Here is a 68278-nt window from a genome sequence, read left to right on the forward strand (position 1 = left end):
CCATTCCCTCCCAACCCATTCTTCTGAGTAATGTTATCCTAATTGTCTTTTGACTTTTAGCATAACTTTGCCCCATTCCCCACTATCAGCTGCCCTGTACAGTTCCCATCATCACTGAGCCGTGCCTCCCCTGCCAGACAGCAGTCTTCCAGGACCAGACCGGTGTCACTGTAACAGGCACAAAGCCCAGAACTGGCTTCTGGACAAGGGAAGGAAAGGAAGTTCTTCTAGATTAGTTCAAGGGTTCTGCGGCAGGGCTCCTGGCTCTTTCCGCCAAGGGACCCCTCTCCCTGGATGGACACTTCTCCTCAGCTTGTGAGGCTAGGTGGGGGCTACACATCCTGAGACTGGCAGGGCCAGGCTCAGGCTGCACCGGGCCTGACAGGACAGGGGGGCCGTGTGGATTGGTGAGGAAGCTGATGACCTCAGGCACTGGGCCAGATGGTCTAGACTTCATGCCCCTCTGTCTGCTCCCAGACCTAGGAGCAGTCACACAGTCACAGCTGCCATCAGATGTATATTCAGAAATGCACGTACGCATAGACTCAAATGCTGAGTTGCTCACATGTTCACTACACATACCGATGCACTACGAACACACACACACACACACACACACACACACACACACACACATTGAAATTCTGGTTCCTCCACTTCATCGTTGGATATCCTCAAGCAAGTTAATCTCTTTGTGTCTTCATGTCTTTATTTGTAAAGATTAGGATGACAATAGCATTTTCTTTGCTGAGTTGTTGTGATGACGAAATGAGATAAAAATGGTAAAGAGCTCTGTAGTGAGCCACGTTTTGCGCAGACTTCCTAAGCCTCCCTCCCCCTATAGGTCTACTGTGGTAGGCCTGGCGAAAGCACAATGTTGGGCCTTGGTTTCTCATTTGTAAAATGGGAATAATATTATCCGTCTGATAGGCTGTTGTGAGGATCCAAAAAGGCCCACCATGGAAAGACCCTGGCCCACGGAACCTGCTACACTGGGGCTATTCCTCTCTATAATTGATGAAGAACAGGTCCCAGAACAGGTACAGGGGGGATGGGTCAAGGCAGCGTCAGGCCCCCATTTCTTCCCAGCCTGGACGGGTCTCCTGAGGACACAGCCCAAGGCCCCGGGGGTAGGAGCTGCTCCTGCTGTCGCAGCAGCCTGGGCTGGCCAGAGCCTGGTGTGTGGCTGGGGGCAGGGTTGGCCAGGGGGCCGTGGGTGGAAGGAAAAGAGGGAAACCAGCTCAGTGGAAATTACCCTGTGGTTGGCTCGGGCGCCCACAACGCTGTATTTATAGAGCAGCTCCTAATGCCTCGCAGTCGGGTTAACCCTTTCTGGGCCGCGGTACCAGCCTGGTGCCTAGTGGACAACAGGCCTGGAGTCGGACAGAGGGATCTGAGCTCCTACTCTACCACCAGCAGCTGGTGAGGGAGGGATGGGAGATGGGGGTCAGGGACTGGTCACCTCTCCCCCTCGCAGAAAACGGACTTTGGATCCTGGGAGTGTGGCAGCGGTCAGCCCCACGCCCCCTGCTCGTGGCGTCAGGTCTCCCCGCGCCGGGTGGACAGGGCTCAGGGCGGGTCCAGGCTCCGTGGCTGCCCCGCAGGCAGGCTCAGGCCTTGGTCCCAAACCGCCGCCAAAGGGCCAATCCGGGCTCAAGGCGCATCGCCGCCTTTCCGGGCCCGGGCTTCCTCCAGCCGCCCCGCCCTCCGAGGCTCAGGCCGCCCCGACCCTCCTTTGGGTCTGGCCTCGCGGCGGCGGTCACTGCGCAGTTCTGTCGAGCCCCGGATCCCGCGCGTGGGCGCGGCGCAGTGAGTGCTTGCGTGGCGCAGGCTCGCGCGGCCTTTGTCTGCGGCCCACGCCGGCCGCAGCGCCGCTATAGTGGGCAGGGGGCGACACAGTCCCGCAGGGCGTCCCCATCGGGCCTTCCCCGCGGACCCGGGCTGGCCTTACGCGCGGCGAGCACGGGAGCCCGCGGAACCCCGACCCACGGGCCAGAGGCAGCGGGGTCTGTGGGATTCAACCCGCCTCCGGCCCGGGGCTGGGGACCGGGGCACCGGACGCTGCGGGAGCAGGCTGAGAGCGCGGCGGTGGTGATCCAGGTCGCGGGGTGCAGGGACAGTGTGGCACATCTGTTGGCGATTCTGAAACGCTTAGCCGGCTAGCTGGAGCCGGGAGGGGAGCAGTGTCAAGCGTCCCGCGCGGAGCACACAGTGATCACGAGCTTTGAGGGGGGGAGCTGCCTGGGGGTTGTGGGGGAAAGGTCAAGAGCTTAGGGTCCACTGTGCTCAGGCTTGGACTGTGGAGTGGATGATGGGAACACTTCTACAGGCAGCGGTGGACTTGATGGGGACAGACTTTGAGAACAAGCAGGGACAGCTGGCCTGGACTAAGGAGTGAATAGGTGTTGGGGGCGGGGAGGAGACAGAGGGATGCCAAAGGATAGGAAACCCCAGGGGTGAAGTGGTTTGGGCTGGGGAAGTCTCTGGGGGATGGTGGGTGAGGTCAAGTGGAGACGGAAGGGAGGGCCAGGGGGCCAAAGGGAAGTTGGGGACCAGGGTGGGGGTGCACTAGAGGGAAGAGGATTGAGTCCCAGGTCCCAAGGCTGTTCAGCCAACAAATGGACAGGCCTAAGGCAGTGAACTGCAAGAAAAGGGAATTTTTATTTTGGAGGGCAAGCTGCCCTCATGAGAAGTGTGTGATGGGTGCCTCAGCGATGGGATGTTACTGAAAGGAAACATCAAACAAAAAAAATTGAGGAGTGAGGACGGTTAGTTTAGACTTAAATTAGAAAAACTACTTCAAATGGGATGTGGATAATTGTAAATGAGTCTGATTTTGTCATTGAGTGAAGGCCGCAGGTCCTTTTCTCACAGGCATCCTTAGCAGTTAGCTTCTGCTCAGGAAATAATGAAGCTGTCTGTCTTTAAGAGAGTTCTTTTTTTGATTTGGTCTCCTGATTCCCTCTGGCCTCCCAGAAACACCTAGGAAATCTGACGCTGTGCAGCCTCTTTGCCCTTTGGGGGCCTGAGCCATAGATGGGGTGCTTTTGGAGGCTGAGGGGAATTGAAGTCTGCACTTGAAATTGAAGTTGGAACGTGTGGGATGGGTCAGTCTGATCTCTGTGACAGGGAAGGGCTGGGAGTCCAGTGGTGGATCCTAGTGCCTTGTCTGGGAATGGGACTGTTTGCGGTGAGTGCATTTCCCTGATATCTGAAGTTTCCAAGCCTCACCACTGACTCTCCTGTTAACTGTTGCTTGTGGAAATCTTTCTCCACCTATGGTGTACAGTGCGATCTGACATCAGGATATTCATTTGTCTTCATGACTTCGGGTGAGCACTGTAGGCATCAGTTTTTGCCCTCAGGGGTCTTAGGGCAAGGGGACACTGGTAGTGAGCTATTCACTTAGTTGCTTCAGTGATGCTTTTATTGGCCCCATGATTGATCTCTGGAGTTCTTTTCTTTCTTCAATGACCTCATTGGTAGTTTGTCTTGCCTGCCTGCTCTGAGCTTTTCAGTTTCCTCCAGACTCCTGAGCTCCCAAGAAACCAGACTGTCCAGCTTGTTAGAGGCAAGCAGCCTGTGTCCACATGAGCCTGGGTATGAGAAATGGACTGAGCTTGAGGACCGCTTTCCTTCCTGTCCCTGGGCCCTTTCAGCTCTGCCTGGCATCAGATGGGGGCAGCTTGGCCGGGTGTTTGGGTTGACCAGATGCCTGACATATGGGTGCCTGAATGTTTGTGGGAAAGACAGCTGGAGAAGTGGCGTCCCTTCTGAGGAGGCTGTGTCCTGTGGAAATTCCCCCATCCTCAAACTGTGGCCTTCTCCGGAGTCCTATATCTTCATTCTCTGGGGCAGAATTTGGGTTTCACACGGACCTGGACCATTTGGGGTCAGGGATGCAGTGGGATCATAGAGCCATGTGTCGTGACTCTACAGCACCCAAAGAAACTCCTGGAAAGCATTTTAGGACATGACAGGCACTTGGCCTGTTGCTGCTAGCAGGTTCTCAGTTAGACATGCAGCAGAGGTTTGGGCTGGGTAAAGAAAATGACCCATGTTTAGGCAGCCTCTGAGATTATGACTACACAGGGCTTGAGCCTATGGCCCTGAGTCATGGGGTCAGGTGAAGGAGAAGAAAGGCAGGCAGGATGATGTCACTGCCCATGTGCTTGTCCTCTCAGTGGGTGGCTACTCTCATTGCTATCTTTTTCCCACATCCCCCAGGGCAACAGTGACAGGGAGGTCTACCAGCATAAGAGGGAAGGCACAGCCTAGAGACCAGGGGGTGAGGGGACAGGGTGGGCACACATGATCCTTGAGAAATGTCCTTTGGTCTCCTGGGTTCAGAGTGGAACAAAAGCATCTGGAAGAGGACATGTGCCGTTATGAAACTCTCCCTCACGTGCTGTCCTCAGTGCTGCTCGTCTGCAGGGCGAGGTTCCAGATGAGAGCATCGGGCTCCCAAGTTTTGGGGGTGGAGCTATGCTGGATGCTCAATAAGTATCATCCCATGTAATCATTAGCAGTCATATGAGGAAGGGTATCATTAGCTCTATTGTACAGATGGGGAAACTGAAGCCCAGAAAGGGGAAGTCACATGCCCAAAGACACCCAGCTGGAAAACACTGGAGCTTGGATGTAGTCAAGTCTCCAGGATCTACTCTTTCTGGCACTCCGGCAGCCGACACAGGCTTTTCCTCTTGTTCTGGTACCTGGCAAGATGTGCTAAGGGTCACCACAGCAAGGCAGGGAGGACTCACCTGGGGAGCTGGGGAGAGGGTAGGCATCATCTGGTGTCCCCCACCTGGTAGTCCTGGTCCAGTTGGGGCCACTGCTGAGAATGTCACTCTTCTGCAGGCCTGGTCCTCAGCACACTGTGACCCCAGGAGCCACTTCTGTGCCCTCTGTTTCTGACCTCCTCCAAACCCCTCAGGCATTTAGACATGTGGCCTTTGTGAGGCCTAGGGAGAGCATGTTGGAGAGGAAGCTGCTGGGAGTGGGGGTGAGAAGCATTTTTTTCTTGGGAGCCTTGGAGCAGGGAGAGAGACTACTGCTTGGAGGCAGGGTTCCCAAGTTACCCTACAGTCAGCACAGGCTCTGAGGCGCTGAGATGCCCTGGGGAGTCACTGAGATGTGTGCTTGGGGGGAGGCCCTGTACATGGGGGCATGGCAGCAGCAGGGGCCCATGATGCGTGGTGCTGTGACCTGGCTTCCGGAAGGAGGAAGGAGAGAGGACCACTAGGGGCGAGCTAGACAGAAACAGAGCCAAGGAGTGCAGGCTGTTTGAAAGGGAGCCATAGGAAGAATAATGGTCCCAGGGACCTGGACTCAAACCTTGACAGAGGGGAGTATTGGCTGCAGAGAGTAGGGTGGGAGGGTAAGGGGAGACTCAGGGCAGGGGGCCCCTGGAAGCCTTGTCCCCATGACCACGCAGTGGTAACAGCAATAGTACCAATTGTTACCACTGTTTGGGTGCCAGATACTTTCCTAAGTCTTCTTTGTGTATTGTCTTATTTTATTCTCCTCAGAGCCCTGAGGGGTGGGGGTTGTTACGGTGTTCTAGAGGCCTGGAATCAGGTCTCAGAGAAGTTAAGGCATTTCGTGTGTCTAAACAAGGCTTCTGGGTCAGAATTTGAATTCGGGCCTGCCTGCACCTGAACCCAGGCTGTACCTTGGGGCTGACAGGGAAGCCTGATGAGTCAGTCCATTTAACAGGGAATTGTGTCTCAGGGACACTTGAGAGCTCTCAGTAACCTCTGACGGGAACTGATGACTGAGCCTGGGTCCTTGGGCAGCCTGCACTCCTTGTCTGGGCTCAGATTCTCATCTGTGCAATGGACAGGGAGGTGGGCACTGGACCAGGTGAATGCCAAGAGGCCTTCAAGCTCTGAGGACTGGAACAGCTGGCTACATTCCTGAGGGGGACTCCTTGGAGAGCCGGAGGGAGACAGGGGTCGGCAGAGCTGTCCTACCAGGATGAGCGTCTTTCAGGATAGAAACTTAAAGAATTTGGAAGCAGGGAGGCATTTAGAACACATCTGGGGAAAGTGGGTCCTTCCTTGAGCAAAGCCTGGACAGTCTTCTGGAAGAGATGGGATTTCCAGACACGCTTAGGTGGGCACCTGGCAGGACTCAACAGAGGTTGAATGGATGCAGGTGTGTGCCACAGCCTGCCAGAGATGCTGCCTGCCAGGGACGCCACACCCACCCCCTGCCAATTTGGTCTCCCGATTCCTCATCTCTGCTGTTCCCCTCTCCATTCCCCCTTGTTCCCATCCCTTTTGGTTGTACTTCTTCTGAGCTCAGAGTAGCTTTATTTTTCTCATGGTTCTGTACCTGCAATGACGTGTGTGTGTGTGTGTGTGTGTGTGTGTGTGTGTGTGTGTGTGTGTGTAGTCTCTGTACACACTTCAATTTCTGAGATGATGTCACACTACTTTTTCAAGTGGCATTGAGCCCTGGAAGATGAAAACTCCTGTTGGGGTGGCCCCCTAGCCCAGCAATGTTCAACTTTTTTATATCTCATGACACACATAAACTAATTACTAAAACTCTGTGGCATACCAAAAAATATACTTTTTGCCAATCTGACAAAAAAAATGTATAAATTTGATTCATTCACACTAGATGGCTATTGTTGTATTGGCTATTGTGATTTTTTAATTTGACAGTCTAAGGGAGAAGAGGTCCGTGCCTTCGAATAAATAGTCAGGTATTGCATGTTTTAAGAATTCTTGCTGCACATGTGTTGAAAATCGCTGCCATGGCCAGAAGAGGGTGTGACAGGCAGACCTGCTGCTGTGGCAGGAGTCTCACCGTGTTCGCAGATCCACAGCAGCAGGCTGGGTTCGCTCTGGTGTTGTCCCCTACTGTCCTGATGCCCTGACCTTACTGTGGAGAGGGTGCTGTGGTGGGGATGGTGTGACTAGAAAGGCCAAGGGCTCTTTGTCCTAGTCTCCTCTCTTCCTCCTCTTCTTCCTAAAGCCTCGAGGGAAGCAGGCAGGGGATGCCAGGAGAACCTTGGCCCCACTCTGCCAGGCTGGCCCTGGTAACACACAGCTGTCCTGACTCACACAGATACTGCTTTGAGAGGAAGAATTGATGTCTTCTCTTGGATGGGGTCATGGGGCTTGGAGCAGTGCCTAGGGGACAGCTTGGAATACGAAGGCCTAAACTGACTCAGATTGTTAGAAAAAGGGAAGGCTGACACAGAGCTGTTCCTAGGGAACTAAGGAGACCCGCTTCCCTAGGCCTCCACCCATTTACTGAGCACCTATACTAATCAAATCAGTTTAGGTAATTTTGCCCCATTGAGTTCTAAAATCATCCTATGGGGGGGGTGTAGAGTTTATAGTCCCTATTTTATAAATAAATGAACAAGTTGAGGTTTAGAGAGGACATTCTCCTAAAGTCACATGACTGGGTAGTGACCGAGCCTGGATTTGAACCTATATCTGACTTCAAAGTCATCTTTGAAAACACCAGAGTCCACTTCTCTCACGAAGCCCCATGTGACTGTGCCAGCCCAGCTTGTGGCCACAGTGTGTGGAATGGTGGCCAGAACCCTCTCTTGAGGGTTGAGGAGATGAAGACAATGGGTTTGCTGGACCCCAGCAGTGAGTGATGGGGCCTGGTATAAAACCCACATAACTACTCAATGTTGCTCTTTTCCTTTTATCAATTGTGAAAGAATTGCATGCTCATTGTCAAAATTACAGCGGCATATCAACTAGAAAATGGAGGTAGACTTCTACCCTCAGCCCCACCCCCAGGGTTGGGTTCCCGATCAGGCTTCCAGACCCTTTTCCATGTACAAACACCCATCCATTCATTGCTCCGTCCACCTATCCACACACGAACTCATTCATTCATTCATTCACTGAACAATGCACTGAGCATTCATTATATGCCAAACCTTTGCTAGAATTAAGGACACAATAGTAAATAAAGCAGATGCATTTCCTGCTCAGGGAAGTTCCAGTGTGACAGGAAGAAAACAGAGCAGACAATAAGTAACAGGGACTACCTGAGAGTGGTGGCCCTCTGACCCAGATTTTCCTGCCAAGGTGAATCTCAGGATAGAGAGGTGCTACCCATCCATCCAAGAAGAAGGACCTGTGTTTGCATGGGAATTGGAAGGCCCCTGTGGGAGGATGGTGACTCTGGGGAGGTGGGGGGGCCAGGCCAGGTAGGGCCATGGAGGAGCTAGGATCATATTACAAGTAAGAGGAGCAGTCTTGGGATAAAATATTAAAATATTAAAAAGTGATGACATGATGCAGTTTGTGTTTTCTTAGCCATTGTTCTGGCTTCTGCATATGGTACAGATTATAGATAGGAGTGTAGACTATGTGGAGGGACAAGAGATAAAGTTGGGGCAGGGGGCTGGTGAACAGGCTTTGGTGGTTACCCAGGCAAGAGATGGTGGTGAGTTGGAAGACAAGAGAGAAGCAGAGGCAGAAAGAGGGAGTAAAGATATATCAGGGCTGGGCAAACTTTGTGCAGAGGGCCAGGAAGAAAATGTTTGAGGTATTGCTACCACTCGTTCTGTTGTTGTAGTGTATAAGCCACCACAGACAACATGCAGATGGGTGATATGTGGGTGAGTGCCATGGGACTTTCTTGATAGACACTGAGATTTGAATTTCACATCATTTCCCTGGGGCACAGAATTATCATCATCTTTTGATTTCCCCCAGCCATGTAAAACAGTTAAAGCTTCCTTAACTGGTGAGCTGAACAACCACAGGGGGTAGGTTGGGTTTGGTACTCAGATCTGCTGTAGTTTGCAGACCTCTGAGATAGATTTTGAGGTGGCTGTCCTTAGTGATGGACGATAGAGGCGAGAGGAACTCAGGTTCCTGGCTTGAGCAGAGGGTGGACAGTGGTCCCTTTACCACGTGGGAAGGGCTGGAGAGAAACAGGTTTGGGGGAGAAATGGAGAGTTTGAAAAAGAACGTGGGAAGAGGGAGAGTCCATGAGTCACTGGAACAGAGATGTTTAGGAAACAGTTTTGAGTTTAAATTTGGAGCTCAGAGAAAAGTGTGGACCAGGGAAGTACATTTGGGAGCTGCCAATATACGGATGACATTTAAATCCACAGGAGTGCATAAAATCCTCTAGGGTAAAAGTAACAGAGAGTTGAAAAGGAAGCCTATAAGACAGAAGGAAGTGCTGGAGACGAGGGACCTGCAGTGAAATGGATGTGATGGAGAGAGGTGGAGAAAAACTAGGTGACTAGACCTGAGACCACAGGGCATTGTGTTAACACAGAAATGAGGTCATACAAATAGAGCTGTTCGCTCAACAATATGTCATGGACTCTTATTTTTTTTTTGGACAGGAACATCAAGCTGCTCCTGTATGTGTGCTGACTGGGGAATCGAACCATGCTCTGGGACGATGCTCCAACCAACAGAGATATTCATTCCTCCAGGGCTTAATTTTTATTGATTTTTTAGAGAGACAGAGAGAGGAAGGGAGGGAGAGAAAGGGGAGGGGGAAGGGAAGTATTCATTTGTTGTTTCACTCAGTCCTGCATTTTTTGGTTACTTCCTGTGTGTGCCCTGAACAGGGATCAAACATGCAACCTTGTTTCGAGATGACACTCTTAATTGACTGGCCATGGACTGATTTCCATATTAGCATGCCTTCTTTTGAGAAGCTGTGTGCTGCTATTCCGTGATCTAGATTGGCCACGGTTAATGTACTAGTTCCCCACTTTTGCTGCCACCTGGGTATCTCTGAGCATTGGTGCTTGCATTTCTCCAAACCATTTTCTAAAACTACAGCCTGTGGGCCAAATCTTCTGCTGCCTGTTTTTGTATAGCCCACACGCTAAGAATGGTTTTTACATTTCTGAGTATTGGGAAAAAATTACATGATTTGTGAAAGTTATGTGCAATTCAAATATGAGTGTCCGTGACATTCTATTGGGATGGAGCTCTCTCCTTCCATTATCCCTGAACTACAACTGCTCTCCTACTACCGCAGGTTATTGTGACAGAGACTGGATGACCTACAAAACCTAAAATATCTTCAATCTGGACCTTTGCTGACACTGCCTGACTTGATCCTATAACCAGGACCAGCAGTGGATCCACACACAGGTGGAGGGGGTGTTCGGAGCAGCTCCAGGAGGGTCTGATCTTGAGAGAAATTCTTTAATGACCCAGATTCCACCATCAATTCTTCCTTATTTTGAGTAAACCATTGCCCTTCTAAATATCTTCCTTTAAAACTTAAACCTACTCAGCCATGTTAACTTTACATACTAATTAATTAATCAAGGTTGAATCTACCAATAGCAATAATGTTACCTCTCTCCTCCAAACTCTTTCTTCCTCATCATCTTCAAAGCCCAAACAAAATTGCCCACCCTGGCCCTGCCTTCCTTGCAGTTCCTGCCCCTGTTGCGGTCAGCACCTTGCAGTTCAGGTCCGCCATTCTGAACTGAACTGCTTGAGACCCCCCAGCTGGCCATGCTGCTGCTTCCTCCCTGAGTGCCCCGCCCAGGTTCCCCCTCCTCCTGGAACAGCCTTCCCCAACCTGAATGCCTGAGTAGCTTCAGGTCAATTCTCAGGGTTCAGCTTTGGGATTACCAATTGTCAGTGGTGCCTCCACGTAACCTCACCGCCTCTTCAATAGTGCAGTATCCTAGGCTTTTCCTAATTTTATGATAAGAGTGATATTTCAAATGTACCTTTTAGCAGCTCTGTAACCTTGGGCAAGATACAACTCTGCCAGAATTTCCTCATCTGTGAAATGGGATAATGATAGTGCCCAGAATTGTTGGGAAACTTAAAGGAGTCATTGTGCATTTAGAACAGAACCCTGTGTGTGGCAGGCATTCAACATTGTTGGCTTTTATTCTTAGTATTTGCTGCAAACAAAGCAATATAGGAACATGGGTAACTTTTGAAGCTTAATGATAAACCCAACCCAATGGAAGAACAAGACCATGTTCTCTGTCTCTATTCGTAGTGCCTAGCACAGTGCCCCCGCCCGGGGCATCATTGTTACGTGAATGGATAACTGAGTGCTGGGAGACTTGAGGTGGGCAGATAACCCACCGTTTTATGGGGCAACAGGTTGGTGTTCTTGTTCTCATCCCTGACAAAGTCCTGGAACCAATTATCAGCCCATCTTCTTCTAACGAACCTTTTTGTTTCCTGGTTCTTCTCCATGTGATTGATTCCCTCCAGAAGCCATGATGCATCTCATGGACAGCGTTGGGGCTGAGATGAACAGGTGGGCAGCTGGGTGGCAGCACAGGTAGGAAGACTCCCAAGCCCTGAGTATTGGATGAATTGATCCAGGGCAGATCCTCGCACTGTGGGTTTTCCCATTTCTGTCTTCTTCCTGAGGACCCTGAGGACACAAGAGATAAAGCATGGAGAGGAGAGCCACTGTTTGGGAGGACGTTCATTTAGTCTTTGTTTTTATCCACTAAGAAATTATCGAGTGCCTTCTCTGAACCAGGAACTGTCACAGCAGTGCTTTGGAAGGTCATGGCATGGTTACAGTCCACTGTGACTATACTTAATGCCACTGAGTGGTACACTTAACAGTGGTTAAAATGGCAAGCTTTATGTTGTGTATGCTTTGCCACAATTTAAAATAAAGGATCAGGGCAGTGGGAGTGGTAGACTCAGTGTCACCAGAGGAAATGAAGTAGTAGCACCTGAAACCTCTGGGAAAGCTCCATCTCTTCCCCAGATCCTTCAAAAGAGGACAGCTGAGACATGTGCTGACCTAAGACACATCCAAACCTGTAAAGAACTTTCGAATTTATTTGAGCCAAACTGATGACAATTGCTGGGAAGCAAAATATCAACGGGACTGAGAGAGAATGCTCTGGAGAAGGGCAGTTTTGCAGCTTATTTTATCCATTAGAATCGAAGGAGGAGACATAAAGGGGTTATGTGAAATCTATTGGTGATAGATTAAGGGGGCGGGAGAAAGCAAAGCGGGAAAACCTCTGGGATTGGATAAAAAATAAAACTGAGAGACACACACTTATATTGGTGGGCACAGGATAATTAACGTTTACCGCACATGGAGGTGGTATTCAGGGGAACAAGCCCACAGGGAGGGGTTCTAATGGCCTGTGCCCCTCTTTGGCAAAGTCATGCCCTGAGGGGTCTGGAAAAAGATTACTGTGACATTCCAAAGGTATGTTATCTTAGATACAAAAAGACCATAGTAGACAGGCTTGACAAAGATCAACCAGGTATAGACTGACCTTTGTTAAGGAAACTACAGGCCTAGGCTGTGACTACCCACATGACCCACTTTTAATTAGGGATTTTTATGTTCAGACCATCCTATGTGGTTACTTTAGGTCCACCATACAGACCCCCTCCCCTGAGCATATCAGTTTTACTCTGTGGCTCCTTTTTCCTCCACACACGGAACAGCAATACATGGAAACAACTTATGGCCATTGGCCATAGCTTTGGTAGTATATTATTTTGGGTCATTTTGGTGAACAATATGACATGGCTGCCCATTGGTGACCCCAGCAAGAGAAAGGAAGATTGAATACTTGCAGAGCTCTTACAAAGGAGGGGATAGACTTGTTCTGCATGGTCCAACGGGTCGAAGGAGGACTGAATGTGGGCTGTCCCGAGAGACAGATTTTGGCTCAATATAAGGTCAAGCTTTCCACCAATGGAAGCCACCTCAAAGCCAGCACTGACTTGGGAGGTAGTGGGTGTCTGTGAGTGGAGGGTGAACACAGAGGTTGTGAGGTGGCCAGAGAGAGGTTCCCTGTTCTGATACCTGACCATTAACGTCCACAGCTTCTCCAGAATTTGTTGGGAGACCTCGCCTCACTCCATGATCTCCCTCAAGTATCCCAACTTTGGTTTTTGTTTACTCCAAAGCATGGATGGCTCCCTTGTCCCTCTCTGTTCTGAGTTCCAGCTGTGTGTGTACAGGAGTCCTCCAGACATTTTGGCGTGGGTGATCCATAGTTCAAGCCCATTAGGACCTGTTCTCCCGCTAAACGTGCTTTGTTCCAGGTGTTCCTGTCTTATTGTATGTGCCCACATCTGTTTGTTCAGGCCCAGGCCTGTCACGTCTACCTTTGAAATATCTCTGGATCTGAGCCCGGCATCACTAAGTGACTGATGAGACCGCATCCAGTTCTTATTTTTAAATATGTATTTTAGGTGTGGCTTTTTTAGCTGCTCGGAGCAGTGGCAATTTTCATGGGGTGAGCAGAGTGGGAAGAGAAGGAGGGAATACTTTGAGTCCCTTCAGATGCTGTAAGAGAGACTCCAAAGATTACAGTGACTCATGCTAGAATAGATGCTTATTTCTCACCCATGTGACAGTCCAGGTATGTCCAGGGCTCATACTGCGGCCCCTCTGTCTTGCTGCTCTGCAGTCCCCAGGGTGTTGCCTCTGGCAACAGGGCCCAGAAGGCACCCCACACCTGTGTGCCAGCTCAGTGGGAAGGGGGAAGAGAAAAGAGAGGGTCTCTGCCTTCTCTTTAAGGGCACAACCTGGAAGTTGTACACATCAGTTGCTCTCACATCCTATTAGCTAGAAAACTCATCTGACTACAAGGCAGGCTGGGATCTGTAGCTTTTAGCTGAGAGACTATGTGCCTAACTAAAAATTCTGCAGAAGAAAAAGGTATTAGGTGTAATGGGGAAAACCAGTCATTTTTCTCACCATGGTTTTGTACGTGTTGTTAGGTTAAAGCTGCCCGTGGCTGGTACTCTGGAGGAAGGGGAAAGCCTCCTCTCAGCTTCTCTTGGCAATTGGCAGGTCAGTATAAACCCCCGACTATGTATGACCTGGAGAGAACTCCAGCTGGACTGCCTTATGCCATGTGAGACAGCTGACAGGCTAAACCCCTTCCCGGGTCTATGGGTGGGAACCAGGGAGAGCCAAACTGAAAACACAAGGCTGGTTTATTCCAAAAGGATTGTTTATTTAAAACGCTTGGATTCAAGTGTGCTGAGATGAACCCAAATGCCATGTCGGCCCAAGGAGGGTTGGAGAAAGGTATTTATAGGTTAGTCAGGGGTCTTGGAAAGCGGCTGCCTCTATAGGTACAAAGTAATACTTTTTCTTTTCTTTAAAAAAAAATTTTTTTTTTACTTTTATTAATTTTTAGAGAGGAGAGAGAGTGAGAGAGAGAGAGAGAGAGAGAGAGAGAGAGAGAGAGAGAGAGAGAGAAGGGGGAGGGAGGAGCAGGAAGCATCAACTCCCATATGTGCCTTGACCAGGCAAGCCCAAGGTTTTGAATCGGCGACCTCAGCATTTCCAGGTCGACGCTTTATCCACTGCGCCACCACAGGTCAGGCCAGTAATACTTTTTCTTACGTGGATTGGAGAGGTACCACAGTTTCTCCAAATTGTTTATTTCCTGGCTCAACTGTCTAAAGAAGGCTTGTGCTAATTCAAAAGGTACCGGCTGGCCAGGTAGGCCGAAGCTTCAAACAAGGCAGTCCCCCATCCTCCCACTGGTTTGCACTGCCCTTGGGCTGGGGGCTGATCCCTTAAGACTGCTTACCAGAAGACAGTGCCCAATGTGGGGCCTGCACCTAGGCTTTTATAAACATTTATTGTGATTTAAACTCCTGTAATTGTCAGGTCTCTTTCCCTGACTTTTGCAAAGATAAACTTTTTGTTATTTTTCAGAGTGAAGGCAAGGAAGCCATTAAACGAGAGAAAAGCAAGCCAATTACCTCACAGTGGGGGGAGGAAAATATACTGCATTGAGTCTAGCTGAGAAATTGGGTGAGGGGAATTTTAGTTTTAAAGGGGGCACTAGTTTTAAAAGCCACCCCGAACCCAAACCTTACCGTGTCAACGTAACCTGCCTGGCAGCTCATTGTGACTCTAGACTTTAGGAATACAGTATGCGAAGGCATGACACTCTAATGAAGTTCCGATTGTACCCAGCAAAGCTCTTCTTTTATGGTGGGAACATTGAGCACAGGGAGTGGAAGTTACCTGCTAAGACTGCACAGTACAGTGTCAGAGCTAGGACCCCGAACTTGGTGCTCACTTGCTACTTCAGAGGGATCTACCTGAGAGGCGGACAGGCAGTGCCAGGAGATAGGCTGAGGAAGGGCCACCTCTCCCGGTCTGTCTACCTGGGGAGCACTAAGCGTTTCTCAGGCCTCGGGGTTATCATGTTTCTGAGGTGCCTCCAAGTGGCCCTCACTGCATCTTAAACAGGACACTGTGCCAGACAGCAGTGACTTACGTGCATGCTCACCTTCCCCACTGGGATGCAGGCTCCTCGGTTTGAGTCATATCTCTGGCCTTGGTACTTGCCTAATAGTTAAATGCATTACTGAATATGTGAACGAATGTCTATTCAAGGACTCCTTCCATTGCAGGTAATAGAAACCTACCTTGAATTGGTTAAGGGAAAGGAAAAAAAAAGACTGGCACAGTACCTGGGCAGTCTAAGTGTGCATCTGTCTTGGGCATAGCTGGCCCCAGGGGCTTAACTGCTATTTTTAGAAGCAGTGCTTCTGTGCTGTGCTGGTTAGCATAGATTGCCACTAGATATGTGGCTTGACTCTTTTTGCCTACTTCGTGGGGCATTGTCCAAGGAGCCCCTGCAGGGATTGGGAGGAGGCAGGAGGTTAGAGCTGCTGCTGGTGGCCGTGGTGGGGGCAAGGAGTCCCTTTTGAGTACTCCCAGGTCCAGGGCATCTTGGTATAGATTCCAGTCTCAGCCCTTGTTTGTTTGTTTTTTCTTTCTTTTGGTTTTTGCTCTGTGGGATCACAGCTGGGGTGATTTTTCCGGGGCTTTCCTGTGGCTCCACCTTCACTGGGGTTGGAAGTGCCTGCTGCCCTCTCAGACTGAAGGCCTGGGGCCCTCATGCCTGCTTCTTCCGTAAAGCCCAGGAACTCTGGTCTTTCTGTGAGCTCCTTGGAGTTCCCACCTTCTGCCTGGACTGGGCTAGGGGAGAAGGAGGAGCAGCAGGAGGGAGGGCTGGCTGGCTGGTTGATGACTAACTCACTGGGAGGTGTAGCACATGCTGACTGCTGGGCAGGTCTGCCCTGGGAGCCAGAATTCCCCTTTGTAGGAAAGATGGACAGGGCGGTGCCAATGAGTGCAGTCTGAGGTCCTTGGCCTGGAGATGGGCTCTGTGTACTGGGCGGTGGCCCTGCCGTCCCCAAGGGCAATGACTGGCTTCCATCCCAGGCAGGCTCCCATCTCTGAGCAGCATGCTTCTCTGACGGGTGTGTTCCTTCCTGTCTCTGCTTCTGGGCCTGGCTGCTGTGGTGGAGCCCCTGGGTGCTGTGCAGTTCTCAGGTTTTCTCAGGGTAAGCTGCGCAGGTGGGAATGGTCCTGGGTCCAGAGTCTAGGAAAGGAGTCAAAGGGAGCAAGCCCAGCACCTGCCCCGGGAGGCCCCTCATTCTTCCACTGGGGGGAAGGGCAGCTTGGCCTTCAGGGAGCCCTGGTAGGTCTGATCAGGATAGAGGTGCTCCCTGGTCCCCTACATTCCCAGAGAGACCCCGGGGAGTAAGAACTCAGGGCGCCCTGGCCAGTTGGCTCAGTGGTAGAGCGTCGGCCTGGCATGCAGAAGTCCCAGGTTCGATTCCCGGCCAGGGCACACAGGAGAAGCGCCCATTTGCTTCTCCACCCCTCCCCCTCTCCTTCCTCTCTGTCTCTCTCTTCCCCTCCCACAGCCGAGGCTCCATTGGAGCAAACATGGCCTGGGCGCTGGGGATGGCTCTGTGGCCTCTGCCTCAGGCGCTAGAGTGGCTCTGGTCGCAACATGGCGACGCCCAGGATGGGCAGAGCATCGCCCCCTGGTGGGCAGAGCTTCGCCCCATGGTGGGCGTGCCGGGTGGATCCCGGTCGGGCGCATGCGGGAGTCTGTCTGACTGTCTCTCCCTGTTTCCAGCTTCAGAAAAATATATATATAAAAAAAAAAAAAAAAAAAAGAACTCAGGGCAGGAATTAACTTGATGTATAGAGGTCAGTGACCATCATTAAGAAAAGTCTTGAGTGCTGAGTAGGGGACTGTGGGCCAACATCAGTAGTAAATGGGCGGCCACAGGAGGTTCTTGAGCAGGGGGAAGGACGTGAGCAGGTCTTCAGTCCTATGTAGAGGATGGAGTTACTGGTGGGACAGAGTGGAATAGCAGGACCACTGAGGAGGGTCAGGGTCAGGAATGGCAGGAATGAGCAGCAGGGAGACAGTGAGGGAGGGGCCCAGGAAGAAGAAACAGGCTTGGTTTTTCTGGGGCTGAAAGCAAGTAAGGGAGATTTAGAACCCGGAAGCTTCTTCATCCTCGGCCCTGGGTGCCTCCTTGGGGAGCAGGCAGGCCAGCAGGCCGCTAGCTTCCTGTGGGCTGATGGCCCTTGTAGGCAGGATGTGGTGCTCTCCAAGGATGCCTTTATGAATGGAGCGGGGAGGCTGCTGAGTCAGCAGGTGGTGAGGCATTGAGTCATCAGATTTGGACTGAAAGCTCTGGGAAGGAAGTGGCTGCTCAGGGCTTCCCCGCTGTGGGCAGCTGGGAGGGGGGCTGGCAGGATGCACCCGGTTGGGCTGAGAGAGTCCCTCAGCCCAACTTCAGGGTGTGGGGGGGCCCCAGGGGGTGCTTGGCTGGGATTAGAAGGGTTGATGCCCGCAGCCTCTGATTGGAACTGATGCTAATGGCTGTTGAGTTTTGCTCTGTGGAAAGGCAGGTGGTGTGTTTCGGAACTCAAATTCTTCTCAGCTGTGCTAACTGGCAAATAGCATCTCAATATGATGTCACATCACTTTTCTGGGCTTTAATTTTTCTTTCTCTTACAAAATGGGATCAAGTAGTTTAGCCTGTCTGCCCCGGGAGTCAGAGAATGTGAAATCATTCATAGGCTTGCCAATCAGTGTTGATCCACATAAATCAACACCGGTTATGTGGCTTGAAGCAAACAATTGGGCAGCAGCTGTGGTCCACAGGGAAAAGGTACAAGTCGGTCACCTTAGGCACAACCAGGATTGGGAGCAGGGCTGTACCCAGGGGTGTTGGATCTGAGGCCACAGACCTAACCTTTTGCTCAATCTTGACTGTAGCCTTGGCGGTCAGCCCCAGTCCTGGCCTTTTTCATTTCTGATCTGTCTTGGTCACTCAGTTTATATGTATTAAACTAGCAAATGGTTCCCTTTGTCTGGGCTTCACTCTCATACACCCTGCTGTCTCCTAGAATTGGCCCCTGGAAGTCCCTGCACAAACTGTGCTAACATCACATGCCCCGCACCGAACCTTTCTATGTTTTTTGTCTCACTGAGTACCCCACCTGGTCACTGGGCACAAAGCGTGGGCCCTGACTACTCCCTTTCTCTGTCCCCACACCCTCCAGTCTTTTCCCTTTCACTAGAACTGCTTCATCTCTTCTGTCCAGCTCATCTTCAGAGTAACCTTCAGGGAGCGCAGCTTGGGCCATATCCTCTCTCCACTTCCAGCGTCATTGGTGGCTCCCCTCTGCCTTCTGGGTAAAGGCCCTCCGCCTGTGTCTAAGTCTGGTTGTGGCCTTCCCACACTGATCTGAGTATGTCCTTGCCCTGAGCAGGCCAGTTTTGCCCTGCTTGTCTCCTTTTCCTTATATTTGCATCTTGTTCGGAAAGAGTGGGTCCTGCCACCTCCCCTGGTTTAGCCTGCCCATAATTCAGTTCTTTCTTGCCAGCATCACAGGGAGCCTTGTGGGCGGTGGAAAGGGAGGACCTCCCAGCTGGTGCTGCAGCCTTGCCCCCAGCTGGTCCAGGGGAGATGAGGCCAGCATGCCTGAGGTAGACCTTTTGAGACGAAGGCCTCACTTCCTCTTCCTCACAGGCAGGGACAGCCTTCCGCCACAGGGAGCCCAGCTGTCAGCGGTCTCAGAGGAAGATGGGCAGTCCTGGCCCAGGTGTGCGTGTGGCCACCGCCGTAGCAGCGCTGTGGTTCTGCCTCACAGGTGAAGGTGTAGCGTGGGGCTGTGGTGGGGAGGGGCTTGGATTCTCTCCGTGGGTCCTGTGGAACCTATCAGTCTGTCGGGGATGGAGGGGGGGTTTGGCGGAACTCCTCCCACTCCCCCCTGTATGTTGTCCATTTCATCCCCACATCCAGGATCCCACAGGTGACTTATTCTGCATTTCTTAGCCCCCATATCCTCTCCTATAAAATGGCACTAACATGTCACACATCACTGCCTCAGCCAGGCTCTCCCACGACCTTGCTCCATGCCTCTCTCCAGCACCTGTCCCCACTGGACATAGTGTACAGTGCGTTTTCCTACTGCTCTCTCTGCTCAAAGAACATGATTGGTCCCAGCCGCATAACAGGTGCTCATTTGTGTTGTATTAATGATGTCAATCTTCCCAACTCTTCAGGCACAGAGCTGGCATTCCACAATGGCAACTCCTTTCATAATAACATTCTCACTTTATAAACTTCAAATCCTAATCCGTACCTCTAGAGGCTCTGGACCACCTTCCGCCTCCGCGAGTTGGGGGGAAGACAAAGTTGAGCGTCTGGCGCCATCTAGTGCAAAAAAGGCGAAGCGCCTCTCTTCCCACTGCCCTTATTTCTCAGAGAAAGGACTGTCTAGTGATGCCTCGGGTTTCATCCCCCAAATTCCCCCTTTTAAAAGGGGTACCCTAGTCCAGTTGGTCTCCAGTTGCAGAACTGGCCTGGGTCACCTGGGGTTGAAGGGAGAGATCTCAGGGCACTGGAGAGAGGATGATACCCTCCCTCTGTGTGCAATTCACAATAAAAATGCTACTGTAAAATGCTATTTTTCTACATTCAAGAAACCTCTATGAGTGTTGTAGTCAGTAAGTTTTGTGTCAGGACTGTTTGATTTTTACACGTTTTCAATGTGCCTGCTTTACTGGTACCCAAAGCACACACATAATCTAACTATGACCCAAAAATGGCAATGCCAGGGTAGAGATGAATGGCAGAGGTGATGGGGTGGGACAGGCACAGGGTAAATCCACAGGGTGGAGGGCAGGGGTGGAGCAGGGGTCCCTGCCCCTGAGGATGGAGTGGACCTGGGCTGCTGCAATCCACATTCCTTAAGTCCTCCTCACCGCAAACCCATCAGCAAGTCTTGTTCATTTTTCCTGCTAAATAAGCCTTGAATCTGTCTCATTCTTCCCATTGCCAATGCTACGCTCTGAAGCTAAACCATTACTTCTCCCAGGGACCGCTGAACTAGCCTCCTAATCCATCCTCCACAGAGGAGCCAGAGAGAGTTTTCTGCTTTGTTACTCAAGTGATGCCTGACTAATTACTTCCCACTGTGCTTAGAAAACCCCAAATCCCTCACCAGTGTCATGAAGCTCTCCCATCCAGCTGCTTGGCTATCCTGACAGCGTCCTGGTATTGTCACATAGTGAGCTGGCTCAGAGTCTTCCCACCTGTTGTCACCTCTATGTGGAGCTCTTATACTGGTTCTTTGCATGTCAGGCACATTTTCCTTTTTAAAATTTTATTTACTTATTTATTTATTTAAAGTGAGAGCAGGGTAGGCAGAGAGACAGACTCCTGTATGTGCCCAGACCAGTATCCACCCAGCAAGCGCTTTGTCCATCTTGGGATGTTGCTCAGCAACTGAGCTATTTTTAGTGCCTGAGGCCAGAGGCTCCAGGGAGCCATCCTCAGCACCCAAGGCCAACTTGCTTAAACCAATTGAGCCATGGCTGTGGGAGGAGAAGATGGGAGGGGGGTAGAAGCAGATGGGCGCTTCTGTGTGTCCTGACCAGGAATCAAACCCAGAACATCCACACACTGGGCTGATGCTCTACCACTGAGCCATTTGGCCAGGGCCTAATTTTATTTTATTTTATTTTATTATTATTATTATTATTATTATTTTGTATTTTTCTGAAGCTGGAAACGGGGAGAGACAGTCAGACAGACTCCCTCATGCGCCCGACCGGGATTCACCCGGCACGCCCACCAGGGGCGACGCTCTGCCCACCAGGGGGCGATGCTCTACCCCTCCGGGGGGCGTCGCTCTGCCATGACCAGAGCCACTCCAGCGCCTGGGGCAGAGGCCAAGGAGCCATCCCCAGCGCCCGGGCCATCTTTGCTCCAATGGAGCCTTGGCTGCGGGAGGGGAAGAGAGAGACAGAGAGGAAGGAGGGGGGGGGTGGAGAAGCAAATGGGCGCTTCTCCTATGTGCCCTGGCCGGGAATCGAACCCGGGTCCCCCGCACGCCAGGCCGACGCTCTACTGCTGAGCCAACCGGCCAGGGCCTTATTTTATTTTTTTATAAATAAATTTTTATTAATGTTAATGGGGTGACATCAATAAATCAGGGTAGGCCCTGGCCGGTTGGCTCAGCGGTAGAGCGTCGGCCTGGCGTGCGGGGGACCCGGGTTCGATTCCCGGCCAGGGCACATAGGAGAAGCGCCCATTTGCTTCTCCACCCCCCCCCTCCTTCCTCTCTGTCTCTCTCTTCCCCTCCCGCAGCCAAGGCTCCATTGGAGCAAAGATGGCCCGGGCGCTGGGGATGGCTCCTTGGCCTCTGCCCCAGGCGCTGGAGTGGCTCTGGTCATGGCAGAGCGACGCCCCCCGGAGGGGTAGAGCATCGCCCCCTGGTGGGCAGAGCGTCGCCCCTGGTGGGCGTGCCGGGTGAATCCCGGTCGGGCGCATGAGGGAGTCTGTCTGACTGTCTCTCCCCGTTTCCAGCTTCAGAAAAATACAAAAAAAATAAAAATAAAAAAAAAATAAATCAGGGTACATATATTCAAAGAAAACATGTCCAGGTTATCTTCTCATTCAGTTATGTTGCATACCCATCACCCAAAGTCAGATTGTCCTCTGTCACCCTCTATCTAGTTTTCTTTGTGCCCCTCCCCCTCTCCCTTCCTCTCTCCTTCCTTCCCTCCCGCGCCGCCCCCCCTCCCCCAGTAACCACCACACTCTTGTCAATGTCTCTTAGTTTCATTTTTATGTCCCACCAATATATGGAATCATGTAGTTCTTGTTTTTTTCTGATTTACTTATTTCACTCTGTATAATGTTATCAAGATCCCACCATTTTGTTGTAAATGATCCGATGTCATCATTTCTTATGGCTGAGTAGTCCATAGTGTATATGTGCCACATCTTCTTTATCCAGTCTTCTATTGAAGGGCTTTTTGGTTGTTTCCATGTCTTGGTCACTGTGAACAATGCTGCAATGAACATGGGGCTGCATGTGTCTTTACGTATAAATGTTTCTGAGTTTTGGGGGTATATACCCAGTAGAGGGATTGCTGGGTCATAAGGTAGTTCTATTTTCAGTTTTTTGAGGAACCACCATACTTTCTTCCATAATGGTTGTACTACTTTACATTCCCACCAACAGTGAATGAGGGTTTCTTTTTCTCCACATCTCTCCAACATTTGCTATTACCTGTCTTGTTGATAATAGCGAATCTAACAGGTGTGAGGTGGTATCTCATTGTAGTTTTGATTTGCATTTCTCTAATAACTAATGAAGATGAGCATCTTTTCATATATCTGTTGGCCATTTGTATTTCTTTCTGGGAGAAGTGTCTGTTCATGTCCTCTTCCCATTTTTTTATTGGATTGTTTGTTTGTTTGTTGTGAGTTTTATGAGTTCTTTGTATATTTTGGATATTAGGCCCTTATCTGAGCTGTTGTTTGAAAATATCATTTCCCATTTAGTTGGCTGTCTGTTTATTTTGTTGTCAGTTTCTCTTGCTGAGCAAAAACTTTTTAGTCTGATGGAGTCCCATTCATTAATTTTTGCCCTCACTTCTCTTGCCATTGGAGTCAAGTTCATAAAATGTTCTTTAAAACCCAGGTCCATGAGTTTAGTACCTATGTCTTCTTCTATGTACTTTATTGTTTCAGGTCTTATATTTAGGTCTTTGATCCATTTTGAATTAATTTTAGTACAAGGGGACAAGCTATAGTCGAGTTTCATTCTTTTGCATGTGGCTTTCCAGTTTTCCCAGCACCATTTGTTGAAGAGGCTTTCTTTTCTCCATTGTGTGTTGTTGGCCCCTTTATCGAAAATTATTTGACTATATATATGTGGTTTTATTTCTGGACTTTTTATTCTGTTCCATTGGTCTGAGTGTCTATTTTTCTGCCAATACCATGCTGTTTTGATTGTCGTGGCTCTATAATATAGTTTGATGTCAGGTATTATAATGCCCCCAGCTTCGTTCTTTTTCTTTAGGATTGCTTTGGCTATTCGGGGTTTTTTATATTCCATATAAATCTGATGATTTTTTGTTCCATTTCTTTAAAAAAATGTCATTGGAATTTTGATGGGAATTGCAGTAAATTTGTATATTGCTTTAGGTAATATGGCCATTTTGATTGTATTTATTTTTCCTATCGAAGAACAAGGAATATTCTTCCATCTCATTGTATCTTTGTCGATTTTCCTTAACAATGCTTTGTAGTTTTCATTAATATAGGTCCTTTACATTCTTTGTTATGTTTATTCCTAGGTATTTTATTTTTTTTGTTGCAATCGTAAAGGGGATTATTTTTTTGAGTTCATTTTCTAATATTTCATTGTTGGCATATAGAAAAGCTATAGACTTTTGTATGTTAATTTTGTATCCTGCGACCTTACTGTATTGGTTTATTGTTTCTAGTAATCTTTTTGTGGATTCTTTGGGGTTTTCAATGTATAGGATCATATCATCTGCAAAAAGTGATACCTTTACTTCTTCTTTTCTGATATGGATGCCTTTTATTTCTTTGTCTTGTCTGATTGCTCTGGCCAGAACTTCTAGCACCACGTTAAATAAGAGTGGAGAGAGTGGATAACACTGTCTTGTTCCTGATTTAAGGTGGAAAGTCCTCAGTTTTATGCCATTTAATATGATGTTGGCTGATGGTTTATCATATATGGCCTTTATCATGTTGAGATATTTTCCTTCTATACCCATTTTGTTGAGTGTCTTAAACATAAAGTTGTGCTGTATTTTATCGAATGCCTTTTCTGCATCTATTGATAAGATCATGTGGTTCTTGTTCTTTTTTTTTTTTTTTGATATGGTGTATTACATTAACCATTTTACATATGTTGAACCATCCTTGAGATTCTGGGATGAATCCCACTTGATCATGATGTATTTTTTTAATATGTTGTTGTATTTGATTTGCCAGTATTCTGTTTAGTATTTTAGCATCTGTATTCATTAGAGATATTGGTCTGTAGTTTTCTTTTTTTGTGTCATCCTTGCCAGGTTTCGGTATGAGGGTTATGTTGGCCTCATAAAATGTGTTTGGAAGTATTGCTTCTTCTTCAATTTTTGGAAGACTTTGAGTAGAATAGGAACCAAATCTTCTTTGAATGTTTGATAGAATTCACTAGAATAACCATCTGGGCCTGGACTTTTATTTTTGGGGAGGTTTTTAATAGTTTTTTCTATTTCCTCCCTGCTTATTGGTCTGTTTAGGCTTTCTGCTTCTTCATGACTCAGTCTAGGAAGGTTGTATTGTTCTAGGAATTTATCCATTTCTTCTAGATTGTTGAATTTGGTGGCATATAGTTTTTCATAGTATTCTACAATAATTCTTTGTATATCTATGATGTCTGTGGTGATTTCTCCTCTTTCATTTTGGATTTTGTTTATATGAGTCCTTTCTCTTTTTTCCTTGGTAAGTCTTGCCAAGGGTTTGTCAATTTTGTTGATCTTTTCAAAGAACCAGCTCCTTGTTTTATTAATTTTTTCTATAGTTTTTCTGTTCTCTATTTCATTTATTTCTGCTCTGATTTTTATTATCTCCTTTCTTCAGCTGGTTTTGGGTTGTCTTTGTTCTTCTTTTTCTAGTTCCTTAAGGTGTGAAGTTAAGTGTTTCACTTGGGCTCTATCTTGTTTGTTCATATATGCCTGAAGTGATATGAACTTCCCTCTTATTACTCCTTTTGCTGTATCCCATAGATTCTGATATGTCGTATTGTCATTTTCATTAGTCTGTATATATCTTTTGATCTCTGCACTTATTTCTTCTTTGACCCATTCATTTTTTAAAAGTATGTTGTTTAGTTTCCACATTTTTGTGGGTTTTTTTCCCTCTTTTTGCAGTTGAATTCTAGTTTCAAGGCTTTATGATCAGAAAATATGCTTGGTACAATTTCAATTTTTCTGAATTTGCTGATGTTGTTTTTGTGGCCCAACATATGGTCAATTCTTGAGACTGTTGCATGTACACTAGAGAAAAATGTATACTCTGTTGCTTTGGGATGAAGTGTCCTGTAGCTATCTATCATATCTAGGTGCTGTAGTGTTTTGTTTAAGGCCAATATATATTTATTGATTCTCTGTTTGGATGACTGATCTAGAGCTGTCAGCGGTGTATTGAGGTCTCTAAGTATGATTATATTTTTGTCAGTTTTTGTTTTTAGGTCAATAAGTAGCTGTCTTATATATTTTGGTGCTCCTTGGTTTGGTGCATATATATTAAGGATTGTTATGTCTTCTTGATTCAGTGTCCCCTTAATCATTATGAAATGGCCATTTTTGTCTCTGAGTACTTTTTCTGTCTTGTAGTCAGCATTATTAGATATGAGCATTGCTACACCTGCTTTTTTTTCCATGTTATTTGTTATTTGCTGGAGTATTGTTTTCCAGCCTTTCACTTTGAATTTGTTTTTATCCTTGTTGCTTAGATGTGTTTCTTGTAGGCAGCATACAGTTGGATTTTCTTTTTTAATCCATTCTGCTACTCTGTGTCTTTTTATTGGTGAGTTTAATCCGTTTACATTTAGTGTAATTATTGACACTTGTGGATTCCCTATTGCCATTTTATCAATTGCTTTCTGTTAGTTTTGTGTCTTGTTTGATTCTTCTCTTTTGTTTTTCTATCATTTGTTTTTGTTTGTTTGTATTCCATACTTCTTTCCTCTGTTGCTACCTTTTTTAAGTCATGTGCTTCTGTGGTGGTTTTCCAAGGGTGGTTATCGTTAAGTAATGAAAAGGGCTCCTACCCTGTTCATTGTAGTGCACTATTTTGTGAGTACTGCTGCACTCCATTGTCCTTTGCTACTGTTAATCTCCGTCCTCTCCCCTTTTTTTTTGCTTTTGTTGTCACAGTTTAAATTTGGTTTTATTGTGTTCTTGGTGGAGCTTTTACTTGTGGTTTTGTTTTGTTTTGTTCTTTGAATCTGGTTGGAAAACCCCCTTTAGTATTTCCTGGAGTGGGGGTTTTCTGATGATAAATTCCCTCATCTTTTCTGTATTTGTGAATGTTTTTATTTCTCCTTCGTATTTGAAGGATAGCTTTGATGGGTATAGTATTCTTGGCTGAAAGTTTCTCTTTTTCAGGACTTTAAATATTGAGGTCCACTCTCTTCTAGCTTGTAGAGTTTCTGTTGAAAAATCTGATGATAATCTAATAGGCCTTCCTTTATATGTTGTATTCTTCTTTTCCCTGGCTGCCTTGAGAATTTTTTCTTTGTCATTGGTTTGTGCCATTTTCATTATGATGTGACTTGGAGTAGGTTTTATTTTTTAAAAATAATTTTATTTTTTTAATGAGGCAACATCAATAAATCAGGATACATATATTCAAAGATAACAAGCCCAGGTTATCTTGTCGTTCACTTATGTTGCATACCCATCACCCAAAGTCAGATTGTCCTCTGTCACCTTCTATCTAGTTTTCTTTGTACCCCTCCCCCTCACCCTTTCCCTCTCCCTCTCCCCCCTCCCCCCGTAACCACCACACTCCTATCAATGTCTCTTAGTTTCACTTTTATGTCCCACCTACGTATGGAATAATACAGTTCCTGGTTTTTTTCTGATTTACTTATTTCACTTCGTATAATGTTATTAAGATCCCACCATTTTGCTGTAAATGATCCAATGTCATCATTTCTTATGGCTGAGTAGTATTCCATAGTGTATATGTGCCACATCTTCTTTATCCAGTCATCTATTGATGGGCTTTTTGGTTGTTTCCATGTCCGGGCCACTGTGAACAATGCTGCAATGAACATGGGGCTGCATGTGTCTTTACGTATCAATGTTTCTGAGTTTTGGGGGTATATACCCAGTAGAGGGATTGCTGGGTCATAAGGTAGTTCTATTTTCAGTTTTTTGAGGAACCACCATACTTTCTTCCATAATGGTTGTACTACTTTACATTCCCACCAACAGTGAATGAGGGTTCCTTTTGCTCCACAGCCTCTCCAACATTTGCTATTACCTGTCTTGTTGATAATAGCTAATCTAACAGGTGTGAGGTGGTATCTCATTGCAGTTTTGATTTGCATTTCTCTAATAACTAAAGAAGATGAGCATCTTTTCATATATCTCTTGGCCATTTGTATTTCTTTCTGGGAGAAGTGTCTGTTCATGTCCTCTTCCCATTTTTTTATTGGATTGTTTCTTTGTTGTGAGTTTTATGAGTTCTTTGTATATTTTGGATATTAGGCCCTTATCTGAGCTGTTGTTTGAAAATATCATTTCCCATTTAGTTGGCTGTCTGTTTATTTTGTTATTAGTTTCTCTTGCTGAGCGAAAACTTCTTAGTCTGATGTAGTCCCATTCATTAATTTTTGCCTTCACTTCTCTTGCCTTTGGAGTCAAATTCATAAAATGCTCTTTAAAACCCAGGTCCATGAGTTTAGTACCTATGTCTTCTTCTATGTACTTAATTGTTTCAGATCTTATGTTTAGATCTTTGATCTATTTTGAGTTAATTTTAGTACAGGGGGACAAACTGTAGTCCATATTCATTCTTTTGCATGTGGCTTTCCAGTTTTCCCAGCACCATTTGTTGAAGAGGCTTTCTTTTCTCCATTGTATGTTGTTGGCCCCTTTATCAAAAATTATTTGACTATATATATGTGGTTTTATTTCTGGGTTTTCTATTCTGTTCCATTGGTCTGAGTGTCTATTTTTCTGCCAATACCATGCTGTTTTGATTGTCATGGCTCTATAATATAGTTTGAAGTCAGGTATTGTAATGCCTGCAGCTTCATTCTTTTTCTTTAGGATTGCTTTGGCTATTCGGGGTTTTTTATAGTTCCATATAAATCTGATGATTTTTTGCTTTATTTCTTTAAAAAATGTCATTGGAATTTTGATGGGAATTGCATTAAATTTGTATATTGCTTTGGGTAATATGGCCATCTTGATTATATTTATTCTTCCTAACCAAGAACAAGGTATATTCTTCCATCTCATTATATCTTTTTCGATTTCCCTTAACAATGGTTTATAGTTTTCATTATATAAGTCCTTTACATTCTTTGTTATGTTTATTCCTAAGTATTTTATTTTTTTTGTTGCAATCGTGAAGGGGATTATTCTTTTGAGTTCGTTCTCAGTTGTTTCATTGTTGGCATATAGAAAGGCTATTGACTTCTGTATGTTAATTTTGTATACTGCGACCTTACTCTATTGGCTTATTGTTTCTAGTAATCTTTTTGTGGATTCTTTGGGGTTTTCAATGTATAGGATCATATCATCTGCAAAAAGTGATACCTTTACTTCTTCTTTTCCGATATGGATGCCTTTTATTTCTTTGTCTTGTCTGATTGCTCTGGCTAGAACCTCTAGTACCACATTAAATAAGACTGGAGAGAGTGGACAACCCTGTCTTGTTCCTGATTTAAGGGGGAAAGCCTTCAGTTTAGTGCCATTTAATATGATGTTAGCTGATGGTTTATCATATATGGCCTTTATCATGTTGAGATATTTTCCTTCTGTACCCATTTTGTTGAGAGTCTTCAACATAAAATTGTGTTGTATTTTATCGAAAGCCTTTTCTGCGTCTATTGATAAGATCATGTGGTTTTTGTTCTTTGTTTTGTTGATATGGTATATTACATTAACCATTTTACGTATGTTGAACCATCCTTGAGATTCTGGGATGAATCCCACTTGATCATGATGTATTATTTTTTTAATATGTTGTTGTATTCGATTTGCTAGTATTTTGTTTAGTATTTTAGCATCTGTATTCATTAGAGATATTGGTCTGTAGTTTTCTTTTTTTGTGCCATCCTTGCCTGGTTTTGGTATGAGGGTTATGTTGGCCTCATAAAATGTGTTTGGAAGTATTGCTTCTTCTTCAATTTTTGGAAGACTTTGAGTAGAATAGGAACCAAGTCTTTGAATGTTTGATAAAATTTGCTGGTATAGCTGTCAGGGCCTGGACTTTTATTTTTGGGGAGGTTTTTTTTTTTTTTTTTTTTGTATCCCTCTGAAGCCAGAAACGGGGAGAGATAGTCAGACAGACTCCTGCATGCGCCCGACCGGGATCCACCTGGCATGCCCAACAGGGGCGACGCTCTGCCCAACAGGGGGCGACGCTCTGCCCCTCCAGGGCGTTGCTCTGCCGTGACCAGAGCCACTCCAGTGCTTGGGGCAGAGGCCAAGGAGCCATCCCCAGCGCCCGGGCCATCTTTGCTCCAATGGAGCCTCGGCTGCGGGAGGGGAAGAGAGAGACAGAGAGGAAGGAGGGGGGGGGGTGGAGAAGCAAATGGGCGCTTCTCCTATGTGCCCTGGCCGGGAATCGAACCCGGGTCCCCCGCACGCCAGGCCGACGCTCTACCGCTGAGCCAACCGGCCAGGGCCTTGGGGAGGTTTTTAATGGTTTTTTCTATTTCTTCTCTACTAATAGGTCTGTTTAGGCTTTCTGCTTCTTCTTGACTCAGTCTAGGAAGGTTGTATTGTTCTAGGAATTTATCCATTTCTTCTAGGTTGTTGAATTTAGTGGCATAAGTTTTTCATAGTATTCTACAATAATTCTTTGTATATCTATGGTGTCCATGGTGATTTCTCCTCTTTCATTTTGGATTTTGTTTATATGAGTCCTTTCTCTTTTTTCCTTGGTAAGTCTTGCCAAGGGTTTGTCAATTTTGTTGATCTTTTCAAAGAACCAGCTTCTTGTTCTATTAATTTTTTCTATAGTTTTTCTGTTCTCTATTTCATTTATTTCTGCTCTGATTTTTATTATCTCCTTTCTTCGGCTGGTTTTGGATTGTCTTTGTTCTTCTTTTTCTAGTTCCTTAAGGTGTGAAGTTAAGTGTTTCACTTGGGCTCTCTCTTGTTTGTTCATATATGCCTGAAGTGATATGAACTTCCCTCTTATCACTGCTTTTGCTTCATCCCATAGATTCTGATATGTCGTATTGTCATTTTCATTAGTCTGTATATATCTTTTGATCTCTGCACTTATTTCTTCTTTGACCCATTCATTTTTTAAAAGTATGTTGTTTAGTTTCCACATTTTTGTGGGATTTTTTCCTCTTTTTTGCAGTTGAATTCTAGTTTCAAGGCTTTATGATCAGATAATATGCTTGGTACAACTTTGATTTTTCTGAATTTGCTGATGTTGTTTTTGTGGCCCAACATATGGTCAATTCTTGAGGATGTTCCATGTACACTGGAAAAAAAATGTATACTCAGTCACTTTGGGATGAAATGTTCTGTAGATGTCTATCATATCCAGGTGCTTTAGTGTTTGGCTTAAGCCACTCTATCTTTGTTGATTCTCTGTTTGGATGACCGATCTAGAGCCGTCAGCGGTGTATTGAGGTCTCCAAGTATGATTGTATTTTTGTCAGTTTTTGTTTTAAGGTCAATAAGTAGCTGTCTTATATATTTTGGTGCTCCTTGGTTTGGTGCATATATATTAAGAATTGTTATGTCTTCTTGATTCAGTGTCCATTTAGCCATTATGAAATGGCCATTTTTGTCTCTGAGTACTTTTGCTGTCTTGTAGTCAGCATTATCAGATATGAGTATTGCTGTGCCTGCTTTTTTTTGGATGTTATTTGCTTGGAGCATTGTTTTCCAGCCTTTCACTTTGAATTTGTTTTTATCCTTGTTACTTAGATGAGTTTCCTGTAGGCAGCATACAGTTGGATTTTCTTTTTTAATCCATTCTGCTACTCTGTGCCTTTTTATTAGTGAGTTTAATCCGTTTACATTTAGTGTAATTATTGACACTTGTGAGTTCCCTATTGCCATTTTATATATTGCTTTCTGTTAGTTTTGTGTCTTGTTTGATCCTTCTCTTTATTTTTTTTATCTTTTGTTTTTATTTGGTTGTATTCCATACATCTTTCCTCTGTTGCTATCTTTTTTATCTCATGTGCTTCTGTGGTGGTTTTTTCAATGGTGGTTACCTTTAAGTAATGAAAGGGTTCCTACCCTGTTCATTGTAGTGCACTATTTTGTGAGTACTTTTGCACTCCATCATCCTTTGCTACTGTTAATCTCCATCCTCTCCCCCCCCTTTCTTTTTGTTGTTGTCACAGTTTAAATTTGGTTTTATTGTGTTCTTCTTGGAGCTTTTACTTGTGGCTTTGTTTATTTTGTTCTTTGTATCTGATTGGAGAACCCCCTTTAGTAATTCCTGGTGTGGAGGTTTTCTGAAGATAAATTCCCTCATCTTTTCTGTATCTGTGAATGTTTTTATTTCTCCTTCATATTTGAAAAATAGCTTTGATGGGTATAGTATTCGTGGCTGAAAGTTCCTCTCTTTCAGGACTTTAAATATTGGGGTCCACTTCTTCTAGCTTGTAGAGTTTCTGCTGAGAAATCTGATGATAATCTAATGGGCCTTCCTTTATATGTTGTATTCTTCTTTTCCCTGGCTGCCTTGAGAATTTTTTCTTTGCCGTTGGTTTGTGCCAATTTCATTATGATGTGCCTTGGAGTAGGTTTGTTGGGGTTAAGAAAACTCAGAGTTCTGTTTGCTTCTTGAATTTGAGGCTTTAGTTCTTTCCACAGGCTTGGGAAGTTCTCATCTATTATTTGTTTGAGTATGTTCTCCATTCCATTTTCTCTCTCTTCTCCCTCTGATATACCTATTATTTTTATGTTATTCTTTTTGATGGAGTCAGATAATTCTTGTAGGGCTATCTCATTTTTTTAAATTTTTGAGTCTCTTTCTTTTTCTCTCTGTTGTGCCTCAAGTTGCTTGTCTTCTATTTCACTAATCCTCTCTTCTATCTGGCTGTTCTATTAGCTAAGCTTGTTACCTCGTTTTTCAGCTCGTGAATTGAGTTTTTCATTTCTGTTTGATTTGTTTTTATAGTTTCAATTTCCTTGGAAATATATTTTTTGTGTTCTTTGAGTTGTTTTCTGAACTCCCTAAATTGCCTTTCTGTGTTTTCTTGTATATCTCTGAGGATTTTTACGATTTCTATCTTAAATTCTCTGTCATTTAGCTCCAAGGTTTCCAATATATTAAATTTTTTCTCCATAGATTTTTCCTCATCTATCTGTGCTACTTCTCTTTCTTTTGTATCCACGATATTTGATTTTCTCTTCCTTAATGGGATCTAAGGGTGGTTTTGTTGATAGTATTAATGAGATTTAATAAAGAATAAAAAGTTAAAAAAATTGAAAAGAGTTGTTTTTTTTTTAAAAAAAATTAATACTGAAATAAAGATAAATAAAATAAAATTAAAATAAAAAAAAAAGGAAATTATTCCCCCTCCTCCTTTTTTCCTCTCCTCTCCTCTCCCCTCTTTCTAGAAAATCTTGTGGTGAACTGTGAATTATATTGTACTAAATAGAACAAACAATGCCTGTAATGGAGGGCCTGAATTGAGGAGAATTAATAAAGGAGCAAAAAAAAAAAAAAAAAAAGAAAAAAGAAAAAAGAAAAAAAAAGGGTGTATGGACCCACAAAAAGCAAATAAGAAAAAAATTTGGGTCAAGAATAAAATGATTTGCTTTTAGGTGTTGGTTGACTAAGAGTTATGATGAGAAGAATAAGAGGGAAACAGGAAAATGGGGGGACAAATTAAAAAATTACTATTGTATTTAGTGGAACAAGAACTAGATAAAATGGAGAGCCAGGGATGGGAGCACTTCTAGTGTGTTAAAAAGGTGAAGTAAAAACCCCCCAAAATGCCACAAACATAAGTTTGAGTCCCAGATAAGATATTGTTCGTTATTGAGGTTTGAATGAGAGGAGACGTAAAGGAGAAAGGAAGAAACTAATATAGAGGGAGAAAAGAAAGAGAGAGAGAGAGAAAAAAAGAGGGAACCACTAAAAGAAGAAAAAACAGGAGAGAGAGAGAGAGAGTTAAGGGTTTTGGAGTGCAACCCTCATAGAGAGAAAGGAAGAAGAAAGAAAAGATAATGGGAGATGTAACACTTATGGGTAGTGTAGTTCAAGGAGAGGAGAGAGTAAGACCGGCAGAGAATTAAACGACCAAATTGGAGGAAGAAAAAAAAAAAACATCAAGAATGAAGATAAGAGAAACAAAACGAACAAATATAATAAAATGGGATAGGTTATAAAGTCTGCGTATTATTCTTGATTTTGAGAGGTTATCTTCTTGCTTTTTCTTTTCTCTCCCTCTTCCTGGTCAGTGACTCTGTACCCTGGGTTCTGCCCCTTTGGCACGCTCATGTAGAGGTTTGCAGCTGATAAGTCTCTATGGCGATGTCATGTATTGTGCTTTAGTCTCGTTGGCAGTCAAGGCTCATTAGCATTTATAGGCTCCGCCAGTGATAGAGTCCATGTTCCTGGAGCCTCTCTCCTAGTCTTTCCTTCCTCAATTAGTAGCCTGATAATCCAGCTATGGGGTTGCTGCTGCCTCTGCCTGGATAGTAAGAGGCTCAAAGAGCTGGCAAGTCCCCACTCTATTCCCACTCAGCACAGGGCTCTGGGTAAGGCTCAGTCAGTCAGAGCTGCTAGCATAATCAGGCGGGGCTTCCACCCACTCAAAGACCTCTGGCTCTGCCATTGTGTCTGGTAACATGGGCGGGCGCCCACTCCCGGGGTGCTTGGAGGAAACTCTCGCTCACTATCTGCGTGCGCAGACCAGGATATCAGGCCGGCCGCCTCACCCTCTGAGTGAAACCCCCACCCGCACGGAAAAGTTCCAGTGTTGGAATTAGTTCTCGCCCCCTCCCCATGCACGGCTTTCCCAGGCCACTGGGGCGGTCCGGAGATTCCGCCTTCGGCCCACACAAAGGCCTCTGACTCTGCCTCTCTGTGCGACAACACGGGCGCCCACTTCTGGGGCTTTGGAAGGAATCTCTCGCCCACTATCTGCGCGCGCTGACCAGGGGACCCGGGAAAATGGCTGCCCCACTTGTCTTTCTTTGTCTGGGTTTGGCGCGAGTGTTAGTGTGTATTGCCTGGGTTGCCACAGGAACAGTTTTTCCTCCGCTTGGATCTCCGTGTCACAGCCTGGTTCGGCCGTTTGTGCCGCGGCCTGGATCTATTCACCCCCTTTGCCCGCCTTAGTTTCTATATTCTCAGTTCCCAGTGAAAGCCGCCCTGTTTAGGTTAGTGAGGAAGGCGGAGCATTTCTTACTTCCTATTTCCTTCGGGGTTTGATTATATATTTAGCCAATTTTTTGCTCGACCATACCTTTGGGTGTATTGCGAAACATCTGGAGGCTCCAAGGATAGATTTTTCTGTTTCTGGTTGAAGATCTTGTTGAGTTTTAGGGGAGATTTATCGGTATCGCTTCCTACCGCGCCATTACTCTGACGTCATCTGCCGAGTAGGTTTGTTGTGGTTAAAAAAACTCGGTGTTCTGTTTGCTTCTTGAATTTGAGGCTTTAGTTCTTTCCACAGGCTTGGGAAGTTCTCACCTATTATTTGTTTGAATATATTCTCCATTCCATTTTCTCTCTCTTCTCCCTCTGATATACCTATTATTCTTATGTTATTCTTTTTGATGGAGTCAGACAATTCCTGTAGGGCTTTCTCATTTTTTAAATTTTTGAGTCTCTCTCTTCTTCTCTCTGTTGTGCCTGAAGTTGCTTGTCTTCTATGTCACTAATCCTACCTTCTTTCTGACCTGTTCTATTTGCTAAGCTTGTTACCTCATTTTTCAGTTCATGAATTGAGTTTTTCATCTCTGTTTGATTTGTTTTTATAGTTTCAATTTCCTTGGTAATATATTCTTTGTGTTTGTTGAGTTGTTTTCTGAGCTCCCTAAATTGCCTTTCTGTGTTTTCTTGTATATCTCTGAGTATTTTTAGGATTTCTATTTTAAATTCTCTGTCATTTAACTCCAAGTTTTCCAATATATTAAATTTTTTCTCCATAGATTTTTCCTCATCTATCTGTGCTACTTCTCTATCTTTTGTATCCATGATATTCAATTTCCTTTTTCTTAATAGCATCTGAGGGTGGTCTTGTTGATAGCACTTCGCCTTCAGTGTGTGGAACTCCCGGACGCTCCAAGGATAGATTTTTCTGTCTCTGGTTGATGAACTTGTTGAAATTTTGGGGAGATTTTTTGGTCGCGCTCCTCACGGCACCATTTCTCTGACGTCACTCTAATTTTATTTTTTAAAGTAATTTTTACTATTCAGTATGGTTGACTTATATCAGCTTCAGGTGTACAACACAGTGATTAGACAGTTATAAAACTTATGAAGTGATAACCTTGATAAATCTTGTACCCTTCTAACATCATAAAGTTATTATAATATTATTGACTATATTCCCTATGCTGTACTTTATATCCCTGTGACTATTTTGTAACTAATAATTTGTACTTTTAATCCCATCCCCTTTTACACCTAACTTCCTAACTCCTCACCAGCTGGCAACCATCAAAATGTTCTCTGTATCTGTCTGAGTTTATGTGTGTTTTGGTTTTTTGTTCATTTTGCTTTTTTTTTTTTTTTTTTTGTATTTTTCTGAAGCTGGAAACGGGGAGAGACAGTCAGACAGACTCCCGCATGTGCCCGACCAGGATCCACCCGGCACGCCCACCAGGGGCGACGCTCTGCCCACCAGGGGGCGATGCTCTGCCTCTCCGGGGTGTTGCTCTGCCGCAACCAGAGCCACTCTAGCGCCTGGGGCAGAGGCCAAGGAGCCATCCCCAGCGCCCGGGCCATCTTTGCTCCAATGGAGCCTTGGCTGCAGGAGGGGAAGAGAGAGACAGAGAGGAAGGGGGGGGTGGAGAAGCAAATGGGTGCTTCTCCTATGTGCCCTGGCCGGGAATCGAACCCAGGTCCCCCGCACGCCAGGCCGACGCTCTACCGCTGAGCCAACTGGCCAGGGCCTTGTTCATTTTGTTTTTTAGATTCCACATGTAAATGAAGTCATATGGTATTTGTCTTTCTCTGAGTTATTTCACTTAGCATAATACTGTCTAGGTCCATTTAGGTTGCCACAAACGGAAGATTTTATTCTTTTATTATGGTTGAGTCATATTCCATTGTATATATGCACCACTTCTTCATCCCTTCATCTATTGATGGGCACTTAAGTTGCTTCCATATCTAGGTTATTATAAATGACACTGCAATGAACAGAGGGGTACATATGTCTTTTCAAATTAGTGTTTTGGATTTCTTCAGATAAATACCCAAAAGTGAAATTGCTGAGTCTTTCTTTGTCTCTTTTTAATAGCCTTTGTTTTAAAGTCTATTTTGTCTGGGATAAGTATTGCTACCCCAGCTTTTTTATTTCATTTGCATGAAAAAAATGTTCTATTCCTTTACTTTTCAGTCTGTGTGTGTCTATCTGAACTGGGTCTCTTATAAGCAGCCTATGTAAGGGTCTTGTTTTGTTATCCATTTAGCCACCTGTGCCTTTTCATTGGAGCATTTAATCCATTTATACTTAAAGTAATTGCTGATAGGTATGAAGTTATTGCCATGTTGTTATTCATATTCTTTCTTCTTTTTCTTAAAGAAGACCATTTAACATTTCATATAATACTGGTTAGGTGACAATGAACTCCTTTAGCTTTTCTTGTCTGGGAAGCTCTTTATCAGTTCTTTGATTCTAAATGATAACTTTGCTGGGTAGCTATAAAAAAAAAGAATCTTTTGAAAAATCAGCTGAGAGTCTTATGGAAGCTCCCTTATAGGTAACTAACTGCTTTTTCCCTGCTGCTCTTAACATTCTCTCTCTGTGTTTAATCTTTGGCATTTTAATTATGATGTGTCTTGGTGTGGGTCTCTTTGAGTTTATCTTGTTTGGTACTCTCTGAGCTTCTTGGACTTGTATTTCTATTTTCTTCTTCAGTTAGGGAATTTTTCTGTCATTGTTTCTTCAAATAGGTTTTCAAGTCTTTTTTTAAAAAATTATTTTTATTTATTCATCTTAGATGAGAGAGAGAGAGAGAGAAGGGGGGAGGAGGAGCAGGAAGCATCAACTCCCATATGTGCCTTGACTGGGCAAGCCCAGGGTTTTGAAACGGCAACCTCAGCATTACAGGTTGAGGAATTCAGCTTGATCCACTGTGCCACCACAGGTCAGGTGGTTTTCAAGTCTTGTTCTCTCTCTTCTCCTTCTGGTACCCCTATGCTATGGATATCGGCAAGCTTGATCCTATCCCCGAGGCTCCTTAAACTATCTTCATTTGTTGGATTCTTTCTTTTTTTTTTTTGGCAGAGACAGAGAGAGAGTCAGAGGGAGGGACAGATAGGCACAGACAGGGACAGGCAGACAGGAAGGGAGAGCAATGAGAAGCATCAATTCTTTGTTGCAGCTCCTCAGTTGTTCAGTGATTGCTTTCTCATATGTGCCTTGACCGGGGAGTTACAGCAGAGCGAGTGACCCCTTGCTCAAGCCAGTGACCTTGGGCTTCAAGCCAGTGGCAACTGTCATGTCTATGATCCTACACTCAAGCCAAGCCAGCAACCTTGCTCAAGCTGAATGAGCCCATGGTCAAGCCAGTGACCTTCAGGGTTTTGAACCTGGGTCCTCCGCATCCCAGTCCAACACTCTATCCACTGCACTACCGCCTGGTCAAGCTTTGGATTCTTTTGCTTTTCTGATTGGGTGTTTTCTGCTATTTTATCTCCCAAATCGCTGATTCAATCCTCTGCTTCATTTAAGTTGCTGGTGATTCCTTTTCATCTAGTCTTCATTTCAGTTATTGTATTCTTTCTTACTGTGTTTTTAAAAGTGTTTTTTGTTTTCATTTTTGTTAAATTCTAAGTTCATTGAGCATTCTTATAATCAGTGTTTTGAACTCTGCATCTGTAGATTGCTTGTCTCCATTGTGTTTAGTTCTTTTCCTGGAGTTTTGTTTTTGTTATTTCATTTGAGATGTGTTTCTTTGTCTCCTCATTTTGTCAGTCTCCCTGGGTTTGTTTCTGTGCATTAGAGCTGCTACATCCCCTGTGATCAGTAGAGTGGCCTAATGTAGTAGATGTCCTGTGGGGATCCACAGCAAAATCTCTGTGGTCACCTGAGGCAGGTGTTCCAGGTGTGTCCATTGTGTGGGTTGTGTGTGCCCTTCTCTTGTAGTTGAGCCTTGACAGCATGCTAGTGGGAGGGGCTGACTTCAGACTGTCTGGCTGTGAGGACTGGCTATGACTATAGTGGAGGACCTATTATGCAGGGGCTGACCCTACAGAACACGGTCGCTTTAGTAGGGCCCTGGTGTGTCAGGCTCTTTTTCATCTCCTTTAAATCTCAGCTCAATGCCTCTAACAACATGCCTCACTACTGTATTTAATGGTATGGATATTCATTCTTTCTTATAAAACTAATCACATTTAAGAAAAGAAAACAGAGAAAGCACTTGTGATCCTTCCTCATCCAGAGAAAACCATTATTAAAATTTCAGTGTATACTCTTTTTAGACTTTGCTTTCCAATTTAGAAAGATAATATATACTTGTGGGGAAGTGAAACAGCACAGACTGGTACCTGCTTGTCAAGTGTTTGAAAGGCTACCACCTTACTTTCTAATCCAATGGTTTGTTTTCTTCCTTCCTGTCCCTAATAACACACTAATAAGAATGTGTGTGCTAGTATGTCTGTCTCTCCCATTAAAATGTCTGCTCTGTGGAGGTGTGACTTTGGTCCTATTCTCTTGCATTCCTATATCACACACTAGGCAAACAGTAGGTGTTTACTGTGTTCATGTTGCCCGAATGAGGGCTGTAGCCAATACACTTACTTATAGGTCTCAGGCCTCAAAGGACGACAGGTGGATGGGCATTGGAGTTAACCTGGAAAAAATATAGGACTAAGGAGGCCAAGAATGTCCCTCTTCCTGACCATCCCACCTCCCCGAATCCACCCCCAGGCAACGCCTTGGAGGTCCAGGTCCCTGAAGACCCCGTGGTGGCCCTGGTGGGCACGGATGCCACGCTGCACTGCTCCTTCTCACCAGAGCCCGGCTTCAGCCTGGCACAACTGAACCTCATCTGGCAGCTGACAGACACCAAACAGCTGGTACACAGCTTCACGCAGGGCCGGGACCAGGGCAGCACCTATGCCAACCGCACCGCGCTCTTCCCGGACCTGCTGGCGCAGGGCAACGCGTCCCTGAGGCTTCAGCGCGTGCGCGTGGCTGACGAGGGCAGCTTCACCTGTTCAATGGGGGTCCTGGACTTTGGCAGCGCTGCAGTCAGCCTGCAGGTGGCAGGTGAGCATTAGAAGGGGGCTCCGTCCCCTAGACACACCCCTCACTTAGCCCCATACCCACTGTCTGGTGCTGACCCCTGTACTCATAGCCCTGGGCTACCAGTTCCTCCTCTGTGCCCCTCTGCCCTTGCCTTGCCTTGACCTCTACCCTTTGTGCCCCTCCAGCCCCCTACTCGAAGCCCAGCATGACCCTGGAGCCCAGCAAGGACCTGCGGCCTGGGGACACAGTGACCATCACGTGCTCCAGCTCCCGGGGCTACCCTGAGGCCGAGGTGTTCTGGCAGGATGGGCAGGGAGGGCCTTTGGTGGGCAATGTGACCACGTCGCAGATGGCCAATGAGCAGGGTCTGTTTGACGTGCACAGCGTCCTGAAGGTGGTGCTGGGTGCTAACGGCACCTACAGCTGCCTGGTGCGCAATCCCGTGCTGCAGCAGGACTCCCACGCCTCCGTCACCGTCACACTCCACAAAGGCCCTGCAGGTATTATTTTCTTTAATGTCTCCCTGAGGGAGGGCAGTTCTGGCCCTATCAGCAAGGGCCAGGAATCTGAATGTACCCCCCCACTTTCAGTCCCCCAAGACAGTGCAATGCCCAGTAATAAAAGGAAAAGAGAAACAGGGTGGGTAGTGGGGAACTTTACTATGGTGGTCCTGGTGAGGGCAATGGTCACAGGCCTTCTTGGATTTCCAGTCTCTGACTCAGGGCTCCGGAGACCTCTAGGAGGAAGGAGAAGCCTTCAGACCTCAGCAGAGATGAAGGGAAGGCAGGGGAAATGGGTTCTAGCTGGGAGAGGGGCTTGCTAGGGCTGGAGGCTGCCCCTAGTCTGACCCGTGGAATGGAGCTCGTCAGGCTAAGGTCAGTGTGCTGTGACTCTTGTCAGCAGATTAGAAAGCTTCTGCTCCTGGGAGTCCCGAGTCTCTATCTGCTTTGGGGTATGGGCAGAAAATGGAGAAATGGAACAGGACTTGGGGATGACTGGGGAGGGGATCTAGGAGGCTGTGGGGTGGTAGCCAGGAGGGTCACAACCCTCCTTACTGCCCTGCCCTTGTTCTTCAAACTTGCTCTCAGGCATGGTGGAGGTCCAGGTCCCCGAAGACCCCGTGGTGGCCCTGGTGGGCACGGATGCCACCCTATGCTGCTCCTTCTCAACTGAGCCCAGCTTCAGCCTGGCACAGCTCAACCTCATCTGGCAGCTGACAGACACCAAACAGCTGGTACACAGCTTCACACAGGGCCGGGACCAGGGCAGCGCCTATGCCAACCGCACCGCGCTCTTCCTGGACCTGCTGGCGCAGGGCAACGCGTCCCTGAGGCTTCAGCGCGTGCGCGTGGCTGACGAGGGCAGCTTCACTTGCTTTGTGAGCATACAGGACTTTGGCAGCGCTGCAGTCAGCCTGCAGGTGGCAGGTGAGCATTAGAAGGGGGCTCCGTCCCCTAGACACACCCCTCACTTAGCCCCATACCCACTGTCTGGTGCTGACCCCTGTACTCATAGCCCTGGGCTACCAGTTCCTCCTCTGTGCCCCTCTGCCCTTGCCTTGCCTTGACCTCTACCCTTTGTGCCCCTCCAGCCCCCTACTCGAAGCCCAGCATGACCCTGGAGCCCAGCAAGGACCTGCGGCCTGGGGACACAGTGACCATCACGTGCTCCAGCTCCCGGGGCTACCCTGAGGCCGAGGTGTTCTGGCAGGATGGGCAGGGAGGGCCTTTGGTGGGCAATGTGACCACGTCGCAGATGGCCAATGAGCAGGGTCTGTTTGACGTGCACAGCGTCCTGAAGGTGGTGCTGGGTGCTAACGGCACCTACAGCTGCCTGGTGCGCAATCCCGTGCTGCAGCAGGACGCCCACGGCTCCGTCACCGTCACAGGTAAGGGTCAGATGAACAGCTGGGGAGGATGGAGGGAGCCACCCCCTTTTCTCCTAGACCATGGGCTGGAATTTAGGGTCATCTGGGTGCTCAGACGACTTGGAAAACTATTTTCATACATTTTGAAAAGGTGTCTTAAACTTTTCCCCTAGAAGTTCTTAAGAGACTTACCTTAAAGAGCCGAGAAGAGGCGTTTGTAATATTTGCTCTCTGAGGAGCACTTTAGGTGGCACTTAGGTTTCCTGTGCGGGGAGCCAAGTCTCTGCCCGGAATCTGAGATGTGGGCGGGAGTTCTAGGGCAGCCCCATGGCACAGCCCCAAGAACTGGTGAGGGAGTGTTCGGGAACTTATCTGGGTGATGGGAAGACTTTGCTGCATCCATGGTCACATTCTGAGTCGGAGGCCCCCAGAGATAGCTGGTCTTCTGCAGGTGGTCAGTCCCTAGCAACCCTATCAAAGTCAGCCCTTTTGTAATGGAGTTCTTAACCTAGGCCAACAGACGGCGGAAGGGGGGTGGGGGGATGGGGGACAGGGACGGGGCGACTCTCTCGGCTGCCCCCATGTGGTCAAATACTAGATTGACACCACAGTCTCTGGTTTGGGGATCCTAGTCCAGACAGACATCCTTTTCCTTGAGTGCCCATTTCAGGGGCATCCCTTGTGCCTGGGCATGTGGAGCAGGCTTAGGCTCACACTCAGCCAAGGGGGGCTGTCTTCGTATGTGTTTGGGTCTCAGTCTGACCCCTCAGTCCCTCCCCATGGACACACTGAACTTTCCCAGGGGCTTCTCCATGTACTCTGGGGAGGGTCTGTCTTGTTTTCTCCCCAGCCCACCCGCATCCAGATCTGCATCTGGTCCCCAGCTGCTGCATGAACCTCAGGATTCTCTGACTTATTCCTGTCTCTCTCTTCCTCCACTTGAGTATCCTAGGACCTAACGTGGCCTTCACACATCTTCCAGGTGTTCAGGCTCACTTCTCCTTCTATTTTAGGCATTTCCTTCTGGCAAGGCAGTGTTCCCTGCATCCGCCCCTCTCCAGGATGGGAGCCCCTTGGGTCAATGCTCTTTGTGGGGAAGTCACCGCCCCAGACTCTCCGGTATTCTGAGGGGTCTCCTTAACCTTTTAGAGAAGAGAAGGTTTTCTGGAAAACTTCGAAATAGTTTTCCAACGACTTTCTTACGGGAAAGAATGAGCACTATAAGAATGTGAGACTGCCTGGAGTGGTCACAGGGATTCTCCAGGGACGGGTGGGAGCTGGGAGGACCTAGAAGGACTGGTGGAATGCCTGGTAATCTGCACACTGGGCTGAGTTGGATATTTGCCACACTGTGCAGAAGGGGCTTGCCAGTATAGATGTGATTGCCGGAAGCACATCTACCTCACACAAAAGAAAAAATCCTTACTCTAAACTGTAGTGACTAACATGGAAAGTGCTTTCATTTTCTCAATGAGGAGGCTGAAGCCCAGAGAGAAGAGAGAACTTGACCAGGGCCACAGACTAGCACCTGGCTCTTCCAGAGGTCAGGTTCCTCTTTGAGAATTGGAATAGTGTGCATTGAAATTTTGAGGATTTGTCCCTGACTTCGGCAGAGTTACATCTGGTTTGGTGGTGTTTGTCTCATATCAGCCAGGGACAAAGTAACTCCTTGTTTTATCCCAGCTTGGTTTTTTGGTCTGTGCCCTTGCTTGGTTCATGCCCTGGACACATGGAAATAAATAAATAAATAAATAAATAAATAAATAAATAAATAAATTTGAGGATGTTTAGCCCCTCTAAACTCATGCATGGGTGTCTGTGGAACTTGACTTCAGCACCATGCAGTGAGCAGAGAAACCAGGACCAGAGTTCAACTTCTAGCCTCTCAGTCTAATTCTCTCTCCTTCCCAACACCCAGCCTCCTATTTTTGTTAGAGCAGGTCTGGCCTACTTCGGAGCCCTTGGCCTGTATTTTGCTCCAGGCAGCTCTGTGTCTTGTAAAACACCCTGGGATTCAGCCTGTCCGCCTCCCCCCCCCCCCTATGCTGGAGGCCTGTGGAGCTGAGTGTGCTTGAGTGGAGGGGGCTTAAGGGAGCCTGCACTGGACATGGGGCCTGAGGGTGCAGGTCTGAGCCCTGCTCTGTCCTTTATGGGCTGAGTGAGGGCAAGTCTGCCCCGTGTCCCAGGCACCAGCTAGGGGTGGACACAGGAAGAGTCTCCCTTCCCCTGGGCATTTCTGTGGCTCTGCTCTGTCATCCTTGCAGGATGACACCTATACTCCCTGGGGGTTTCTTCCATGTGTGTCCTGGACTGGCCCTCCTGACACCTCCGCTCCTGCTGACTGGGGTAACGTGCCCCTTTGCTTCCAGTGTCCAGGGCAGCAGCTTTGCCAGCTTTGCCAGCTGAAGGTGACATCTGTCACAACTGCCCACGTCTGTGTCAGGGCCCCCAATGCCGAGGAGCTCAGGGCATGAATGACGCCTTCTGCAGGAGCTGCGGACTCTGGCTGCAGACGCTCTGGGTGCTCGCAGTGCCTGGAGAGCACAGACAGCAGCACTGTCTGTGGTTGGATGTGTTGTCCCGAAGGCCTCTGCCGTGGACCTGGCAGCGCTCTGGGGACTTGGCCAGAGAATGGTGTGCTCAGAACAGCGTCTTGCCAACAACCTAGGTGTGGGCACCCCAGCTCCTTCTGTCTACCATGAGACAGCTCAGAAAGGCCCTTGATGTTTCATGGAGACACGCCCCTGCCACGTGTCCTCGCTCTGGTGCCCCCAGTACCCCCCCTCATCAACACACAGGGTCTGCACACACTCTCTGTGAAAGTCTGGACAGGAGATATTTTAGGCTCCCTGGGCCGCATACCAGCTCTTGCTGCTCCTTCTCTTTCATCTCCTATTACTCCTTTTCCATTTTTCTGGAAACCCTTTACAAATGGAAAAACCAACACTAGCTCACAGGCAGCACAGACGCAAGCCACGGGGTGGCCAGGTGTGGCCTACAGCTGTTGTTGGCCGAATCCTGATCTCCAGGGTGGGGCAGGTCAGCAGGTGGGGTTGGGTAGTCAGGGAGAGCCTCCTGAGAGGTGGATTTCAGCTAGGTGGAGAGCTTGGGAGCCCTTTTCAGGTAGGGGAAACTGACAGCAATGTGTGAAGGCCAGAGGAAGAAGCCTGTTGTCTCTGCAGAGAATGGTCAGGACACCAGTCTGGCCAGAGTAGAGGTTCCTGCGGTGGAAACAGATGCAAAGGCCAGGGGAGGAGGGGTGAGCGGCAGCCAAATTACCGAGGTCCTTGAATCCCCCTAAAGAGATTGAAGCGTGACCTCATGTCAGCAGGGAGCCATGGGTTCTTGAGCACCACCAACTGCACACTCCTCAGCCTTGCCCCATTGCAGCACGTTCACACCAGCCAGGGCTGTGGCAGGGTTTGGAGGGTGTGTGTGTGAGTGGGCAGGGAACATGTGAACTTTTTTTAATTTTTTTATTTTTTTACCTTTTTCTTATTATCCAAGTGAGAGGAGGGCAGAGACAGAGACAGACTCCCACATCTGCCCTGACCAAGATCCACCCTGCACCTGCCATCTGGGGCCATGCTTGCAACCGAGCTATTTTTAGCGTCTGAGGCAGAGGCTCCACAGAGCCACCTTCAGTGCCCGGAGCTATCCTCAGCACCCAGGGCCAATGTGCTCAAACCAGTTGAGCCATGGCTGCAGGAGGGGAAGAAAGAGAGAGAGAGAGTGAAGGGGGAGGGGGAGAGGTGGAGAAGTAGATGATTGCTTCTCCTGTGTGCCTTGACCGGGAATTGAACTCAGGACATACACAAGCTGGGCCGATGCTCTACCACTGACCCAACCGACCAGGGCAGGCATATGAACTTAAGTGAGCTCTCTGCATAGTGCTGGGGCCCAGAGAGGTGGGAGTCCCTCGCTGACACCTTGGAGCCAGAGGGTGACATCCTCATAGCTATGGGGACAGAGATGATGGTTTCTCCCCATCTTCCCCACTGCCCCTCCCAGGACAGCCCATGACGTTCCCCCCAGAGGCCCTGTGGGTGACTGTTGGACTCTCCATCTGTCTCATTGTGCTGCTGGTGGCCCTGGGCTTCGTGTGCTGGAGGAAGCTCAAACAGAGCTGTGAAGAGGAGCACACAGGTGAGGGGGTAGGCTGGTGCATGTGCATGTGCATGTATGTGTCCTGGGACATGTTGGTGCATCTGTGACATCAGTAGGAGTGTCACTCTCTAGTGATGGGATTGAGTGTGGGTGTGCCAGTGGGCCAGGTGTGTGTGTGTGGTCTTGAGGCTGAGTATGTCTTGAGTGTGAACAAGTGTGAGCCAGACTGCCTGTGTGTGTGCAGATAAGGCAGGTTGAATGTGTGCCCAAGTGTGACTGGGAGAGAGTGGGGGGAAGTGCAAAGCTGACTGTGTGAGCAGGTGATGAGAGCGCCTGTGCAAACAAGTGTGACTGGGAAGTCCCATGAGTAAGGATGTTTTTGAGGGAGAGCGTGGGTGTAGAGTGTGGGAATTTAGCACAAGTGTGCATGCTTCATGGGTATAGGGTCATGCTGTGAGTGGGTGTGTCTGCCTTGGAGCTGACGGAGCCTGACAAAGCCACTGCCACCTGCCGGGCTGGGGTGGTTATAGCTGACTTTGGTGACCGGCAGGTGGTGAGCTGATATTGGCAGATGGTGGCTTGCCCATTGGTGAGTAAGCTGATGGGGGCATGGTGAGTGAAGGAGTGGACATGGGTGAGCGATGAGTTGACCTTAGTGGTCAACTCACAGGGGTTTTCTTGGGTAAGCAGGAAAGCAGATGGTGAGAGGTTACATCTGGTGGTGGCTGGGTGGACGGTGGGTGTGTACACAAAAAGAGGCTGCTCAGGACGGACAATGTCTGTGCAGTGGTGTCTGGTTAGCTGGAGGGAGGATGGGTGAGCTGACGGCTGGAGTGGGTGGACATGTTGGAGGGTGGTGGTTGACTGCACTGGGGAGTGAGTGGAAGGGTGAGGTGATAGAGGCGGTGGGTCGGTGGAGCAGAGTAGCTGCTCTTTGGCTAGGTGAGTGGCAGGCTCCTGCGGGGGGAGCCCCCTTATCCTGTCCCAGGCCTGTACTTTGCGCTGCCTGCTCTCAGGCTGCAGCTACAGGACCACAGGTCAGGCCTGCCTCCTGCATCCCCCAGGAGGGAGGTGCGGTGATGAGAATGCAGCTGAGCATGTCTTTTGTTTGCTCTTCTAGGAGCTGAGGACCAGGATGGGGATGGCGAAGGATCTAAGACGGGTGAGTCTAAGCTCAGGGCTGGCCTCACTGGTGGAGGGAAGGACACGGGGACAGGGGAGGGGACACTAGGACCTGCTTGAGGTTTGAGTGTGGACAGAGGCCTCCCCACCCAGGCGAGTGGTCTCTGCTCAGTACGAGGCCTGGAGGTGGGCTCTCCTGGCTCCTTCCCAGTGCTCCGTCCCCTCCTGCCTCCCTTCACCTGCCTCCCAGCCAGCTCCACCCCTGGGGGCCCTGTACTGTGGGATCTGGTGGCTTACAAGGGCAGGGGAGTGGGCTCAGGAGATGGGCAGCCTGGGTTTCATTTCCAGCTCCTGGTCATACAAGCTGAGTGGCCATATGCTTCTCTGGGCCTCAGCATCCTCGTCTCTGGGTCTCAGTTTCCTCATACGAACAGACTCTCTTCATTGGTTGTGTGGGTTAAAGAGATGAGGTAATGTTTATAAATGGCCTAGTACCATACCAGGTGCCTAAAGATTCCTCAGTACCATGGAGCCCTGTTACTAGGCAGTTGGTTTAAGATAGCCCCATTCTGGTCGGAGGTCTGGTAACTCTGGTCAAAGTGCTTTGCTCCTCTGGGTTTCAGTTGCCTGTCTGTAAAATGTCATCCTGATCCTGCCCCACTGATGCCCGAGGCTTGTTTTGAAGCTCTCTGGAGTAACTAGATAGGAAACGGGTTTGCAAAGGTCATGGTGCTTTGGGAACTCCAACTGGGAGCCCAGCATGTGTGGATGCGGAGGCACTGGTGTCCCATGGCCATGGTGGCCTCACTGCCTTTCCTCTGGCTTCTGCTGAGCTATTTGGAATGGTGCCAGCTGACACCAGTTCCCTCCCCACACTGGCAGAAGCAAGGGCAGGAGATGGACGCCTGGGACTGCTGTGAATTATGCCAGTTAATTCCTTGCTTTGGTGTCTGGGCGTGGAGACAGCTCTGGGGTCAGGCCAACTTCGTCACCCTCTGAGGCAGATGTAGTTTACAGAAGGGTGAGGGGTGGGAAGAAGCTGGTGGCTTAGAGACGTGGTTAGTGCCATACGGTCCTGAGGCCATCTGAGGCTACCTGCAGCCCCTTAGCTGCTCAGTTCACCACATTTGTGTCTGGGGGCAGACCTGGTGCATCTCTGCATCTCTAGCTCAGAGGAGGGCAGGGTGGTGGTTCCCATTCCATAGGTATGGAAAACTGAGGCCCAGCATGGGGTGCCACCAGCCACAGAATGGAGCCAGAACTTGGGGCAGCAGCCTCGGGACCCTCCTTGGTGCTGTGATATTGCCCCTGATTTCCTGTTTCTGCATCCTAGTCCCTCTCTCCCTACCCTGCCCTCAACCCCACCACTGTACGCACCTCCCCTCAACATTTGCTTCTTCCTTCTGCAGTCCTGCGGCCTCTGAAACTCTCAGAAAGCAAAGAAGGTAATGGCACATGTGGCACGAGATTGTGTGTGTGTGTGTGTGTGTGTGTGTGTGTGTGTGTGTGTGTGGCGTGCACCTGTATGTAGGGACGGGGAGGACTTGGGGAAGTGATTATCACCCCTCCCTGGTGAAGTGCAGCCCTCCTCCATGAAGTGGCAGAGGGCAGAGTAACCAAGGTCCCGCTGCTCTCTTAGGACACAGATACGACAGGCTAAACCAGGACAAGAGCTTACTTCTCTCTCCTATAACCGTCTAAGATTAGGTAACATCAAGGCCACCAAAGTTCTGCGGCCAGCGTTCACTTACCTGGTTTCTGCCCTCTTCAACTTGAACCTAAAGTTCCCCAAGTCCAACATGCTCCAGCACCCATGCCCCGAAGCTGGGGGTGTGGGGAAGGAGAGGGGGACTGGTGTGTACATTTTTTTTCAGGGCTTAGCTAGAAATAGCTCCAGCAGTTTTATTTACATCCCATTGGTTGAAACATGTCACGTGATTTCTAACTCAAATGAGACTAGGAAGTGCAGTTTTCAGCTGGGCAGACCCCTGGTACATAGTTGGATAGTAAATGTTAGTAATCACTAGTATCCATATTATAACATTATCACATAACAAGTGGTTACATTACGTCAGTGTTTTTCAACCGCCTGTTGGCAAACCGGTCTGCCAAAAATTTCGAGCCAGTCTGTGGAAGAGTTAACTACCCTGATGTTGTATGAAGATCATAGACCCAGAGATCTTAGTGATGTTGTATATGCTCAGGGTGATTTCTTCCTTAGTGGTCCCTGAAATAATTTGCCTGTTTTCACCATTCCCCGAGTGTGTAAAAAGGTTGAAAACCATTGCGTTGGGAAATGGTCACTTGGAGGTTAGTTTGAGATTCTTTCTTCTTGAAAGTAACCAACAGCCACATCTCTGCATGTATGTTTGTATATAAATATGTGTATCTCTGCATGTGTTTCTGTGTACTTTGAACAAAATATTCCTTGATGGAGAACATGGCCACCAGATCTGAGTGGCTTCCACCCAGAAAGTCAAGGTTGGCTGCCAAAGGCTATGGAACCTGTAATCTTTTTTCACGTCACCTTGGGTCCCTGTTTGGAGCTCCTGGGTGCTCCTCCCTGGGTTAACTTTGCTCTGGCCCCAGCCTCTGGGCTTGCTGGACAATCACTGGGGAAGTCCCCAGGAGGTAGAGCTACTTTCCAGGGCAGACAGACCCCCAAAGAATGGGGAGGTCTGGCCTGGGTAACACATGCCCCATCCTCCTAAACGCTCCATTCAGGGCAGGGAGTGGGGTGAGGCCAGGGCTGCAGATCCATGGGGTGACCTCTGAACAGAGACAAGGAGCCAGGGGGAAGGAGAATCCCTACAGTGTGGCTGTTGGGGACATAGGAGTGGGAAAGGGTAGTTGGAAAGGGTTTCCTTGTAGCAGAGGGAAGTGGGCTAGGCAGGGGGATGAGAAGGGAAATGTGCCAGGCAGAGGGCTGCTGTGCCAGGCAGAGGGCTGCTGGGAGGGAAGTGTTAGGGTGAGTGGACCCACGGGGACTGAGATGCCCTTCGTGGTCTGCCTGACGCCTAGCTCCTGCGTTGTGTCCTTCGGGGCTTCAGGGCTTCCGGGCAGTGCTCAGCCCTGGGGACCCCTAGGCAGACATCTGTGGCCACTCTCACACACACTTCCCACCCTGAAGTGTGTGACCTTGTGCTCAGGGTTCTGGCAAACTCCCAAGAGTAGAACTCCTGTACCTAATGCTTCCCTCTCCCCCTTTCCTGTCATGAAATGCAGGTGATGGACAAGAAATAGCCTGACCATGAGGGCCAAGGAGCTGCTGCCCCTGTCCTGGGCCCCCACCTCTGACTACACTGGGGCCTCAGTGTGAGCCCTGGGCTGGGGCTTCCTTGCCCCCAACACATGGGTTCCACCTCAGTGGGTCTGCTTGTCCTACAAAGAATGCGATCCGCAGACCACCGGCGGCAGCCTCCCTTTTCCAATGGACGTGACTCCCAAGTCATTCTGCTGCCTTGTTTCTTGTGGACACATGATGCAGCCCACCCCACCCCCTTGTTCTTCCAGCAGACATGCCACATGAACATCTGGCTGCTGCCTTTCTTCTCTGACGACACTCTGCCTTATTTTTCCAAAGACGCCACACTCAGCCAGCCACTGCCTCCTCTCTCCAGTGGTCCTGATACACTAGTTCTCCCCCTTCTCAGCCTTCCTCGACCTGCTCGTGACCCCATGCCCTCAGGTTGGGCACTGCGACCTGGGTGCCTGCTTGAGTGCAGCGGTGCCTCCTCCTGCCTTCTCCTGCCCTGCCCTGGTCTTGGCCTCTCCTGCCCATCAGTGCAGAGACACACCAGTGCCCTGCTGAAACACTCACGTACGGACCTCCCCTGGTCCAGTCTCCTCCCTGGTGTCCTGGGCTGTGCCCTGTGAGTACCCCTCTGCCCACTTTCCCCCCAGGAAACATATGCTGGTCACACTGGGTCTCTGGGGGGCAGCTTCTGTCCCCCAGTGTTTTCCACCTTTTGTTTATCCATTCCAGTAATGCCCACTGAGCACACAGGGCATTGGCATTGTGTCAGATATGGGACCCTCCTTGAAAAGGCAGGCTGCTCCCTCAGGGGGGCTCCGGCCTTGCTCCCTATTGTGCTCTCAGCCACCTGGGTGCCTCAACCCCACCCCTGTCGCTACTGCTTGCCCATAGTGGTGGGGATGGACAGCATCCTGGACAGAGGGAGGGAGCCTCTCCCTGCCGCTGGCCAGAAGCTGATGGTTCCCCAACTGTCTTTCCATGGTGAGCAGGTAGATAGGCAGCCAAAACCTGATAGACCCCAAGAGCCCAGCAAAGGCGAAACCTGGGGCCACTGGGGTTGGGGATACAGCCCCTCCTCCTCCCCACCATGCTGCTATTCTGGGGCCGACGGCTCCTGACCTGTCTCTGGCCGGCCCCCAGCCTCTGGGAGAGTGAACTTCTGACGATGTTCTGATGTACCCCACTGACACATCTCCCTTTGACAGCTACAGAAGACATGGGGATTTCTAATTTAAATGTGGAACTCTGAGGAATTTCTTTAGCTGGGGGGTGTTTCTGGGGGAAAATAAATGCCTTTGTAGAAAGCTTTTTCTCTGCGAAGTGTGTAGAAATGGGGTGGGTGTCAGGACTCCGTGGGAAGGACCCTCTCCTGGACATGTGATCAGATATCCTTTCTCTCACCACCCTTACAGCACTGGGTCTTCAGAGCCATGTGGCCCCTCCTTGGCCTCAGTTTCCCTCTTGGAAAAGTGAAGTTGGCTGTGCGGAGAGCCAGGCTCTTGGGCTACTGTGTGGCACTTTGCCCACTCCTAAAACAGCCCCTGATTTCTTTGTCTTAAAAGCCTCCTCCCCTATGTTGGTTTAGGACCTCTGCTGATGGCCCATTTTGCAGATGGGAAAACTGGGACCCAGTGAGGAGCTGACATCAGGGAAGGAGTCCTGTTTTGGTTGACAGTGGAGTGGGCACCAGGCCTGAGTCAGAGGCCCAGGACCTCCTTCTGCCCGGTGACCCAGAGCAGGGTGTTACTCATATGAAAAGTAGGGCTGAAGGTTTCACCACTTTCCACCTCCAAAGACTGAAAAAAAGAGGGGAACATGGCAGGCAGACAGGAGTGCAGAGGGCCCGGTTCAGGGACGGGTGGGGTGGGGATAGCCTGTGGAGGGCCCTATAATCATTTGCCCCTGGGCCACTGAGTCTCAGCACCAGGCAGTGCAGGGGCAGCAGGAGGAGCCAGGGTTCACCGGGGGTCAGGACGCCTGACTTTTGTTCTTGGTTTTCACTATTAACTTGTGACTAAGTCCCTTGTACCTCTGAACCTTTATTTTCTTATCCATTAATTAGGGGCAACAAGTCCTCTTCTGAAATGTCTGTGATGTTCTTTATTGATCGAGGCACTTGCTATAAAGTAGATGACCCCGGGAGTGAGTAAGACGGTCACCCTGCCTAATGTACCACCACTGGTGTTAGAATCAAAAGGTCCAGGAGGGTCTCTGCCTTCATTTCCCCCACCCCACCTTGGGTTTGCTCACCTCACTGGGCTTTACCCACCTATAAGGAGGGATGATAGTAGTTCATTCCATAGGATCATTGTGAGGGTTGGACATGGAGGTGGGTAAGGGGATGCTGCCAACAATGGTGTGCGGGTCGCACAGGAGGGCTTTCCATCCCTGCAGTCCAGGCTGCACACTCCCACTCCCAGGACCAGTTTGTAGGTAGAGTGCCATGGCCCAGAACAAGCTGCCTGAATCTTGGTTTGCCCCCTCTATGGAATGGGTATGAATGCCAGTCCTTTTTCCTCCCAACAGAACTGGGTTAAGGAGTAGGCGTCATACTGCATCCAAGGCTAGTGGGAGTGACCCAGCAGGTGAGGGGCTCAAGGGAAGGGCGGGGGCCACTGAGATCCTGGGGACAAATGTCCCAGAGAAGAGTATTTTTAGCTTCTCTTTCTGGGCAAAGCTCCAATTCCTGCATTTTAATGGAGAAATAATTCTCACAGTGCAACAAGCTGTAGCCTGCAGGTGCCACATGCATATTAAAAAGGGGACAGAGCAAGGTTGCATTTGCCTGGCTCAAGGTATGACTGGAATTCACTTTCAGGATCATTTGTCACCAAGGCTGTGAAGACCAATTAGGGCACCACTCAGAGGGAGGGGTCGGGTGGGAGTGAGACAGTGTGACCAGGGGCCCTGAGTCACCCTCCCTCTCTACCTGCTTGTCTCCTTCAGATGCTCAGCTTCTGCTAACAGGAATGAACAGTGCTTTCCATGGGGCCTGTGCGGTGGGGGCACCTGACCTTGCTCATCCCAGTGGCGGTTGTCATGTGGGATGCTGGTCTGTGTGGGCCAAGGAGCCAAGGCCCTGGACTGTGAGCCGGGAGATGTCCACACATCCCATTGCAAAACCCAAGTTTTAAAATGAAACCAAAATTTGCCACCAGTAGCCAAAACCCAGGCCTCCAAGGGCAGGGAACCCACAGAGAAACCAGAGCTGGCATGGATGGGGGTAGGAGGCAGCAGATTCAAAGGCTACAAATGCAAACGACAGAGGCATGGCGAATATGCTGGTCTTCCCCTCCACCCCCCTACTCATAGGGAAACACCATAAGGGTTTGCTGTCCTTCCAGACTTTTCCCCAGGTTACAAATTTACAAAAATGAAATCATACCTATGATTCTGCCACTTTTCTTGTTTGTGTTTTCTTTCCCATTTCCCCAGGACAGCTCTTCTGTTTCTTTACCTTTTAAATTGAGGTGTAACATTCATCTAGTGTTTATTTTTTTATTTTTACTTTTTAAATTAAGTGCAAGCAGGGGAAGTAGAGAGACAGACTCCCACATATGCCCCAACCGGGATCCATGTGGCAAGCCCCCTATGGGGCAATGCTCTGCCCATCTGGGGCCTTGCTCCATTGCTCAGCAACAGCTATTTTTAGCACCTGAGGGAGAAGCAATAAAGCCATCCTCAGTGCCCTGGGCAGAGGTGGATTTAACATCAGGTGCACTGGGTGCGCACCCTGGGCCCCGACTGCTGAAGGGCCCTGTAAAATCCCAACTTGACACTTTTTTCTAATGACACCAAGTTTGATTTGATATGTACAATTATAACATTAATAGAATAGAATATTTTTTTATTTACTTAAAAAATGGTTAACATGTATTTTTATTTTTCCTGTCTCTCTCTTTTTTAAGGGGCCCAATATTTTCTTCTGCGCCTAAGGCCTCAACCGACCTTAATCCACCTCTGGCCCTGGGCCAACTCACTTGAGTCACTCAAGCCATGGCTACTGGAGAGAGAGAGAGAAAGGGGAGGGGGAGGGGTGGAGAATCAGATGGGCATTTTTCCTCTGTGCCCTGACCAGGAATCAAACTGGGACATCACTTGCTGGCTGATGCTCTACCACTGAGCAAACTGGCCAGGGCCACATCTAATCTTTAAAAGATACTTGTTCTCAGTGGATAGCTCCTTGAATTTTCACACAAATATGTCTACTCATGTTGCTGTCACCCAGGTCAAGATATAGAACACTTTCAGAATCCAGAATCCTCTCCCCTGCTTCTACCCCCAGCATCAGTCTGCAACTGCACCAGAGGTCCTGTTGCTTCCACCATGGGTTCATTTTGCTTGTTCCTTAACTTCATATAAGTGGAACTCCGTAATACATACTATTTTGTGTCCAGCTTCTTGCAAAGGCCTCCCTCCTATTTAAATCAGTATCTCATAGGACTACTGTTCTAGAATATATTTTGCCAGTTGCTATATGTAATTTAGACATAAATAATGCTGACTTATGCTAGAGTTTCTATAGTATGGAGCCCAAGAAGTGGGCCCTTGGGGCTACAGGCATGTGCATTTTATTTTTACTTACTTTTAAATTGATTTTATAGAGAGAGAAAGAAAAAGTGAGGGAGGAGCGGGAAGCATCCATTTGTAGTAGTAGTTGCTTCTCATATGTGCCTTGACTGGGCCAGCCTGGGGTTTTGAACTGGTGACCTCAGCGTTCCAGGTCGATGTTTTGTCCACTCTGCAGATTAGGCAGGCCTGTGCAATTTAAATATTGGTAGAGTTGCCTATTGTTTGGGCTCCCTTTTTTTTTGCCCAGTCCTTGTGGCAGCAAGAATGTGAAGCAAAGAATATTTAGGGCCACTAGCAAAATTGATTACAGACAAGGCAGTAAAGGTGCTGGGAATTCCCACCCCTAGCTGGTCAAGGCCTGATGCAGCAGCAGATGGGCCTGTAGTCATCTCTTCCTCTCCCACCTGGTCTGGACCGCTTTCTCTTTCAGCATCTGTCCTGCGGCGTCAGACACCTCAGTTCCCCAGGAGCTAGCTTCACCTTTCTGGGACCCCATTCGTAGAGGTGAGTGTATCTCCCTGTTGCGGGATAAGGTAGTCTGTCAGAGTGCATTCTGGGCCAGGAACATCTGACCACAATGGATGGGGGTGGCTCATGGGCACCTCCCCTGGCGCAAGTTAAATCTCCTGCATTTGCTGTCTGAGGACATCCTTAACCTGCCATCTAGCTGCACCAGCTCCAGGTAATTATGGTGACAATATTTCACCACTAATGAGGTGATGCTTGTTAGAGCACAGGAAACCCTGAGCCCCATGGGCAATCAGAGTGCCTGTGGCCTTTGTCCCAGCCTTTCCCTAGCATCTGAGCAGCAATATCACCCCTCACCACACCACCTCTCTGAGCTGGTATGATTTTTCCACCCCACTGCCACGCTCTGCACATGTCCCACCATTGTCCTTTTAGATTGAGACCCTGGCATGGATTGTAGTATTTCAGCTCATAATTGATCAGCCTCTCACCTCCTTGATCCTGAGTACCATGCTCCTTGAGATATAGCTCTGGGTCCCATTGATCCTGTTGTTCTTAACCCCAGCTGCACATTAAAATCACTTAGGGGATTTTTAAAGATAGAGGTATCTGGGTTCCATCCCTAGAAGTTCTGGTGCAGTTGGTTGAGATCATCACTAAATATTTCATGGGCATCTCCCAGAGGCTCTTGCTGTCGTAACCGAGTTAGTGCAAACTAGGACTCAGAGGGCAACCCTGAGACCAGGTACCTGAGATGAGCCAGCTGTTCTCAGTGATCCCAGAATCAGACCAAGAAATGTTTTTATTTTCTCAATAAAGGGTGCACAGAAAGTCCAGGTGCAAGGAGTTCTGAGGGACACTAGCACGGTCAGTGTGGAGAAGAGGGGGCTGTGCCCTGCACCATGGGGCCCAGGGGAAAATAGGAATTCCAAGTCCAGTGGTGGGATTCAAATAACTAAACCACTTCTCTGCCCTAATGACTGTTTTAAGTAAAAAAAAATATACTGAAAGATGGTTTATTATTTCATGCATTTAATACTTAAATAAGAACAATAAAAGAGGTACACAAAACTAGATTATGTTATAAGAAAGAGTTTTAAAATACTAATGGAAAAATATTATGCCTGACCTGTGGTGGCGCAGTGGGATAAAGCGTCGACCTGGAACACTGAGGTCGCCAGTTCGAAACCTTGGGCTTGCCTGGTCAAGGCACATATGGGAGTTGATGCTTCCTGCTCCTCCCCCCTTCTCTCTCTCTCTCTCTCTCTCTCTCACTCCTCTCTCTCTCTAAAAATCAATAAAAAAATACTAATGGAAAAATATTAAATAACACCTGACAAAAAAACAATAAAACTGTTATCCCATATTTCCATATTGCCTTATAAAATCTTCTTAGGGCCCTAAGGTGTTGGCTCATATACATGTTAAAGTATAGGTAATTAAACCCCTATTGGTAAGATTGGTTTAATTGGATTCAAAGGTATAATAAGTTTTATGAAATGAATAAATAAATATAAGCATAGTTTCATCAGATTTTTTTCAGCTATGGATGGAATGAACATTACTACGGGGGCTTAGAATACGCTGTTGCACAGATGAACGTTAAAAAAGAGTATAAGGGCCTGACCAGGTGGTGGCGCAGTGGATAGAGCGTCGGACTGGGAGGACTGGGATGCGGAAGGACCCAGTTTCGAGACCCCGAGGTCGCCAGCTTGAGCGCGGGCTCGTCTGGCTTGAGCAAAGAGCTCACCAGCTTAGACCCAAGGTCGCTGGCTCCAGCAGGGGGTTACTCGGTCTGCTGAAGGCCCGCGGTCAAGGCACATGTGAGAAAGCAACCAATGAACAACTAAGAAGTCGCAACGCGCAACGAGAAACTGATGATTTGATGCTTCTCATCTCTCTCCGTTCCTGTCTGTCTGTCCCTGTCTATCTCTGCCTCTGTAAAAAAAAAAAAAAAAGAGTATAAGGAATGTAAATTTGTGATTTAACCCAGGCGCTCACCTTAGAGAGAACCCTGATTACAAGTGCCATTTTAACAACCAGTTCGCCAAACTCAACAAAAACTTAGGTATCATTTCTGCTGAACGGGTGCAAACCGGCTGAATCCCACCACTGCCCGAGTCCCTGCCCTCTGTCAGACCAGCACCCAGGCTCTGGAGGAGGAAGGAAGGATGGGGCACCGTGGACAATGGCTCAGTCCCTCTCAGTTCAGTATAGAAAATGAGGGGCTGTTCCCCTCCGGCCTCCCCGTGTTTCTCTCCTTTGTCATCCAAGGCCTCCAGATATGCACACTCATGTGTCTGGTTCTGGCTCCTCTCACTTTAGCACTGTGTTCTCTATCTGGCAAGGGCTAACGTCTGCCTCGGTCACCATCGTTACACGCATGTGCCAGGTACAGGAAGGCTGACTCAGTGCCCCCCCCTCCCGCCTTCTTCTCTCCTTGTCTCAAATTCGCTTCTGCTCCGGAGTACCCTGGGGTCACTACTGTCCTGCAGACCAATGATATCCAGAGGGACCAGAGTAAAGCCTCTCCCCTCTGCAGTGCCCCCCACAGCCCTCCTGCAGGGTCTCTAGCTGCGAGTCCTTCCTCGGGCTCAACATTTACCTAGCTGGCACTTACCTATAATTCACGGGCTCTCAGGCTCCCTTTCTGCCTCCCGTATTTTAATATTCTTTCCTAAACATGTCCTGCAAAATGTGGCCCCTAGTTGAGTGGTGTGGGCGGGAGGAACGACATGCATCTCTGCCAGCCACTGAACCAATATTTTGCCTCATTTGCGAAGATATTTTAGTGTAACTTGCCGCTAATGAATGGATGTACCACATCTTGTTCCTCTAGCTTTTGCAATAGCTTTGCAGCACATGTGCTCACCACGGTAGCTTGAGCAAACATTGTGGGAACCCAAAGCCAGTTGGTTGCTAAGAGAGCTTAGCCCCCTGTTTGCCCATGCTAAGGGCCTTGGTGACCCCAAAGGCTTGGCTAGGGTGCTGATTGCCTTGGTCCTTTAAATGCCATCCTTCTGAGTGTCCCCTGCCCATTGTGGCCAAGAAGATCAGGATTGGTCCCAAGACAGACTATGCCAGCAGTCAGGGATTCTGGGGCCTCTGGTGTTTGTGGAACAGGCTCCACAGTATAGGGAGAGAGGTGTGTTCTGCTGTGTCAGGAGGATGGGTGATGAGGAGAAGGGGACAGAGGCGACCTCTGGGGGAAGAAGTTGCATGGACCCATTTCAGTCTTGGTTATAAGCTTGGCTTGGGCTCTTCGCCTCGTCTACCCGTCTCCTCTGCTCGTGCAAATCATACACACACCCTCCCTTATATCACACAGTCTGACTGCACCTGGCTTCGCAGCCGGGACAGGGCAGTGGCTCCTTCCCTGTTCTCCGGGAGTCCATCTCCTCCCCAGAGCAGGTCTGCATTTGCCTCCCACCCCTCAGCCCAGTGCCAGCAGGAAGTCCCCAGACCACATCCATTCAGTCTCTGAATGGGAAGGACCAGCTGAAGTTGAAATCAATATCCTTGAAAATAGGATTTCCCAGCAAATTGGATAATGAAATCAAGGCTGCCAAAAGGTGCTTAACCTACTTAAAGCAGCGATCTATTTTTAAAATCTCATAGAAGCCCCTATTTGCTCCTAAACAGTGGATGGGGTAATTGCAAAGTCACTCTCTATGTTTACCAGAGAAGGCTCCCTAAGCTCTGTTCGCCCACCTTCTGTGCTCTGTGTGGAAGACTAGTGCCTGCTGACCCATGGGGAGCTGAATGCTGAGACCTTCTGTGTTATTGCACCTGTGCAATGGAGTCAAGAGGAGTACCCCCCCTTCCCTGGTAGACTGATGTGGAAAGCGATCACCCAGGGGACAGAGGCTCCATGGGGTCACCCCACCTGCACTCACAACACAATGTGAATGGATTAGTGTGAGCAGGTGGCATCAGGTTCAGCCTGGACAGAGCAGAGAGATTTGCCTTGTGACCAACAGAGGGGGGCCAGGCAGTGAGACAGGGTGTTTGGAGGTGGGGGAAGGTGCATAGGACAGAGATGGGGGCTGGAGGATGGTTCACAGCTCAGAGGAAGAGGGCAATAGAGGAGCCCCAGGCTCGTGAGGAAGCATGGCCCCTGGGTCCCAGCAGAGCAGGTCTATGTCATCCTGTGGCCTGCAGATCAGTTCTGCTGTCTTGAGGTTTAATTGGCTTGCTGGCTTTGGTTCGGGGAAGAGAAAGAGGCTCTCAAGGCGAGGAGCTGTGTCACAGGCAGTCATGGTGTCTCCCTCTTGGCCCCACCCGTGTAAGAGAGCCAGTGGGGCAGCAGGCAGACACCATTCTTACCCCTCTCCAGGCCCCAAGCTGGCTCTGCTGCCGGCTGGAGTAGGGCGAGGGTGGCCGGGGTGTTCCTGGAACCATTTGGCTGGCTCTGAGTACCTGCCCTGGTTCTGCTCTCCTGGATGATCTGACAGGCCCCAGATAGGTTGTGAGCAGGAGAGAGGGAAGGGTCAGGGGGTGGGGGAGAGAGCCAAGGGCAGCAGCTACTGAGCTAGAACTGTCAGCCTGCCCAGGAGTGACCTCCTGCTTCTTCTCCATTGCATCACTGAGTTCTGAGAAGGGGAGCAAAGCTCAGAGGAGGACCAGAAGTCCCTGCTCTGTGTCCGTAGAACTCTGATATGTAACCTTATGGGGTTTGATCCAGGGACAAGGATGTGTGCATTTGCCCAGCCTATTCCTGTGAGGGGTGGGGCAGCCCCGAGAGTGGGCTCTGCCTTTCTGCCACCCCACAGCTTCAGCCCCTCTGAAGAGTCAAGGTTTCATTGGTGGCAGAGGCAGTGGGACCTCACAGGGCACCTCCCCTCCCACCCTCAGCTGCTTCTGCTCTGCTCCTGTGGTTTTTCTAATAAACACTTTAAAAAAATAAAATATTTATGAAGGCAACTTCAGTGGAGTAGCACAACACTGCCTTAAAATGAGTTTCTTCTGATAGGTAACTTTGGTGTAAGCTCCGATTTCCAAGTGCCTCTGGGCAGGCCCACGGGGGAAGCCCCAGGGCGGGCCCTCAGGGATCTTTCCTAGTGAGCTAAGAAGAGGGTATCCCTTCCTTCTCGGTGGGAAGGGGCAGGCCTGGCGGCAGGTGAGGAGGTGTGACAGTTGGGCTGGGCTCAAAGAATAGATTCTCAGAGGGAAGGGGTCCAGAGAGTGAGGAGACCAGCTGAGGCTTTGGAAGAACTGACAGCAAGGGAGGAGGCTGAAAACTGCGAGTTCTCTGGAACCATGGACAGCACTCCAAGCTCTGCCCCTGGGTGACAAAAAAGCCAGGGAGCTGGGAGCTAGGACTCTCGGGTCAGTGCCTCCATCTTTTTGATAGGAGTGGGGAAGGCTGTGCTCTAGAAGGCAGCAGTAGATGTTGTGGGCTGATGAGCGGGGCCACTGAACAGGTGGTGGCTGAGCTCAGCTCCTCCCTATCAGCCGTAGGAGGAAAGGCTATCAGAGCAATATTTGGTTGTGTACATGTTGGGGGTGGGATTTGGGGCCTGCAGCTGCCCCCAGATTTGCTTGTCTGGCCTTTGAAATGCCAAGGAGTCCTGCCTGCCCTTCTTGCATTCACCTCTGTTCTGCCTGCTCACTTCAGCAAAAATGGACCTTCCCACCCTCCTCCTGTGCAGGTGGGGAAATAGATGCTCCGGTCTAGATCCCCACCCTTCCCCAGGGAGAAGGAGATTCCCTGTCCTAAATCTCTGCAGTGTGGATGGAGGGGAGGGCCTGAAGGAGAAATTTGGGGAGGAGGGTTCTATCCTCATCCCACGCATCCCCAGAAATGTCTCTTTCTAACAAAAACTGTTTTCATCACCATTGCCTAAAGCCCAGAGCAGCTCTAATTATAGGCTGGAATCTGACAGGAAGCATTTTAATTATTAATTTGAAGTGTGCTGAGTGTCAGGATGGAGGTCATCCTGTCTGTTGAAACCTCATCGGGAATACCTCAGGCCACCCAGTTTTATGGTTTCAGGTCTTACACTTAAGTCTTTAATTCATTTTTAGTTTATTTTTGTACATGGTGTAAGAAAGTGGTCTAGTTTCACTTTTTTTTGTAGGTAGCTGTCCAGTTTTTCCAACACACTTTATTAAAGAGACTGTCCTTACTCCATTGTATATTGTTACCTCCTTTGTCATAAATTAGTTGATCATATACGTGAGGTTTATTTCTGGGCTCTCTGTTCTGTTCCATTGATCTTTGTGTCTGTTTTTATGACAGTACCATACTATTTGATTATTATAGCATTGATTAATAAAGTAGTGTAGTTTTAGATCAGGATGTGTGATACTTTTGACTCTGTTCTCTTTCTCAAGATTATTTGACTACTTGGGTCTTTTGTGGTTTTGTATAAACTTTAGGATTATTTGTCCTAGTTCTGCGAAAATACTATTGATATTTTATAGGGATTGCATTGAATCTAGGGATTACTTTGGGTAGTATGAACATTTAAAAATGCTAATTCTTCCTACTCTTTATTATTATTATTATTAAGTGAGAGGTGGGGAGGCAGGGAGGCAGAGAGACAGATCGGCATGTTCCCTGACAGGGATCCACCCAGCAAGCCCCCTACAGGGTGATGTTCTGCCTATCTGAGGCCACTGCTCCATTGCTTGGCAACTGAGCTATTTCAGTGCCTGAGGCAAGGCCATGGAGCCATCCTCAGTGCCCAGGACCAAATTGCTTGGACCATTAGAGCCATGGCTGCTGGAGGGGAAGAGAGAGAAGGGGGAGGAGGTGGGGTGGAGAAGCAGATGGCCACTTCTTCTGTGTGCCCTGACCGAGAATCAAACCCGGGATTTCCACACACCGGGTCAATGCTCTACAACTGAGCCAACCAGCCAGGGCCTCTTCCTACTCTTGAGAATAATATATATACTTCCATTTATTTGTATCTTCTTCGATTTTTTTCTCCTTCAATATTTTATAATGTCCTAGTACAGGTCTTTTGCCTCCTTGGTTACATTTATTCTTAAGTATTTTATTTATTTTTTGTAATTGTAAATGAAATTATTTTTAAAATTTCACTTTCTGATAGTTTGTTATTGGTTTATAAAAATGCAATTGATTTCTGAATGTTAATTTTATATCCTGCTACTTTCCTGAATTTATTTACCTGTTTGAATAGTTTTGTGGTAGAATCTTTAGGATTCTCTATATATAGCATAATGTCAGTGGAAAATAATGACAATTTTGCTCCTTAATTTCCAATTTGGATGCCTTTTATTTTTTTTTTCTTGTATGATTGCTACGACTAACACTTCCAGCACTCCGTTGAGTAAAGGTGGTAAAAGTGGGCACTCCTGTCTTGTGTGTGATCTTAAGGAAAATGCTTTTAGCTTTTCACCATTAAGTATGATGTTGGCTGTGGGTCTGTCATATATGGACTGTATTATGTTGAAGTATGTTCTCTCTTTTCCCACTTTGCTGAGAGTTTGTTCCATAAGTAAATGCTGGATTTTGTCCAGTGCTTTTTCTGCCTCTGTTGAATTGTTATATGATTTTTCTCCTTAATTTCTAATGTGATGTATAACATTAATTGATTTGCAGATATTAAACAAAGCTTGCATCCTGGGAATAAATCCCACTTGATCATGGTGTATGATCTTTTTAATGTATTGGGTTTTTAAAAAGATTTTATTTATTGATTTTACAGAGGGGGGGTGGATCTTTGAGAGACTTTAGGAAAGTCCACAGCATGAGCCTAGGTGGGAGTGGGAGGGTGTCTGCACTGCCTTCTCTCTTTATTTATTTATTCATGACAAACAGCTGCTGAAAGAGGTTTGGTCGATGCTTAGTTGGGTTAGGTGGGGTCTCAGGGCAGGCTGCGCAGGGCTAGTCAGGTTGATGATGACTCAGATTTGGCATCCACCTGCTGGCCTGGTCGTGGGAGAACTCAGCAAAGGTAATAGCTTCTGCTAGCATTTCTTTCTGGAAGAAAGCTGTCCCTGCAGCCCTTGCCTTGAAGGCAGACAGTTCATCTTCTCTCCATATGTCCCTGGGACTTTCTGAGCTGCTGTGCCTTTGCTGGCACTTAGAGTGAGTGTGTGGCGAGAGGGGAAGGCTTGGGCTTTCTTTCTTTTCTTTCTTTCTTTCTTTCTTTCTTTCTTTCTTTCTTTCTTTCTTTCTTTCTTTCTTTCTTTCTTTCTTTCTTTCTTTCTCCTCCCTTCCTTCCTTCCTTCCTTCCTTCCTTCCTTCCTTCCTTCCTTCCTTCCTTCCTTCCTTCCTTCCTTCCTTCCTTCCTTCTCTTCTTCTTCTTCTTCTTCTTCTTCTTCTTCTTCTTCTTCTTCTTCTTCTTCTTCTTCTTCTCCTTCCTTCCTTCCTTCCTTCCTTCCTTCCTTCCTTCCTTCCTTCCTTCCTTCCTTCCTTCCCTCCCTCCCTCCCTCCCTCCCTCCCTCCTTCCTTCTTTCTTCTTCTTCCTTCCTTTCCTCCCTCCCTCCCTCCCTCCTTCCTTCCTTCTTCTTCTTCCTTCCTTTCCTCCCTCCTTTTCTCCCTCTCTCCCTCCCTCCTTCTTTCCTTCCTTCCTTCCTTCCTTCCTTCCTTCCTTCCTTCCTTCCTTCCTCCTTACTCCCCTCCCTCCTTCCCTCCCTCCCTCCCTCCCTCCCTCCCTCCCTCCCTTCCTTCCTTTCTTTTTTTTTTGGTTTAATTTCTGTTTATTGATTGATATTAGAGGAAGAGAAGGGGGGAGGGAGAAAGAGAGACATCAATTTGTTGTTCCACTTATTTATGTATTCATTGGTTGACTCTTATACGTGCCCTCGCTGAGGATTGAACCTATAACCTTGGTGTAATGGAACAATGCTCTAACCAGCTGAGCCACCTGGCCAGGGCTTAGAGTCTATGCTCGAACCCTTTAAGAGGACATCCATGTCTACAGCAGCCTTTTATCTCACCAGAATGGAATCCCCACTGGTTTCAACAGCAGCTGTGGTGGGGGTTCCTCTTCTGGTACTGGTGGGGCTGGGGAACTGAGGTGAGGCTGGGACCCTTTGCTCCCCCAGGGGGATCTCCACAGCTAAGAAATTCCTCCTGATTCTTCACCATCACCCGTGGGTGTGGGACCAGCTCGTTCTGTGACTCTGCCCATCCTACCTATCTGGTTGTGGCTTCTTATTCATATCCTTAGTTACAGGACTTCTGTTCAGTGAGGTGGCTCTCTAGGATGATTGTTCTATACTTTAGTTGCAATTTTGATGGAGTCACAGAAGGAAGTGAGTACGGTGCTTCTACCTACTCCGCAATATTGACCATAAATAAAATATAACAAAACTGTGGTGGGGGGGCAAAACAGGCGTGCGGGTCAACAATTTGCAACCTCTGGATAGGAAGAGAAATGCTCAGGGAATTGGAGGGTGAGTCAGGTAACTGTGGCCTGGGAGTGGGGGGGGGGTGTCTGCACTGCTTTCTCTTTCTTTCTTTCTTTCTTTCTTTCTTTCTTTCTTTCTTTCTTTCTTTCTTTCTTTCTTTCTTTCTTTCTTATTATTTTTTTTACAGAGACAGAGAGTCAGAGAAAGGGATAGACAGGGACGGAGAGATGAGAAGCATCAATCATTAGTTTTTCATTGCGCATTGTGACACCTTAGTTGTTCACTGATTGCTTTCTCATATGTGCCTTGACCGTGGGCCTTCAGCAGACTGAGTAACCCCTTGCTCGAGTCAGCGACCTTGGGTCCAACCTGGTAAGCTTTTGCTCAAACCAGATGAGCCCACGCTCAAGCTGGTGACCTCAGGGTCTTGAACCTGGGTCCTTGGCATCCCAGTCCGACGCTCTATCCACTGCGCCACCGCCTGGTCAGGCTGCACTGCCTTCTTCGAGGTTCAGGAGTACCTCTCTCTTCGAGAGAGCAGGAGGGGTACAGTAACGTGACAGGTGAGCCAGCACCTGGAGACTGGGTTTCTACGTGCTTTTAAGGGGTTGCAGAAGGATGCCCTGCTGGGCCACAGTCTTTGATACAGATGCAAAGGGACAGGAGAGGGTGCAGCCTGAGCAGGGGACAGAGGGCTGCAGGCTGGTACGTGAGCTTGAGCTGTTCTGGCAGGGAGTCAGGTCTGATCAGGCATGGCAGACAGCATGGCCTGGGGTCTCCCTGGCTAGGATAGCTGGGGACAGGAGCAGTGGGAGAGGCAGGTGGTGATGGTGGCTAGGTCTCCAGTCAGGACTCACGGCAGGCAGGTGGGGGCATAGTCCGGTCTCATCAGGATCTCAGCTAGCTTATCTGGAGTGAGGCAGTGAGGCCCCAGTGTCCTCACCGTCTCTGGGGAAAGAGCAGTTCAGGGAGAATGCCTGCATGAGGGATGTTTAACCTACTTGTGAGGCACAAGGATTTCCAAGGGATTTAGCATACCTTTTTCCCTTACCAATGTGTAGTTATGTGCTGGTCATATCTGTTCACAACAGCGGGTCCCTGTTTACTGAGCTCTCTCAAATCTAGCCTCCCACTTCAGACTAGACAGGAAACCCCCATTCCTTCTCCCACAGTCAAGAGGACGGAGTGGCTCTAAGAGGCTAAGGGACTCTCAAGTCCCCTGTGCAGCACTCACATCTTTCCCACCTGTACCCTCTGCTTCGGCAGGGCCTCTCTCTAGTCCTTGTATGGCCACCCCAGCCATTTTTGGACCAAATGCCCTTAGTTTCCACTTCTAGGTGTCCAGGTTCTACTGTGTTGCCAAGGAATTTCATTTCAGTTCCCTCCTCCTCCCAGAAGCCTTCCTAAGATATACTCCAACTCTGAACCCAAAGCCAGTTCAGCCCAGACCAGAAAGGGCTTGAGGGCAGCCTAGTCTTCCAGGTTCTATCACTAAGACGAGAAGAGGAAAGGACACTGGACTTGGAGCTGTTTGGGCTGGTTGTCTAGTCAGTGCCCCACACCCACAAGGAACTGGAGATGAGTTCTAGGAGTTTGGACTAATGCTTCCAGGGGCCTGACCCGCGGTGAGCACTGCTCAGTGGTGCTGAGGGCAAATCTGAACTCCAGCAAGGCCTCTGTTTGTAGGGGCTCTAGGTCCCCTGAAGTGAGGAGTGTGGTAAGCAGGGCAAAGTCTAGGTCCAGGTTCTGTTCCTGCACAAGGGCTGGTTATTCTGGGCATGATAATACACTTTCCTGAGTCTCTGTTTTCTCATGTGTTTAATTGGTAATTGTCTGGGTTACTTGGAGGGTTGCTTTAAAGCAGGTAAGATAATTTATGTAAAGTGCCTAATGCATCAAATTATAGGTGTTCCAGAAATAGCAACTCTTACATAGTATAAATAATAAATAATAGTAATCCCAAATCTTCGCCAATGTCTGACTGTGCAACTTTGAAACAAATTCCTTATTAGTCCATCAGCTTTCTCACCTTAATGAAGATTGTGGGTCATCCATTTATTCAATAGATAATTATTGAGCAACCTATTATGTGTTGGGCACAACTACATCTGTCACTTAGTGTTAGTTAAAAGACATGACACTGGGCTTGGCGTCTATAAGGTGGCCAATAAATGTCAGTTTTCTTACTCAAGTTGTAGCTGGAGGATGGGAGCTGGTGGGGGTGGTGAGGGGCAGTGTGAGGGTCAGAGAGTGGGAACTTAGGAAGGGTAGTGTGGAGGTCCGGACCTACTTAAATTTCCAGCTCCCCTTGACCCTTTTCCCTTCCACTGACAGGGCCCCACTTTGTCCCTAAGGGTGGGGGATGGTGCTGGGGTCTCAGAATAGTTTGCCCCCCTTTCTGCTCCATAGTCCCATTGGACCTTTGTAAGACTGGACAGTGTGTCCCTTGCCTGTAGAGTGGAGACAGCAGGGTCTCCTCATTCTCAGACATTGGAAACACTGCTACAATCTTGTCCCGTGAAACTGGTGTCAGGCTGCGAACCCCTCTTCACTCCCCCCATACCCCAGGGTGGTCTCCTCACCAAGCTGGCCTTATGTCTCATGTTCCTGGCTTCTCTCCCAGGGACCACAGGCTGCTCACACCACCACCTCTGGCTTCTCAATGCTGAAACCCTACACCCCTTTGCTTGGAGTTTGTCTGGCTGCAAGGTCACACACGACCAGACCCTCCCAGGAGTGCTGGGTATGTGTGGGTACATGCACAACCAACATGAGATCTGGCACATGGGAGGTCTGCAATGAAAGCTGATTGAATGAATGTCCCCTCTGCAAATGGGGCTCATTCATTCATTCATTCATTCAACAAACATTTATTGAACGCACAATTTATTTGGTGCCAGGACCTTTAGTAGTGGCCAAGTTCTCCAAATACTGAATGGCATTTGCAGGTTTCCTGCTCCCAACACCCACACCCCACAAAGGCCCACCTGGTTCTCAGCCCCTCCTTGCCCCCAGAGGCCAGAGCACTCTGTCCACCATTGACTGGACTATAGCATATGTTTGAGTGCCAGGTCAAACTGAGTTTGGGATCAAACTCTGGTGCCATATCTATCCTTTAGACAAGTTGTGAACTCAAAGCCTCAATTTCCACATCTGGAAAATGGGTATAAATATAATCTCACATTTCCTGTGAGGACATAAATGCAATAAGACATATGCTTAGAACATGCCCAGTGCATAGTGCATGTCCAGTGAACAGAACTGTCTTGTTGGCTCCCTCTGTCTCACAGCACCTGTCTGCCTCCTCCACATCACCAGATGTCACAGCCTGAGCTCACAGTGGTCGGTAGAATAAAACTTCCTGAAAACAGGGAGGTCTGGTAGGGCATCCTGGGAGAGGGAACCCAGAAACCAGAGGTGGCAAGAGCAGGCAGCGCCTACCTGACGGAGTAGGAAGGTCTAGAACAGGGGTCGGGAACCTATGGCTCGTGAGCCAGATGTGACTCTTTTGATGGCTGCATCTGGCTTGCAGACAAATCTTTAATAAAAAAAAATAACGTTAAAAATATAAAACATTCTCATGTATTACAATCCATTCATTTCCAACCACTCATGTTCATGGTTGCAGGTGGCTGGAGCCAATCACCGCTGTCCTCCGGGACAGCACCAAATTTTTATTGGATAATGCGTAATGTACACAGGTCGTTATATGGCTCTCATGGAATTACATTTTAAAATATGTGGCGTTCATGGCTCTCTCAGCCGAAAAGGTTCCCGACGCCTGCTCTAGAGGAAGTCCCAGGATGGCTGTGTCTGCTTCCAGGATGGGGAGCTCACTACCCTGAAGCCAAGTATGCTCCTGCAGCTCAGACAGTCACAGTTCCCTGAGTCAGCAGCCACGTTCTGCATTTCAAGTTGTAAGAAAGCCGCAGGGATCCACCCCTCTGTCAGGCCCAGACTGGTTATGGTGTAAAACAAAGGCAGCCAAGTACTTTCCAGGCCTTTGAGAATCTATACCCACCTCAGTACCCACTCCCCGTTCCTCCAGGACACCCTAGCACTACTGCCCCATTTGGGGCAAGTCACCAGGTAGTAGATGTCAGCCGTGGCCACATGTAATCACACAGCAGAGTGGGGCGGGGTATCCCAGGAGAGGACAGCGTCTTCCCTAGGGCTCTCTCAGATTCCTCCAGGTGAGACGGTGCTCCCTGCAGACAGTTTTTCCTTGACTGCTGTAAAGCTGAGAGACTGGAATTCTATAAACAGCCTCGCCATTGGAGAGCAAAAGTGAGTCCCAAAGCCAGGTA

At 48.1% G+C, this 68278-nt stretch overlaps 1 protein-coding gene and 1 non-coding gene across 5 annotated transcripts; both read left to right on the forward strand.

The window, feature by feature from the left end:
* Nucleotides 1-1608: 1608 nt before the first annotated feature.
* On the forward strand, nucleotides 1609-50896 carry CD276 (CD276 molecule). Of its 4 annotated transcripts, none has more exons than XM_066342595.1 (11): nucleotides 1765-1809; nucleotides 16186-16307; nucleotides 18807-18927; nucleotides 38932-39273; nucleotides 39438-39752; nucleotides 40341-40679; nucleotides 40844-41140; nucleotides 45131-45265; nucleotides 46347-46388; nucleotides 47758-47793; nucleotides 49574-50896. In XM_066342595.1, the coding sequence occupies exons 3-11, from the start codon at nucleotides 18861-18863 to the stop codon at nucleotides 49594-49596; spliced, it is 1596 nt and encodes a 531-aa protein (XP_066198692.1). In that variant the 5' UTR covers nucleotides 1765-1809; nucleotides 16186-16307; nucleotides 18807-18860; the 3' UTR covers nucleotides 49597-50896. The 4 variants fall into 4 exon arrangements, with proteins under 4 accessions (XP_066198693.1, XP_066198690.1, XP_066198692.1 ...); XM_066342594.1 differs by lacking the exon at nucleotides 16186-16307 and adding an exon at nucleotides 13710-13782 and having other exon boundaries at nucleotides 1772-1809; XM_066342593.1 differs by lacking the exon at nucleotides 16186-16307 and having other exon boundaries at nucleotides 1684-1809.
* Nucleotides 42715-42852, forward strand: LOC136377963 (small nucleolar RNA SNORA48). The gene has a single exon (XR_010746561.1). It is a non-coding gene; the product is annotated as a small nucleolar RNA SNORA48 (small nucleolar RNA).
* Nucleotides 50897-68278: the final 17382 nt, after the last annotated feature.

This window comes from Saccopteryx leptura, chromosome 6, assembly GCF_036850995.1.
Source record: "Saccopteryx leptura isolate mSacLep1 chromosome 6, mSacLep1_pri_phased_curated, whole genome shotgun sequence".
NCBI classification, from domain to species: Eukaryota; Metazoa; Chordata; class Mammalia; order Chiroptera; family Emballonuridae; genus Saccopteryx; species Saccopteryx leptura.

Coding starts and splice junctions, on each gene's coding strand:
- CD276 (XM_066342593.1), top strand. CDS start 18,861: ATGGGCAGTCCTGGCCCAGGTGTGCGTGTGGCCACCGCCGTAGCAGCG. Junction 41,141..45,130: donor CGGCTCCGTCACCGTCACAG/GTAAGGGTCAGA, acceptor TGCCCCTCCCAG/GACAGCCCATGACGTTCCCC. Junction 47,794..49,573: donor ACTCTCAGAAAGCAAAGAAG/GTAATGGCACAT, acceptor CATGAAATGCAG/GTGATGGACAAGAAATAGCC.